Here is a 72,089-nt window from a genome sequence, read left to right on the forward strand (position 1 = left end):
GGAGTGCAGTACTGTTAAAATATGTTTGAGACACTCAGGTAGCATTTTAGACTTCCTCTTGTAGTTATTGTTTACTAAAAGCATCCAGTCCTTTAACCCAGTGACAGCAAAAAAATGAATCTGGAATTTTAAGCCAGATTTTATAGTTTCAATATTAACAATTAACTGGGTTAACCCATTCAGGATGGGAAAGCTTATGGTAAAACTAGGAAGATGTTTTTGAAAGAAGATATTTCCCTGAACACAACTGCTTTACATGGATTTACTCGATGCAATTTTTCTGCAGAAACTTAAGATTTCACCAGATCTTTATGTAGCATTTGCATTGTAGAGTCAAAGCCTCTTGAACCACTGAAATTCTGCAAACACTTCAGACTGCTGTCTGAGGGGTTTGTCTTTTTTTGCAAAAAACCTTTTCGGTAACCAAAACACCTTACAAAATGCAGAGGCTCTCCTCAACATGGAAAACAAAGATTCCTTTTCTGCACGCCTAAAGAATTTACTGGGAGTTCATAAATAGATCCCCAAATTGATCTGGAGATAAAGACACTTCATTCTATTAGCACTGAAGGGTTGTTTGGAACCCTTTTTGTATTAGTAAAATCACCAGCCTACAAAACAACACTTTGACCCCTTGTTCTTCTGACAGACTGTAGAGTTTGTTTAGACTTCATTCATTCTTGTGAATTTTGCAAGCTAAAAATCACAATTTTACTCAGGAAAAATTAGGTGCTATTCAGGTAGAAATTATACTTCCTGCCATCATGTTGGTTTCATAGATAAAACCTTAACAATCAAGTTATGAAACTACTCCAGCTTATGAAATTACTCCTTTTAAGTCCAATGTCCCCAAAGGGAGAAACACTTCTTAGTAAAAGCACTGGATATGTATGCTATTCCAGGTTCTGGTATGAAATCCTTCCATTAACTTGGATAATCCTGAATCTATAATATTGTTACAAACGAGGCCAGAGTCTTCTCCGAAAGACTAGCTCGTTTATTAAAAACCACAACTGAGGGCGGGGACTCCAGATAAGCCAGAGCCCCACACGGCAATCCAGAAAGTTACAAAAAGACTACAATGTGATACGTGGCGTTCACTCAGGTGACAGGCACCGTCGGAAGGCGGGGCTCGGAGCCCCAAACTGTCCTTTTATAGGGCAGGTGATGTCATTCTTAGCTCTCTTTGAAGATTGGTCCCTTCTTCGCTGGAGGCTCCGATAGGTTGGAGGACCGTCAAATCGCTGATCAGGCTGGTGCGCTCACTAGATGACATCACTTTTCTAGAACGTTCTAGCCAGACCTGTCAATTAACCGTCCATCGGCCCTCCCTCCCAACAGAGCCACCCCCATTACAACACCCACTCGACAATGATAGGCTACCCTCTGACCCTGCCCTCTCCCTGCAACTCCCCAATAACATTAAACACATAACTTATCAACATCTTACAAACCATTACTTAAACTTCAGTTTACGAATTACTATTTAACAAACCTTAAGCCCACCCCAAAACTTTAACTTATTCTTAACAATTCCCCCTCTAAAACTTTGATCGGGCTTAAGCCCGCATCAACTTAATTAGTCTTATTCAGTCTTTAAACAGTCTCTTCATTAATTTTGTCAATTTTCCGGAATCTCTGGTATCGTTCATAGGTCTCGGCAGCAGCTTCCGGGCTGGGGTTTTCTTGCATTAGTAGGATGTTTTCAGTCTTTTTACTATTTAGTCCAGTTTTTAGACTTACTTCAAGGGAGTTTAGCACTGTTTTGGTGACGACTCGGATTAGGCAAGGTATTATGCAGGGAAGAAAAACAACACTGATTAGAGCACCTCCTGCAATTACAAGTACTTTTTTCCACCACCCTCCTTTTACAAAAGTATCCCACCAATCCCACCAATTTGTTTTTAGCAAGGGGGTCCACCTTTGAACAGGAACATGGGTTAGTTTTCGGATATTAGTTGTTATATTTGTGATTACTTCGCTGTGATCATCAATTTCAACACAACACTCTGAGGAATTAAATTTTCCGCAGACACCTCCTTCAGCTGCTAATAGATAATCTAAGGCCAGTCGGTTTTGATATATCATGGTTCTCATTTGTCTGGCCTGTGCATTAAGGAGATCTATGGTGTAGGTAGATTGGTTAGAGATAATTTCTAGCAAGGCCTGTAAACGAATAATCCTGTTTAACATATATATAGGTGTTCGGTATCCCCATGACCCATCTTGAGCCCAAGTGGCCGGGCCATAAGTAGCTATGATTCTTTCAGGTGGCCACTCTTCCTTTCCCCAGGTTTGGGTACCTCCAATTTGTACTTCTCTTTTTCTTCTCATTAATTCATCATAAAGAGGCACCCCAAGATGTTGCCCTTCAGCTCGGGGGAGAAGGAAGAATGATGGCTGGATAATCCCCAAGGTGCAACTCCCTGCCCAGCCCTTTGGGAGAACTACATAAGCTGCCTGTCCACATAACCAATAAAGCCCTTTTGGGGCTCTCCAGTACTGGGGTTGTTTTTCAGATTTCAAACTAATTGGCGTCCAAAATTTTGATATTTGGGGAGCATCAAGGAAGGGATTTGGGGTCTGAGTAATACATTCATACAGCTTTTCTCTGTCAATATAAGCACATCCTAGTTTCTGTGATTTTGACCAATACAAATTTGAGGGTTTAGGGATCCACCCCTGGTGGGTGTTATTTAATACATAGTACCTTTTACAGTTTATTTCACCGAGGTATACAGTGTACTCTGGAGTTCTTTTCCAGATACATTCTTTTCCAATCACTTTTGATCTCAGGCTCCACACTTCTTCCTCCGGTCTGTTATCTGGTCCGGGCTTTTCTTCACTTAGCAGTCTAAGGATATTCTGGGGACTTAAGGGGATTCCTTCCCATGGCCAAACTTCAGCCATCCGGGTATCTCCACAAATCCAACAGTTGGATATATTAAACTCATGGCTTATCTTCTGGGCTAGGTCTAAAAACAAATTTTTCCCACCCACCATTGGGATTTCTGGACCCCTTTTAACTACCCCAGTTATTTCTCTTTCCTTGATTAAGTCTAGTTCATACACTGCATTATTTGTTCTTTGCTCTTTCGGTTTATTTTCTGAGCATATCCATTTTTCTTTCGTAGGGCATTTCCCCAGCAATTTTTCTTTAAAACTTCCTATATTTTCTGCTAGCCAATAGGTTTTTCCGTCCTCGATACAAGTGGTTAACAAGGCAAAGTTGATACAAGTAGGGTCTGGGTTAGTATGAATTCTGAGGACGGCCGTTGGAGTTTCCCCTGCGTACAATGGATAATAGCATCTGTCACATGAACCAGCAATTCCTTTCCTGATGTTTATTAGCAAGAGGAATGTCATTAATGGGGGTCCGGTACCGGTTGCCTTCCCAATCATGTCTCCCCTCTACAACCTAGTAGAGGATCCGCGACTCACTGGTGGGACTATGTTCCGGTCCAGCCTTGCCCCCCACCTTTTTCCTTTCTTGCTTTCTCTCCTTCTCTAGAGATGATCTTACCAGCTATTATCCAATTGCAGGAGTCTCCTTTTCCTTTTGTACCAACTTGCTTTTTTTCTTATTTTGGGGTCGAATCTCTAAAAGCGTGGGGGAATGCTCTATCTTCTTTCTCTAGACCTGTTAACAAAAGATACCAGAGATTCTTAGTAAATACCTATATTACTTTTATACTAAAACACTGTACAATTTAAAATCTTTTTAAAGTTAAGACTTACTTTAACATTTTAAACTTTTAATAAATACCTTTACAACTTTTAATAAATACTTTTAAATTATAACTCCCTTGAACACTACTAAAAGGAGTTCCAGCATACTTCATTTAATCTTTATGTTCTATTTGTGGATATTTTTGTTGAAGGTTTCTTCCTTAGTACTAGTTTAGTATCAGTCACTTTAGTAGTTGTCCACTCGGTGGGAACAGAAGATGACTCTAAAGGTGGGGAAACAGGACCTTTCACTCTAGTCACATGGGTCCACCCTCGTTCTTGAGTTCTAACTGCAGTCTCAGTGGTTAATAAAACTTGAAATGGACCTTCCCATTTGGGAACTAACGGCTGTTCTTTCCACGATTTTACTAATATCCAGTCTCCAGGTTGGTATCGATGGATTTTAAAATCAATAGGAGTAGACTGAGGGAGATAGCCTTTTTGTCTTAGCTCTTCTAGGGTTTTCGTTATTGTTTGTATGTATTTCTTTACACTTTGCTCTCCTTCTTCATATGTCCCAGCATTACTCAAAGTGGTTAGGAAAGGTAGGCCAAACATCATTTCATATGGGGAAATTCCCATATCTGCCCTTGGTTTTGTTCTTACCCTCATTAGAGCCAACGGAAGACACTTTAGCCAATTCATCTTTGTTTCTTCTATTAATTTTGTAAGGGCTATTTTTAACGTTTGATTCATTCGTTCTACCCTTCCTGAACTCTGTGGTCTCCAGGGGGTATGGAGTTTCCACTTGATGTTTAAGGCAATTGCTGTTTGCTGTAGAACTTTTGCAGTAAAATGTGGCCCTCTATCCGAATCAATGGTGTTAACTATTCCATACCTTGGTATTATCTGTTCTAGCAGGACTTTGCTGACTATTTCTGCCGTTGCTTTTGTGGTTGGATATGCCTCAACCCAATGCGTTAAATGGTCCACTACCACTAATAGATATTTAAATTTTTGTACTTGGGGTAGCTCTGTAAAATCTATTTGTACGTTTTGGAAGGGTCTTTTGGCCAGTTCTCGACCCCCTTGAGGTGGTTGTCGCATTACTTTTCTGTCTACTCTTTGACACATTATGCAATCACGTGTTATTATTTTAGCAATTTCATACACCCCAATGCACACATAGCTCCTCATAAAATGGTCACACAACGCTTGGGTTCCCCAATGAGTTGAGGCATGCAAATTCTTTAGTATTTTTCTTGTTAGTGCTTTGTTTAGTACTTGTCTTCCGTCTGGCATCCTCCATTCCCCTTTTTCATTTTTGATGGCATCTTGTTTCTGCAATTCTTCTTGTTCCTTTTTGGTAAATATCGGGACTTCTTCATCATTATCACTTTGGCTACTTCTTTCTTTTATTTCACTTAATTGCAATACTTTTCCCGTATCTTCTAAGGCCGCTTCTTTTGCAATTCGATCTGCTAGGTTGTTTCCTTTTACTTCTAATGTATCACCTCGTTGATGTCCCTTTATGTGCACAACCGCAACTTCTATTGGCCCTTTTAATGCTTCCAAAACTGCTTTTATAAGACTTTCGTGAATTAGCGTTTTTCCTTTTGAGTTGACAAATCCTCTTTCTGCCCAAATTTTTCCAAATGTATGCACCACCCCATAAGCATATTTTGAATCTGTATAGATGGTACCGCTTTTCTGGTTAAGTCTTTCTAGTCCTTTTAACATTGCATAAATTTCACAGCACTGTGCTGACCAATTAACAGGGAGCTTTCCTTTTTCTACGACTGTCATTGTGCGCCCATCTATGACAGCGTACCCCGATGCTCGCTTTCCATTTATGACTCTTGATGACCCGTCTATGAAAAATATCTCTCCTTCTGGTAACGGTTGTTCTAACAGGTCCTCTCTAACTTTAGTTTGTAAATCTATAGCCTCGATGCATCGGTGTTCTAGTTCTTTCTTTGGTTCTCCATATAAGAACTGTGCTGGATTTTGAGTACTTGTAGTTGCCAGTTCTAGATTTTCACTATTGTTCAGTATTAGTTCATATTTCAACAATCTACTATCAGAAATCCACTGGCAAGCTTTTTTGCTCAAAATACTTTTTAAATCATGGGGGGTATATACTTTGATTTTGTTTCCTAGGGTTAATTTATATCCTTCCTCTACGAGGACTACTGTGGCGGCGATCGCTTGGAGACAGGTTGGCCACCCTCGGACTACTGGATCCATTAACTTTGAGATGTAGGCTATTGGCTTTCGTATTCCACACCACTGTTGGACTATTACTCCATATGCTATTCCATCTTCAATATTTACAAAAAGTTCAAACAGTTTATTTAAGTCAGGCAGGCTCAATACCGGAGCAGTCGCTAGCCTTCCCTTCAATTCATTAAGTTTTTCTTCATCCCTGGTACTCCATTCTATAGGTTCACTTCCAATTAGTTTGTCATACAAGAATTTAACTAATTTGGTATGTTCATTTATCCATAGTTTGCAATATCCAATTAATCCTAGTAATTTTCTTACATCTGTTTTGGTTTTTGGCGCTGGTAAAGATAATATTCCTTGAATTCGATTTGCATCCAACTTTTTATATCCTTTTCCAATTATGTGACCCAAATACTTTACTTCTGGTTCCACAAATTGCAACTTTTTCTTTGATACCTTTAAACCTTTTTCTCCTAGAAAATTTAATAGTTTTATTGTTGTCTCTTGTACTTGTTCTTTGTTTTCTCCGGACACTAGTACATCATCCACGTATTGCAGAATTTGAACTCCTTCACTAGGCTCAAATTGTTTTAATAGTTCTTCCAGGGCTTGTCCAAACAAGTTAGGGGATTCTGTGAAACCCTGTGGTAGACGAGTCCACCTAAGTTGTTGTTTTCTCCCTATGCTTTCATTCTCCCATTCGAAGGCAAACCAATTTCTACTGTCTTTTGCCAATGGGCATGACCAGAAGGCATCTTTTAGATCGATTACACTGAACCATGCATGACTCGATGGTACTTTGCTCAATAAATTATACGGATTGGCCACTACTGGGTAGCGAGTGATGGTTTGCTTGTTGACTTCTCTTAAATCTTGCACTAATCGGTAGGTACCGTCTGGCTTCTTTACAGGTAAGATAGGCGTGTTATGTGGGGACATGCATGGCTCTAGGATTCCATCTTTTATTAGATTTTCTATTACAGGCTTTAGACCTTGTTTGCCTTCTGCCGAAATTGGGTATTGCTTGATCCTTATTGGGGGAATGCCTGGTTTCATTTTTACCTCTATTGGAGGTATTTCTAACAGGCTTCTTCCTCCCCCTTCTGCCCATACCTTATTGTTTATTCTTTCTTCATCTTCGGTGTTTAACACTAATACTTTCGCTACCATTTTCTTCCCTTCTGGAATCACTCCTATCCCCAATTGCACTTGTAGGTCCCGACCTAATAGATTGCGACCTGCCCACGGTATATGTAATAAGTTAACCTTTGCTTCCCTAAAGTTTGCTCTTACTGTAACCTCTTCTATGACTGGGACATTAAAAGGTTCTCCACTAACCCCTTTTACTTTACAAGTAAGTCCACCTGGTTGACAACCTTTTGGGAATGTAAGTACGCTTGACCGATCTGCTCCTGTATCAGTTAAAAATTCTAATGTTTCCCTCTGGGGTCCAACTTCTAAATTTATCAAGGGCTCTACTTCATCTTCATCTAACTTCGTCCCCAGAGGGTAGAGCCCCTGACACCCCTAATCATCAATCTCGGTGAGTTCAGTCTCCTTATAAACTTTCAGATCTTGATGCCACTTCAGACAATTTCTCTTGTAATGTCCTTTCTCTTTGCAATAGAAACATTCTCCATCAAAAGGCTCTCTAGGGGTTCTTTGCACTTTTCTTTCTTTTCCTGCCACCTCTCCTTTGTGTTCACCTTTTTCAACATTTCTGCTTTCCCGGGCTATGGCAACCATGATCCTAGCTTTCGACTTTATTTTCTCTTCTTCTCTTCTTAGGTATACCCTTTGTGCTTCCTTTAACAGTTCATTTAGCCCTTTTTCCTGCCAATCTTCCATCTTTTCTAACTTCCTTCTTATATCCGTCCACGACTTCGTGACAAACTGAAACTTTACTAGCACTTGCCCTTCTGGACTTTCTGGGTCTACACTCGAATACAGCTGGAAGTTTCTTTTTAGTCTAGCTAACCAGGCACTTGGGGTCTCATCTTTTTCTTGGTGTCCATCAAAAGCTAATTTTGCATTACTGGTTCGAGGTACTGCTTCTTTAATACCTTTTATTAGCAATGTTCTATAGTCTTTCATATTTCTCCGGCCAATCTCATCATTTGCATTCCAATTTGGCTGATTTAAAGGCATCTTTTCTTCTCCCGGGGGACCTTGCCGATTTTCCCTTTCCCATATTTTTATCCCAGCTATGCGAATTAATTGAACTTCTTCCGGTGTAAAAAGGATCCCCAATATCGAATTTAACTCTTCCCATGTGTACACACTTGGTCCCAAGAACTGGTCAACCTGGTTGGCTATTCCAACTGGATCTTCCACTAAACTTTTGATTTCCTTTTTAAAATTCCGTACCTCAGAAGCTGTTAAGGGGGCATTTACAAAGCCAATACCTCCTTGAGTACCTCCCATTGGCACTTCCCTTAATGGGAACAGATTTTTTGTACCTCCTTCCTGTATACTTCTTCCTGCCTGGTATCTAGTGTTATAGTTATGGCTTCGTACACTCTTTGTTGCTTCTTCTTGGTTTTCAGTTACTCGGCATTCGCACACTTGGCATTTTACATTGCCAGACCCTGCTTGGATATTTTCTTTTACAGGTATATCTTCAGGACTGACCTGAGGTATAAGAGGTAGTTGAGGCAGCGGGATTTGGGATAGAGGAGGAACCAAGGGATGAGACTGAGAAATTTGAGGCATAGAAGTAGGGGGAAGGAGCTGAGAAAGAGGTTGGGCCAGAGGAGGGAGAGGCTGAGAAAGAGATGGGGCCAGAGGAGGGAGAGGCTGAGAAAGAGGTGGGGCTGGGGGCTCTGGGGGTTGGGGCACAGGAGGGTAAAGTTGGATCACTGGAGGAACAGGAGAGGGAGGAGGTGGAAGACACTCTAAAGGGTCCCATTCCTTTTTGGATTCTATGTTTGTTTCTCTCTTCTTTTCTTTTGTCATTTTACATATTTTAACTTCTTCATTCCAGATTTTCTCATCGAGCCAACAAGCTGCATATTGTAGCTCTTCCTCACTTTTTGCTTCTTTTAAATACACATACTTATTTAGAGCTACACATATCCATCTTTCTCGGGACCCATACCAAGGCCAATATACGGGTCCTTCCTGTATAATTTCTTGTGGCCAAATTTCTGTACAATAATTTATCATTTTAATTTTATCCAATTTCCTCAGTTGTTTACTTTTTTCCCAATTTTCTAACATTCCTCCTAAGGGACTGTTAGGAGGAATATTTTTCATTGAGGTCCTTTCTTTCTTTTCCTTGCTAGTTCTTTTGCTAACGCATTGACCCATTGCTTATAGTCTTCTACTGAGATTTACTTACTAATGTAACAAGGATGAACTAGAAAAATAAAACTACAAGCTTTATAGAGAAAAAGTTACAACGAGGGTGGGAGAATTAGAGAAAAAGTTACAATGAGGGTGGGGAGAATTAGAGAAAAAGTTACAACGAGGGTGGGAGAATTAGACAGAGGGATTGGGATAAATACTAAAGAACTTAAATGTTTCTCTATGGTGGGAAAAAATCAAACTGTGGGAACTATAACTGAAACTATCTAACTTTTGCAACCCGTGGGAACTTTCCCAGCACAAAATGGCGGCTTTGTTTCTTCCGGGATATTCCGGATATTGTTAGAACACACTCTCAACACAAGATGCCATCTTACAAATAACCTCACAACAACTTAAGATGGTAACCCTTCGTCTTCCCAGTACAAGATGGCGTGCTTTAGCTTTTCAACCCCAGACGACACACCTTAAATACCAATGTCACAACCAATTTTCCACTTAGCACCACAGCTTCACTGCTTTACACAAGCAACTATGCTTTCACAGAACTTTTCCTGACTTAAAAGGTGGTTTGGGGACTTTTGGTGGCCACCTCACCCCAAAACCTCACCTCAATAAGCTCAGTTTAAAAATTAAAAGAAGACTTTAAACAACAAAGTAAATTGGCAAATAGATCTATGGAGAAAATTCTAACAAAAGCACGGACCTAACAAGAAAGGGGAACTAAGCTAACACAAGAGGTATATCTGTATAAATTTTTAAATTACAAAAACAATTACCAATGTTAACTTAACAGATAAATTTCTAGCCCTGACTCAAAAGGCGGTTTGGGGACTTTTGGTGGCTACCTCACCCCAAAACCTCACCTTAATAAACTCAATTTTAGAATTGAAAACAAACTTTAAATTGATACAACAAAGTGAACTGGCAAATAAAACCACGGAGAAAATTTTTACAAAAACAATTACCAATGTCAACTTAACAGATAAATTTTTAGCAAATAAAATGGTTGTCCCTACTTGGCGAGTTCTAACACTCCGATACACCCCCTCCTAGTGAGTGGGTGGGCCTCTCCTAGCCGGCGACTCCCCCCCCGTCCCCGTGCTACGAGGTAATTCCCCCGGCTGGTTCCCGGTTGGCCGCGCACACAACCCCAGCCTGGGTCCTATTCCCCCTTAGGTGGGACACCTACCTCCCCCCCTCGCCTAAAGAGGAGCAATCTGTCAGCCGGTGGCCCCACCCTTCGGCTTGTCTCCGGCTGACAGTCTTTGTCCACTGGGGTTCTCACCCACCACCTAAGGGTCCTAGTTCCCCCCCTTCTACTGGGAGACGTCTCTCCCTGCCCGGGGAACCACCCTCCAGGCCACCTCAGTTAGACCAACCCCGCTCGGGTCCCACCCTGCGCGCAAGCTTCCAAGCCCGGGGTTTGCCTGTTCCTTACTAAGGTGCCTCAAGGAGACTCCTCCTTGGAGAAAATGGGAGCCTTCCCGGGTCGGGGCCCCTTGCCCCTACTCGTAACTTACCACGAGCCCCGCTCCCTCTCGGAGGGCCCTCTTCTGGATTACCGGGTCCTCAGTTGTTTTCGGGAATAACCAGCGATCCGTCCACGGTCTCAGAAAGATCTGGTTCCGAGGCAGCTGAAATCAGCTGGACGCGTCTTCCAGGGTCCCGTCCCTTCCTGGGACCGCTTCAGGGCGTGGTATCCCGGGCGAGCCCCCAAAAAGTTGTTACAAACGAGGCCAGAGTCTTCTCCGAAAGACTAGCTCGTTTATTAAAAACCACAACTGAGGGCGGGGACTCCAGATAAGCCAGAGCCCCACACGGCAATCCAGAAAGTTACAAAAAGACTACAATGTGATACGTGGCGTTCACTCAGGTGACAGGCACCGTCGGAAGGCGGGGCTCGGAGCCCCAAACTGTCCTTTTATAGGGCAGGTGATGTCATTCTTAGCTCTCTTTGAAGATTGGTCCCTTCTTCGCTGGAGGCTCCGATAGGTTGGAGGACCGTCAAATCGCTGATCAGGCTGGTGCGCTCACTAGATGACATCACTTTTCTAGAACGTTCTAGCCAGACCTGTCAATTAACCGTCCATCGGCCCTCCCTCCCAACAGAGCCACCCCCATTACAACACCCACTCGACAATGATAGGCTACCCTCTGACCCTGCCCTCTCCCTGCAACTCCCCAATAACATTAAACACATAACTTATCAACATCTTACAAACCATTACTTAAACTTCAGTTTACGAATTACTATTTAACAAACCTTAAGCCCACCCCAAAACTTTAACTTATTCTTAACAATATTTTTTCTTCTTTTGCAATCCTAAAATCATTAGTGTCTGTTCTGTGTCTGGGTAATGCAAGAATTAGAACAGCATAATACTAGAGATATCATCCTTCTTAAAAAAATTCAAAGCTTTCTGGAAACTGTATGTTTACATTGGATTAAAGCAAACTCTTCTCCTCTCCTGTTGGAAGGCCTATGTTTTACAGAAATAAATAATACTTGTTGATCCAAAATGTTTCCGCAGGCAGGAGGAATTCCCTGGCAGAAAGGAAAACAGGAACCTGGGTTTCCTGCACTATGACAAGCTTCAGACCAGTTTGCCATTTTTCAGGGTTCTTAATCCAGCTTTACTATCAAGGTAATTAGGACATGTAGAATTTCAGTTGAGATAACTCTGTAGAGCTCCACTGAGCACTGAAATTTGGTCCCATGCCAGCGTACATTAACTTGAAGATATGGCCTTCAGGTGATAAGTTGTTAGAGGCAGCTTATTCCCATGGCACAGGGAGTCCTGGCCATTAGCAGAAAATTTAATGCTATTGACTGGTATTATATTTCCAAAATTATATTTGTGTTACGAGATTAGTTATTGTAAATCATTTGAAACAGCCATATAAATACGTTTGGAGGGGTATGCTCTGGAAATGTAATCAATATGGTGTCACCTGAAACAATGAGGATCAGAGGAGTAAAGGAAAAGATAAATAATTCTGTAGAACCATTGGAATCATGGGGTGGATGTCACATAGAAAAGTCAAATGTAAGAATGATTTTTTTTTCTTTTTTTCCTGGATGTCAAGAAGCTGGGCTGGTCATGTACCTGACCTAATTTTCAACCCTGTGTTTGGCTGCCAACTTGTTAGACCTGTAGACTACACTGTTCCTTTTCCACAGACTTCCTCAGATTTATCAGAGGACATGTATGAGGCCTGTGACTATTTTAGCTGCCAGCATCAGCCAGCATCTCACTGCAAGCTGCAAGTCCTCTAAAGGTTGGTTTGTCCTACTCAACCATTGACTGTGGAAAGAATCAGTTTGTGGTTAGTAAAATCTAGCAGGGGTTTAAATCAGCTGAACTGAGGTTGTGCTCACCTGCTGTGTAACTTTATGATGTGGATCCTTTTTGGGAGTGTGGAGGGGAACTACTCAGAGCCACTGCCACACTTCTGTCCCCTCATTTGGTATTTATAAAGTGATGTTATGGAACTATAGCAAAAAGGAAATACTGAATCTCCCTTTAGTCATAGAATCATAGAATAATTTAGGTTGGAAAAAACCTCTACCATTAACCTACCACTACCCAGCCCTTCTCTATCCCAAGTCCCCAGCTGCCACATCCACATGGCTTTCAAATCCCTCCAGAGCTTTTCAAATCCCTCCTGCCCTGGCTGCTGTGCCAGGGTTGGACAACCCTTTCCATGAAGAAATTTTCCCAGTATCCAACCCAAACCTCCCCTGGCCCAGCCTGAGGCCGTTCCCTCTCCTCCTGTCCCTGTTCCCTGGGATAAGATCCCAAATCCCCCCGGCTGTCCCCTCCTGTCAGGGAGTTGTGCAGAGCCACAAGGTCCCCCCTGAGCCTCCTTTTCTCCAGGCTCAGCCCCTTTCCAGCTCCCTCAGCCACTCCCCATCAGACTTGTGCTCCAGACCCTTCCCCAGATCCCCCATGTTACACATTTCCTGATATCCACAACTACTAATTTATCAGATCAAGTATTTCTTGATAATTTAATGCTTCCCACCTGCCCATTAATTAATACACCCCAGCAGTGTAATTTTCATGATCTCCACAGCTTTAAGCACTGGTTTGGTAGAGTCTGTTTTATCTGATTACCAAGGAATCAAGGAATCACATCTAGGAACATGGTCTGACTCCTATGGAGATGGAATGAATGACAACCCATAAAGAATCTGGACCTCAGAGTATATAGGAGAACCAGAGAGATGTGAGTTTGATGTGAATGGATTACCTCACATGCCCACTTGCTGTTTTTTTGATCTGTGCTTCCACTGGGATCTTCACCTTTATAAACCTCATTTTTCATTTTTTCCTTTCAGGAATATTTTTTTTTTTCAAATTTTTATTTTTATTTTTTTTTTTAAATTATATGTTTCTATATTTCTGTTTTATTTTAATTTTTGGGGTCACTTCATTTTCCCAAACACACAATCCCCAGTTTTCCAGTCTGTGTGAAGAAACACATCACGTGAACAAGATACAGACTTACAGACTGATGGATCTGCCTCATGTTTTTCTATATGCTTGAGGATTCAAGAAGTGCCACTTCTGTTTCATCTTGAGATTACCAAAATCTACAACCAGGCTGCAGCTAGAAACTGCCTGTGATCTCAAAAGTTAATTTTGGTTATTGTCCAGACAGACATGAATGTGTGTGTGTATGTGTGTGTGTATAAATTCATTTTTTTATCACCTGTATTCACAGTGCAAGACCTAGTTTTTTCACATATGAAATCTGCCTGATAGAAAAATATCAGAATCTCATATCACAGAGGAAACAGTGTACTTCTAAAGAAAACTGGGAGTTTATTTCTTTGAGAAAGATTGAAAGTATACGTATAAACTTTGAGTAAAGTGAGATCACAAAGGTTTAGTTATCCACACTGGGCTAAATAACAAAGACAAGGCACATACATAACATTATAAGGTACAAATGAAACATTAGAAGAAACAAATGGACCAGTTTAAATATCTTTAAAGAAAAACAACAAAAAAGATTCATGTTTTCTCAGTTCATACAGATGGCTCATGGGCTCTGGCCTGAGCCATAGAACATTGCAAGCTAGACCCAGATCTGCAAAGGTGCTGTGTACCAGCAGCATCCTTGGGTGCTAATAAGACCATGTGCTAGTGCAGAGAGAGGAATATGTGCATACTCACAGATTTTGAGCCATATGCTCAAGTTCTTTTTTGTTTTGTTCTGTTTTCCCCCAAAGAGCACAATTTTCCCCTCTCTTCTACTCAGCCATTTTTACTGACATAAGTGGCTTATTGTCTGTTCTGATCTCTCCTTCCAGTTCCAGAGCCTTTCTTCTTGAGATGTCACAGAAATTCAAAGGTTAAGTACTCTCCCTGAGCAGAGAGGCACTAGAGATACTTGAAAACTGTCAACAATTTCAATAGGAATCTTCTTTTCACAGTGAAGGACCCTGCATGTCAAAGCAAGCTGTTCAGCAGCTTGGATTCAGCCTATTTGATCCAGTGTTTACCTCTTAGGATCCCTTGCAGGGAGGGTGTTCGTTCTGCACTTAATGTTGACCTGCACTTAAAATGTTTCCAGGTACTGCAGGTGTGCAATTCACTCTATTGTTACCCTGAAGATCACACCAAAATGCTCAGGGAAAGGGTGATTCTGTCAGTTGAAGAAGCCCTGCTTCTCAACAGGCTAATTTTGATTTCCATACCAGCAAAAATTATTTCCACTCCTACTAAGTGGTAGTCAAATTATTATGGAAACCACTGCACTCTGTATCATAAAGATGATAAGACTTTTTCTTTTTTACTCTCATATTCTATCCGAAGGGTTTTAGACCTTGATCTGGCACAAGAGTATTCCTCAAATATGTGAATTACTGTGTTCCATTTTGGGAACTCAGAGCATAAATATTTTCTTGGATAATAATCCCCAAGAAGATGCATACCAAAGTCTGTTCCATTTTAAGATTTCTTTTTAATCAGGTATTATTTCTTCAACAATAAGTAATTACTAACACAAGTAGCCTAACTTTAAATTAATTCTTACATTTAAGTGTTGCATTTTGAGTTGCTACAAAGCAATCTTCCTTTAATTTTAATTATGCCATCCACCATGTCTTATCATTGTCATATTAACATTTTAACTACCTTATTTATTACGATCTTAAGATAAACAGTAAAACCATATTGGTTTTGGAAGCAATTTGGTTTGGAAGGCACCTTGGAAAGCCATCTACACCAAACTCCTGCCATGAAAATGGGCACCTTCATCTGGATCAGTTTGCTCAGAGCCCTATCCAAACCAACCTTGAATGTTTCAAGGGATGGATCATCCACCACCTCTCTGAGCAACCCCTGATGCTTCCCCACCCTCACCATTAAAAAAAATACTCACGTGTCTAGTCTGATAACATCAGCCAATTATATAGTATGAGTTATTAACTCAAGAATCGCTAATTTTTGCTACAGATAGGTGGTGGTGGCAAGGCAGGAACCTTCCTTTCCAATGCTTTACATGACTTGTGAATGGAGTTTAGCTCCTGTTGGACCATAGTACTTTCCCTGTTTCTGGGTCAAGTCAGCTGAGTTTGCATTTATGTCCATATTTGTCTTAGGTTGCAATACAGGATGTGCCCAAAAGTCTGTATTCTATCACCATCTGCTGAAACCAGGTGGAGCAGTGATCCTTATCTCTGTGAGAGATGTTCTCTGCTAATGGGCCATCTTTAAACCAGCTGGGGCAATCATCTTTCTCTTTCCCACAGCCCATCCTCCCTCCAGGAGATATCTCCTGTTAATGGCCATTGAGTCCCACTGCATGACTGATAAAATTCCATCATCCCACTGGGAGATGCTCCAGCCAGGGGAGGAGCCAAGCCTTTCCTACCCAGATAAAACTGAGATTTTGGACACCAAGGAACCTTCTTTCCACTGGATTCCAGAGGAAAACCAGACCTTTGCACATCATCCCTGGAGCTTCAGAGGAAACTGCACCTTCTCCAGGAGCACTGCTCCAGCTGAACCACATCTGCCCCTGCAGGAGGATGCAGCCACCATTGAATGGGACTGTGCCAACACCCTGACTGACTGATGGGTGTCAGCTTGGATTCTGACTCTGGCAGGGTTTGGTTTGTTCATTGTAATACTGCATTGCTATTTTAATTTTCCTAGTAAAGAACTGTTATTCCTAATTCCCATCTCTTTGCCTGAGAGCCCCTTAATTTCAAAATTATTATAATAATTTGGAGGGAGGGGGTTTACATTCTCCATTTTAAACAGAGGATCCTGCCTTTCTTAGCAGATACCTGTCCCCCAAACCAGGACAATATTAAGTGTCAAATATAATGTCTAACATATTTGCTTTTAAACATATTTTACTTTTGAAGTAAAGCCTAAAGCCTCTTTAATATTTGTGGGTACTTACATGGTTGTTACTCATATAGTACAGTATATGTTTCTCTTTATCACAGCACTGGGAGATAAAATACTAGAAGAGAACGATGATAGTCAAATTGCCCTTCAATTGCCTCTTTTCCTCCTCCTGCTCCTGAATATTTGTGTCTGATTTAATTTTCTGCAGACCAAGACATATGACCAAGATAGAATAAGGTCCTAGTGTTCAATGCACAGGGAAGAAGGAGAGGTAAGATAATTTAGAAGGAGATTTTAAGTCAGCTAGCAAGATGAACAAAAAGTACCCAAGATTTCCTCTATGGTATTTCTACACCTTGAGCAGGGAACAAATCTCAGTCTCTCTCACATGTTTTCCTCTGTCTTTGAGGGAGTCACTTCTGCTCACAGGGAAGCTGCACTTCAGTGTTCTTCTGCAATGAGATATCTGTAATCTCTCCCTCAGACATTAGAATAAGGCACCTGTCTCCCCTTTCAAAGCAGGTGAGGGAGAAGGGAGCAGAACAGCTTGTGCATTAGAAACTCTCAAAGTAAGAAGGGGAAATCCCAGACTCAGTCCCTCTTCTGCCCATATCTGCTCTTGGAGATTGATGTCCCTGGCATCTCCTAAATGTTCTGAGCAGAGGTGTGTTTCCACCCAACAAAATACAAATTCTTGGCCCAGAAGAAGCTATAAGGTTAAGGCATTCTCCTTTGAGGGAAAAGAAGATTTTTCTGGCTTTTATTTATTAAAAGAAAAAAAAATAAAATAAAAAAGAGAATTTTGCTTGTCATGGAGTAAAAAAATACATTTAAGATGTTAATGCTACAAGGAAATTGTAAGACTTTTTCAATCTATGAAACACTTTAGAATGGGAAGTACCTTTGCTGGTATTAAAGAACTGTCTACCAGAAGAGCTCTAGATTAATAATTAAGAGAGTTAAGTCTATCTAGCTCAGGAGCCTCAGTAAAGGAGTTGATGGTGATATTATTGCTTCAACATTGTTCTGAAGAGAACCACAAACTTAAAGCCAAGCCATAGAGTCAAAAATCATAAATTCACATACTCAGTCCAGTTCCAGTTCTGACTAAGAAATTGCTAGAAAAAAGCACAAATAAGACTCAATCCCTTATTCAAGCAGTCTCAGTATCATTTCAGGCTACTCTACTTACCAGCAATGTATTTTCTGAAGAGGAATGAAAGATGACTCAAGGCACACTCCTAGCCTCATATCAGAGCTACCTCAAACAGAATATTTAGAATATTAAGAATATTCAGTCCCAGTGAGTATAGTGGTTTTTTTTCTTATTGCAGTACATGGTACCCTTCCTTCTGCCTAGAAACAGAATTCCTTGCTTGTGTTATATGCTCTATACTGATAACAGATGGTGGTAATTTTTTTCTGTTGAATAGTCTCATTTTTTTGGAGAAAAAGTTTTGTAGTGTTATTTCTGCTAACCACAGAGTTGTGAAGTTTTGTTGGTTCTTTTCCTTTTTTTTTCTTTTCCCCAAGATGAAAGGAAGATGTAATTTTTCTGCCTAGGAAATTCTACAGTATTTTAATGCAGAACTCTATAAACCTTTACTGACAGCTATAATGATTATTTTTTAACTTAAGGCATCATTTATTAACTGAATATATCTGGCCAGCTTAAATGACATTCCTTAGGTTTTTACATGTGTTCTAGTCTCTTTTTTAATATGTATCCTAGGAGATAATGGTAGTCTATAAGATTTTCAGAAGTCAAATCATGTTATACATCACATGGGATACATTTATGGTGGATGGCATGACAGAAAATGAACCTTGTTAGAGCATCCAGTTATGTTATTACAGTTTGAAAGATGTAGAGAATTATCCCCCATAGATGATTAACCCACTTTTAAGGGGTGATAGGTGTTATTAATTGACCTCTTCACTGAACTCTAGAAGGTTTTTGGGAATGTGCATGTACCACAATTATGATTCCACATCGTTAATCATCCAAGTCTCCTTCATGACTCAGTGGAAATAGAAATCAAAAGGCAAAAGGCTAGAAGATGACTTATTTTTTTCACAGATATATTACAATAAATACATTTTTCCAGGGTGCATTTCAAAAATAAGTGACCTCTCTCTGTGGCTCCTGTTAGATTTAACCATTTCTGCCTTCCCACCTCTGTTTTTTCCCCTGGCCTGCAGCCTCACACATTGCTTGTGCTCCTCACCAGCATCCTGTCTCTCCATTTCAGGTCTCCCATTCCTTTAACCCTTTTAATCCTTCTTTGTATTAAGTTTTCCTTTCCTTCCACCCCTAGCACATGCAACACAAAGCTCTTTGGCAGTCCTTGGTGTGCAAGGGCAGAAGAGCAAAGGGATTACAAGCACAGACAGGTGGGCAGAGGTCTTCCTCAGCTCAAGAAGCTGGGATAGGTTTCCCATGTGCACCCTCACCTTGTTAATGCATATCTTTCCATGTGCACCTCCAGAAGCAAAGTGTAACTGCTCAAATGTATAATAGATAAGGGAAAGACAGCAGACTGAGACTAATTGAGCTATTCCTCCAACAGAAACGCCAGAGAAGGAGCTATTAATATTCTTCCTAGAGGCTTTGGATGTGCTCCAGTATGTGATGAGAGATCTGCACCTGTATCCTTTATGAATATTTAAGGATACCTTATTGTGGTGTCAGGACACAGGCTTTTGTACTGTTTGTTCTGCTAATGGGATTTATCTTCATCAAGTAATGTTCAGCATGAGTTCTCCTAAAAGATGCCTGTATGGTTAAACTATGGTAACCCAAATGATGAGTTAAAGACTTGACTGAACATCGAGCCTTGCTTATGAAATAATCATGACTTTGAGGTGATGGATAGACTTGATTCCCTGAATTTCCAGCTGAGATTTTCAGCAGGAGCTTCATTAGACAGACATGGGTTGAGACTGTTGTAATCCAAATACAAATGAATTTGAAAAACTGTTCTAACCTAAAACTTTCGTATCTGAATAATTTAGATTGCCTGATTGCTCCCTCAACTAACATCTTCATTCCTGTTTTGATGGCAGAGAGGAGAGGAAGAGTCATATTGTTGTACTGAGTTTAAATAATTTCAAGAAACTTTCCCATCTAATGAGGGAAAATCAAATTCAGATGTTTTGAAGATGAACAAGACTCTGTAATTGTGCTTGGGGAAAATGAGCTAGTCTGAAGACTGATTCTTTTCTCCAAACATAGCACAGAGGACTGATTGATGTCGACAGAATGTAAGAGAAGAGATGATTTCTGAGCCCTCTGAATTTTTACAATGCACTGAAAGCATACAGAGGAGCCTAATGTCATTTGCCTGGCTTTAGCTGATATTCTGAATGTAGGGGAACCCAAATCAAAGAACCTCTGAGGACTCTGAATCTCAAATATTTTTTAGAATATTGATAGTTCCTAAGGTAGTGTTCTGCAGATCCTGAATCCTATTAACCTTTGCCCCAAAGAGTTCAGAATTTAGAAGGGAACAGAGGGTGCACAGCCTTGGCAGCTCCTCTCCCCTTCACTCCCCACTGAGACAAGTAATGATGGAGATTTACAGATCCCTTAACAGAGGCCAGCATTTCACCATTTACAGCTTAAAGGATTCTACTCCCAGTCTCCCCTGCATCATCCTTACCTAAATAATTTGAAATTTCTTATTCTTTGACCTACTCACAACAGCCCAGAAAAATTCATTTAAAAACAGGGGCTGGGGTAGGTTTAGAGAGTAAATCTGATAAGGAGTGGCTGATGGAGCTGGAAAAGGGGCTCAGCCTGGAGAAAAGGAGGCTCAGGGGGGACCTTGTGGCTCTGCACAGCTCCCTGACAGGAGGGGACAGCCAGGGGAGGGGTCAGGGTCTCCTGCCAGGGAACAAGGGACAGGAGGAGAGGACACAGGAGAGGAGAGGCTGAAGCTGTGCCAGGGGAGGTTCAAGCTGGATATCAGGAAGAGTATGTTGAGAGAAATGGCTGCTAGGGCTTGGAATGGGCTGCCCAGGGAGGTGGGGGAGTTACCATCCCTGAAGGTGCTCAGGAAGCAGCTGGATGTAGCACTCAGTGCCGTGGTCTGGTTGATGTGGAGGTGGTTGGTCAAAAGCTGCACCTGGCGACCCCAGAGATCTTTCCCACCTTCTATGATTCCATGATTAGAGCTGGAAGACAGCTCTAACTTCTCAAAGGCTCTTCTCTGTAACTAAAGGGATTTAAAAGTCATTCTGGTAACTCCTTGGACAATGTTCTCCTCATCCTTGGCACATAGGGAGCAGCTCTAGCATGATGCAGTCCCTGCATTCAGCACTTTACTAATGCTGTGTAAGCCAAAAAACTCCAAAATTTCCTTAGCCCAGCTCCAGTGCCACTGCAGTGACTACTTCTCTGCCTGGGCTAAAACCATTTACTGTCCCTGAGCCTGCCTGGGTCAACCCTAGAACCCTGGAGCCCAGGAGTGCAGAACCTGAAAACTTGGCCAATCTTCACAAGACACTAGCTGGAGTAATTAATATATTTAACAAAAAATGAGCCAGTTTGTAGGCACACAGAGCTTTCAGAGCTTTCCAGAGCCCATTTCAGGTTCAGTGATTACTCTTGTTCATTTCCAGGTTATCTGAATGTATTCATTCCTAAAACCCAACGTCCTAAAATGGAATATTTCTGAACTGGTGTGGTTTCATCTCAATATGTTCTCACAGCCCAAAGCCTTGCTTATTTCAATACAGATAATACTGTATATATTGAAATTAGCTCTTTGGTTTGAATTTATGAGAATTTATTAATTTGTGAAAAATTAATTCTAATCAAAAGGTGTGGGGGGGGAAAGTATGTTATAACTAATAGCTGAAATTATGAATATCCTGGACAGATCAACAAAATTTGAGAAAAAGGTAATGAAATTTTGTTTGTTTTGCTTCTTACAAAGTATTTTGCTTATTACTAATTTGAGCTGTTGCATTAAAAAAAAATACTTCCAGGTAAAAAAAAAAATATATATATAGAAACAGTAGATAATTTTATAACAACACTGAAGTTCTTGTACATTTTTCATGCATAAACAGCTGTAAAATATAGGTGTAACCACATAATTTAGAAAGAAAAGCAGAATCTACTATTACAGGAGACTTACATGGTGCATTTAAATGATTAATACCAAAAAGGACTCCTCACAGCAATTTAGCAGAAGAATATCTAAGAGCTGTCATTGCATAAAATGTCAGTGAAGTCCACATACTTGAATGAGTGGATCCCTTTGTTAAAACCAGGGCTAGAAACAACCCAACACTGCCTTGCACCTGGGATATTCAGATGTGCTGTGATCTTGCAGGTCACTGGAGATGTCTCTCACTTCTCCTGGTGATGCACAAAAATGCCTTGCCCTGATGTTCCCTTGGGCAGCAGGGTGCTACCCAAAATCTAAAGTAAGAGGAATATGTTTTTTGCCAGAATAAGTGATAGATCAGAAGAATAAATGAATGAAGACAGTAAAGAAGAAAAACTTCAAACTCCTTTAGCTATGATACAGATTAACTTCCTGACTTAATTGTAGAATATAATTAGGAGTGGTAGTGCAGACATCAGGGCAGTTTTGCTTTCAGGCTTCTGAGTGCCATGTATTATTACATTGCTCTTTATTACTCTCTGAAACTCAGGCCATAAATCTTAAGTAAAACACTGCACTCCTCTGACTCTGGAACTTGTTCTGCCCCAGGACATTGAGTTGTGTTGCAAATGTCATCTCATATCATTAAACTCCACAGAGCATTCTGAAAAACACAAACCAGAACAGTTCAATAAATTGTGAGTCTGTGTCCTCACACCTTAGGTGGAGTAGAGGGTCCCTCAGATCCACCTCAAAGTGTGAGGATAGCAATTATCATATATTATAATATATTATTATATATAATTACTATATATATTATGATGATGCAGGTCTTATATCTGTGCAAGAAAAGAAGTAAAAGCAATACCAGTTTAAGATATCATAGGAAAAGAAAGAAAGGATGGGATTTCCTGTCATCACTGTTAGATTTCCAAGTTGTAGCTTTACCATTCTAAGAGGATCAATGTCATAAATATGCTCCCCAAAAAACAAATTTCAAGAGCTGCTCTAAAAAGCACCAGCAAACTTCCTGCTGAAAACATTTTCTTATAAATGCAACAATTTTTGCAAATCTGTGATGATTTCATTTACATTCCTATTGAGGTGTATTTTATTATGTTTTGCTTGGACTTTGGTGACAAAATTTAAAATAAATGTTTACATCTGACAGCAAGAGGTATTAGGGTGGAAGATATTACATTAACAAAATGTTCCTTTTCAATAATCTTGATTTTTGTTCTCCTCAGAATTTTCAGGTCTTCCCATGAGATAACAGTTTAGTTTATTGAAATTGTGCAGTGGGGTAAAAAAAGAACCAGATATCTCAATACAGGATACAATACATCTAAGTTGCTTGATATCTAAATATGGACCATTGCCACACTCTGAAAGGTATTGATCAGTGTTAGACACTAAACAAGGCTAAGATGGATTAAAGAAAACATATCCTTCTCATTTTGAAAGACTCTAATTTCTTTTCTAAGTGCTGTATGTCCTTGCACTGAACCTGTATTTATTCTCGTTATAAACCAATGCTGATGTCTCTACAACAGAATTCAAAATATTTTATATCAGCAACAGGTTTATCATAGAAACTAACAGCCATGGCCATTTCTAAATAAAATATAAAATGCCTTGCTTTAGAGGAAAGGGACACACTCAAATTCAGATTCACATACGTGTTCTCCATGTGAAATGCATGGGCTTTGAAGTGAAAGAATGTTTAAAAACTGAGTATTCAGATACCCTTTTCTCATCTAGCCTGTTCTCCCTGTTTAAGATCTTCCCCTGAACAGCAAGTTTTTAGCAATGATGCATGAGGGGAAAAGGAGAAAATAGAATAAAGCAAGATTTTCTGTGCTGTGACAGCTGACTTTGTGGAGTACTTGCTCTTCTTTTGGGAATTTTGTGCATTCAGCTGCATCCAGCCCTCTCCCTGGATCACCCTCTTCTGCACTCCCACATTCCAATCATTGTGTTTGTGGTGGACATAATCAATCTGTCTCAAGATTTTGCTAACTTACTGTGTGTTTGCACTTGTGGATCTGAGGATGTTTTCTGCTGGAGATTACTCCCCACCCATCAGTTGTCCTGTGGATACCCAGAAGGTGTGCAGCTACACACAGCATGACCCCAAAACTGTGCAGCAATCATTTTCCCTTACAATGGGGACTCTCACCTCACTCCCACCCAACCTGGGAAAGGAGGAAGGACAGTTTCTGGTGCCAAGAATTGCTTACACAGAACTGGCACCACCAAAATCACTGCCAGATTTCTCAATAATCTGTTGTAATATATTATCTCTGAGTGCAACAGGAGTCTGTTCACATTGCTAGTTAATCCTAAAAGATAAGAGCCATAAAAAAAGAGTACAAGAACCTCCTTATAGGGACCTTATCATTTCCTAATTTTGATGTCCTTGGCACTTGCTCTGCTCTCCCACTAATCAATCATTAAAATGGAGGTGTGTGGAGGTCCCAGTAACCATTTGACCTCTTCTTATCAACTTTTCCCCTTCATGAAACTGCTCACTTCCCTGTGATTTGTGTGGATCAATACAGCAGAAAGGTCACAAAAGCACTAAACTGAGATGCCAATCAGAAAGATGTCACAAGAAAAAGAAAGTTTGACAACATCAGGATCAATCAGGGGCTGCTCAGGAGAACTTGTCAGCAGTGATTAATGGCACATTGTGTAGTTGCTGTCATTTGGAAAATGCTTTAGAAGTTTTGAGATCACTGCGTGGAGAAATTGAGTTGAAGCTCTTTTGTCATATCGAAATTTAGGAGTTACAGGGTTCAGATTGGGCCAGGCAAACTTTTCTTTGCAAACAAAAGCCTGGTGGTCTCATGGCTGAGTAAAACCTCTCCTGTGTTTGGGTAATGATGGGATGCACTTCACATAGCTCTGAGGGAACTCTGCTCCTCACCCCCCTCATGCCACCATTAACTGAGTGACCAAAAAAGTGACAATTACAAAGGAATACACATAGCTGCTGTGAAATGAAGAGGTGGCACCTCACAACAAGTCCTATTGTTGGTCCCTTCCTTCACTGGCTGTTTCTAAAACCCAAAACCCACAGTAGATTTTTGGAGCTGCAATTTCCAACACCCTCAGAGGAGCTCTTCAAGCACAGGTGAGGGCTGTGGGAAGAGCTGGATGACTGTGAGTTGGACTGTCCATAAATCATGTAGTGTGTCACAGGACTGGCAGTTTTACCCTTGCTACCATCTCCCAAACTGGAAGGCAGTTCTGTTGTAAAAGCCAAGGAAAGATGTATTATCAAGCAAGAAGAATGTGTGAAAAGAGCTGTGTCACATTTTTCAAAGCTTTAGTCTTCTAAGGTTTTGGCTTTTCTTGTGTGTATGTGTTTTGGTTTTGGTTTTCTTGGTGTGTTTTGAGGGGGAGGGTTGTTGTTGGTTTTGTTTTGTTTTGGGTTTTTTGGTCTTTTTTTTTTTTTTTTTTTTTTTTTTTAATTTTTTTTTATTTTTTGTCTAGGGAAGGGAGTACCCAGATTTTGTGCATGGAGAGTCTATGCCATGGTTGTCAGCAGAGACAGGCTGAAACTATCCACTGGCACCATCCCAGTGAGCATGTCTTCCCACTACTTATTCAGCAGATGTGATTTGTGTCCCTTTGCTACTGTAAAAAAAATGCTGGAAAACTCAGATCCACTTTTCAAGCTACAGTAAATTATGGGTTTTAACTGAAAGTATTAACAGATAATTTTTCTACAACAATCTGGGAAAATTCTTTATTTCTGCAATGCTCCCTAATTTATGCATGGTGGTAATACAATGCTACATAAATAGTGTTTGTAAACAGACATTCCTACTCTTTGGTCTTCCAGTAATTTTCCTGGTGCTGAGAAGTGCAGGTAGGTTATATGGGGACCAAGGCAACCTTATCTAGTGGAAACTGTCCCTGACCATGGCAGAGGAATTGGAACAAGATGGTCTTTAAGGTCCTTTCCAACTAAACCCTTCTGTGATTTCATTAGTGTAGTGCCACTGAATTTCTACCTGATACAGAGTGGACAGAGAAACCATGAAGAGATGCTGTCCTGAAGTTTACAGAGTCATCTATATCCAGTTGGTATTCAAATGATCTATAGTCTATAAAAGATGCAGTAATTCTCATCCATGATTTTTTTACAGCATATTTCAAAAGTTTATTTCAAGGTGACTTACAGCAAATTATAACATAATTGTTCTTAAATGGAGAAAAAAGTGGCTGTTAACCCTACAGGATAATGGCATTAGAAATAATCTGTTCTTTCCCTTAGGCCACATCCTTCATCAGCTAAAGGTCTTCCCAAACTGTATGTGGGTGTCCAGCACTACCTGTCTAATTCTTTGATATGCTTGTCTAAAACTCAATTTTGTCACAGCTCAAATCAAACTAACCCAGTTACAGAAATTAGTTCTTACTTGGCTTGTGGTTGTCAGTTTATTTTAGTGCTACCTTGAATAACTTCCATGATGGCTCAAATTTCCATTAATTAAGCCATATAATTTGGCAAGTGCAGCTGTGTACAACGAAATCTCTTTGCTGCATTGGGCAGAAACTTTAGTCTACCTGTGGTGTATCCAACTCCAGCCATATGTGTGTAGAATGTAAGAATTCTGAAAATGCCTTGTGTTAAACACACATTGTTTCCCCTGCTTCAAGTATAAGAAAATTGAGACTCTGCTGAAGACGTGGGTGGCAGTATATCAGGTGCATGAGATAAATGTCAGATTAGCTGACAGTTGCATGCAGTTTAACACATTTAATACACTAATTTAGATTTAATGTGCATATCAGAGCACTCTATAATATTGGCACAGGAAATTGTTTGTCAGAAGAAGACATACAGGACTAACTAGCCACTGATTAAAGAGGTATCAAAGGGCTGTTTTGAAAAAGAAAGAATTACTGATGATTTGATAATTTGTCTGACATTAGCCTTTCCAATTCTGGCTAATATTTTATTTTTCTCACCAGGGTTGCACAGTTGTAAAGCAAAACAATGCTGAAAGACCAAAAGTGCCTCACAGGTTTGTGAATTACATCCCTGCTGGTAGGTGAGTCCAAGCTGTGCCACAGTAGTGCACTCTGCTCAGGAAAACTGTGTTGGGACCTTTGCCTCATCGTCCTGTCAGCAGTTACTTGTCAGCAATTAGCAGTTATTTGTCAGCAAATAATCTGAGACTGCTAGTTTCAGCAGAAGGCTGCAAGTAGAATCTGTGGGTAAGAAATGCAGATTCTATTGTTATTACTATTACTATTACTACTACTACTACTATTACTATTATTATTATTATTGTTGTTGTTGTTGCCGTTGTTGTTGTTGTTGTATTTGCTGATATTTGTCAATTTTCTGTGGCATCTTAGTGCCTTTCTCCATTCCCCACCTCCTCAAAGTCTCCTTGCTGTTGCTCAAGCTGTTCCTGCCTTTTTGACCATGCAGAGCTGGAACTAGATGATCTTTTATCTCCCTTTAAACCTAAATCATTCTGTGATTCTACAATTCTGTTCTCTAGTCAACACAATTTAATGATGCCCATCTTCACAATGTCTCATGATTCTTGCTGCTGGGCCTGATCTCCAGTATTTCAATGAAGAGAAAGATGGGACTTGACAGGAAAATGGATGTTTCAGAGGGTGTCAAAATAGGTATCCTACCATGGAACAAAAGTCCCTTTGCCTGCTGCAACTTGTGTTTCCAGATGTCCTCAAAAATTCTTCCTTGCTCATGTGTCCTCATCTTCTAAGAGACTCTCAGGTCCCCACAGGGGAACTGTCAACAGTTCCACCATGGAACACTGACCACCAGTTCCAATCAGCTTCCTGATTCCAGTCAGTCAACACTGGGGATGGTTATTACTCTTTTCTGTGAGTCCCAAAGTGGGCATGCTGCAGTTGTCCCAGTATGCTCTCATCATATTTTGGGATGAGTCACTGAACATTTATATTTTCTTGTTCCCAGAACAGGGAGAATTAACCTTGAGTTTGTCATAACATTTCAGATGCTGGCTGTTGTTTTGGGCGTGGACATCCTTTGTTTACAGATTACCCAGATATCTCCTACGAGACTTTGCTCTGCCTTTGGAAAAAAAAAAAAAAAAACCAAACAAAAAAACCAAACAGTTTTTTGAACAAAACTCCTCGTACAAAGTACCACTAAACAGATAATTTGAAGTATAGATGTAAAGCTATCTAGGGATCACACACTCAGCTGCACTATGACTTGTAAAAAACCAATGGACTTAAATGTTCTCTCCTTTATTAGGCTGTTCTGACTCTAAAATTTCCCCCTTCATCAGGCTCCTTAATTGCCACTTCTAACCTAGGGGTTTAGTCAAAATCAGCTCCCAAAGTCATTTTGATTTAATGAAAAGCTGATAGGAACATCATCAGCCTTCTAATTGAGTGAATCCTCTCCATTAAATAGCAGAGGGATTTGTGCTGAGTTCCAAAAGTGACAAGAAAACACAAAAAACATCATTAATATGTTGAGTCCTTTTTCACATCTTCTTCCCAGCTTTGCAGCTTCTTGGCTTTCTTCATCAGCATTGCTTTGTCAAACCCACTCTACTTTCTTCTGAGGGGAAATTCACTTTTCTTTACTCTGTAAGAGCACATGTGCACTCCCTGGGACAGGGGCTGCTCTGCTTTACCCCCTTTTCTACTTAGTGTAAGGTTTCATGGGTTTCTGGTCGTTGAGTTGGATCCACAGCAGGTGTAAACTCAATTTATGTCACTGCATCCATGATGGCTTGTGCCAACTGGAGATAAGGTTTCAGTCAGATTGGTGAGCGGATTTTTCCAAATAGGGAAAGAAATGTTGAAAGTGAAATGAGCAAAACACTGCTTGTCCTTTTATTTTTTGCGTTGGCTGTGCTTGGTTTTGTTTCATTTCACAAAGTCTTTCAGACCTAAATGTCATCAGCTGTAGCAAAAACGTCCTCCAGAAAACACGATGACAAATTGTTAAAACAGAGCTAAGAGCCATCCCTGAAATTATGGTTACTCTTGAATTTAACTCAATTTTAACCCAACTGACTGATGCACAAATCAGAGTAACACAGATACAGAAAGGAAAATGTGACAATGGGATTAGTTTGTACACTTTCCTTGGTGATGTGTAACTTTGGGAAGTTAGAGCACTTGTGCATGGAGACTGCACTGGACAATTCAGTGATCTATCATATAAATACAATACTGTATTCTCAAAATTGAATTTTCACCCCATGTAGAGCTTCAGGCTGTTCTGTCACCTAAACAGTGAACAACCACAAATGTGTTTGCTATTTGGGCTTTTCCTGTCCACTTCCTTCTGTTTTGTATGCTTAGACTGGAAAATGAGGAATTCTTTCTTGCAATGTATATATGATATCCTAATATTATTTCAGGGTCAGAAAAGCTTAATGGATACTAAATAAAATTTCCTAAATCCATTGTGACTCTTCTAATCTGCCTTTATTTCTTTTCCCTACATGCTGGTATAGTTATTTCTTTTACTGCTCACTGCTTTGCCTACAGATCTCAGAGCAGCTCTGCTGATTCCTTTCCTGACTGACTTAATCCTTGGTCTCACTTCTCTGCAGCTTTCTTCTATTTTAAGTCAGGGAATGGAGGCGAAGTGGGGGAGGGACAGGAAAATCATACAGTCTAACTTCTGTAATTTTATGTTTTTACTGCTTGGAATGTATGATTCATGCACTTCCACATTTTGTCTTTTTTTTTTTTTTTTTTTTTTTCCTAGAGAGACTGGCTTTAATGATCATAAATGACTGCAGCTAGGGAGAGAGCAGGGCCGTGCCAGCTCTCAGCATTCCCAGCCAAATCTCCCTGCAATTGTTTAGATTTCTTTTCAACTGTATAAAGTTCCTAGGTAGGGTGGAGGGAGGAAAACAGAGGCCCTAAGGCCCAGGTTCCTACAGCAGTCGGGGGAAAGATTTTTTTCTTAAGTAAAATTGCCTTTCCCAACAGTTTGCCTTACCACCATCTATCATTAAACTGGTTTTATAGACCAAGAGAAAAAAGCTGTATTCCAAACTTCTAAGAAAACTTCTGTCTGGACCAACTGAGTTTTGCTCTAAATAAACTAAACTAAGAGTGACTGCTTCTTCAGGGATCTCCAAATTTGGGTACTCACAAAAAAACAAAAAAAACCCAAAAAAAACTAGAGTGTTGAAAATTATCCTGAGATTTCACTGAATCTCACTTTAGGATTCAACTTTGTTCATTTATCAAAGAGGAAGCTCCAGCCTGGATCCTTTGTTACCCAGGTTATAAACTTAATGGGACCTAAATGTGTCCACAGTCTTTCTAAACAGCCTGAATTGACCTGATATATAAACACAAATGCTTGTTGGCACCTCTTTTCAGAAAGGGATACTCACAGTCACCTCTCTTTTTGTGTTTTTTGTTTGGAAATTCTCTTATGTGGGGACCAAAGACTCAATACAATACCTCTGGATTCAGTAAGGACAAAATGTCATCTATTTCTCTGAATCTGCAGTTTCCTGAAAATTCTTCTAAATATGTCTTAGAAACCCCCATGAATAATTCAAGTTACCTGCAGTTCTTCTTTGTGTCCTTCCTCAAAAGGACAGGAGTCTTGCAAGGGTTCTGACAAGCAACACAAAAAATAAAAAAAAAACCAAGACAGAGGAAGAAAAGACTGAGTGCCCTTTCTCTCTGGACTTCTTTTATCTTCCTGCACTCACTTTCCAAAGGGACATATGTTTTTATTTTCCTCAGGAAATGTAGTTTATAATCACTTTCTAAGTCCTACTTTCCTTAGGTTGTATTTTGCACTAAAATCATTAGGACTTGACTCTGCAGAGTTCTTGTTCGTGTGGAATATTTGTTACCAGAAAAAAGTCACCTGGTTTTAGACTTCTCTCTTTCCTCCCAGTCATGCCCATGAAAATTCTTTTTCCTTCTATGGCTGAACTGTGGACCCCCAGTCTGAAGGGGGCTGGACCTGCTGGGTACATGCTGTATGGTGCTTTGACCTAATTCCACTTGGGTCTTGCCAGGTGCACACTCCTACTTACCACTCCAGCTGACCCTTTAAATTCCTCCAGTGTGCCAGATGTTCCCGAAATTGTGTTCTCCCTGGGTGGATTTTAAGGCAGAGCTCTCCTTCCTCCCAGGCTCAGCCACAGCTGTGAGCTGATGGAGCTGCCTCTCCCGACTGCTGTGAACTTTAATCGGGTTCTAAAGTTTCATTATCACAGTTATCCATTCTGGAAGATATTTCACGTTCCCCAAGCCCCAGGCAAGTCCTAACAATCTTGTTTAATATTCTTTTAGTTTTTGTTTTTTTTTTCTTTTCTCATTTTTTCTTCCTTTCTCTTTGATGCTGTTCTGCAGGTGCTAGAGAAATACAAGGCTCCAAGGTCTGCCTCTCCCAAGATTGCTGCAGTTTTTAGCTCTCAGCCACCATTCCAGGAGTCACTCTCCTTTTCATGGCCGACAGCTGGTCTTTTTCAGGAATCACTGGCTCACAGTCAGGGAACTCTGATCATATGCCTTGTAAGATTCTTAGTGGCTGACATAATTTGCCAAATGCCAGCTTTCCTTCACAGATTTTTTTTTTTTTTCTGGTCTTTCCAGCTCCACAGATACTTGGCTGCCAGGTATAACTCCCCACCATTAAAATATAACTTTGGCCTCCCTCATCACACAAGTGGGTGCATGAGGATGTAGATGGAGAGTGAAAAAGAAAATGAGTTTAATTTTTGGCTCTTTGCAGGATTTGTGTGCAGGTGATTCCCCTGAGATCTCCAGTTTCTCATGTGTGCTATGCCAATGGCTGTGAACATTATTGAATGCATGCTAGCTAGGGAAAATGCAGGGATGAGAACTATCATTGCAATTATTGCCCATAATGATTAGTTTACTGTTACAAGAACACATTAGGAAACACGACTGCTGCTACATTTGTTTCAGAATGTGGAAGAACACCATAATACTATATGGATTCCAAGAACACTGCCAAAGGACACAAGTCAATGGTTATTTCCTAAATGTCATGATTTCATCCTGATGACCCTGAATTAGGCAAGAAGTCCCTGTCCTTTCACAGTTTGAATCAGTAATCTTTTAGGTAGAAAACAGAGGCCATTTAGCGTAGGCAGTGAAGAGTCATTACTTCAAAGATATCCTAAATTTAGTCCTTGCTGCTGTGATGACTCATCCAGACATATTGCACTGCAGGAAGTAATGAAAAAGCACCAGAATAATGCAAAGTAACTCACTACTCCTGTAATATCCCTCTGGTTACATGTTTTCTCTAGCTTCTTGGCCTAAAGACTCTGACCTTGGCTTCCTTACATTTTTATTAGGTTTTTTACTTGGACCAAAATATTCAGGATGGTCTTAGTACCTTCTCAATGAATAATCATGGTCCAAGCACACAATGAAGCACAGTAACTCAGTGTACAGAACACAGAGAGAATGCACAAAAGGTGGGAAAGGGTTCATGTTCTCTCTGTAGGGCTTAAAGTTTAAAAAAGGGGACATCATCTAGTCATGGTTGAATGCAAATCAGAACTGACCAGAGGAGTGGGCTTTCCATGGCTGCAGATGAGCAGCTGCTTCTTTGCACAGTTTGCTGCAGTGAACAAAATTCCTCTGATGATCCTAAGAATGTTTAAGCCATTGACCATTCCAGTCTATCACAGCATGGAATTAATTCTATTAAACTAAGATTTTAGTGTTTTCTTTGGTGGAATCAAAGTATTGAAAACCTTTATAATTTTCCAAATCATTGTCTTAGAGCTGAAGGAGGAGGAAACCATCAGGATGTAGTTTGCCTCATGTAACTGGACCAGTCCAGGACCTGTTGGTACCACTCGAGATTAGGTTGAGGAGAAACCTGGGACCTCCATTCTTACATGCTTTGACTGGGGAATGTTCTCTATCAAGTGTTTGTTATGTAACTTCATTTCCTGACTTGGTAACCAAAGTTGCTCATGTAAACAGTGACCATTCCAAAAGTCCATTTAGAATAATGGAATCAGAGTCACAGAATGGCTTGGGCTGGAAGGTACCTCTCATTCCAAATCCCTGCTGTGGGCAGAGACACCTTCCACTGTCCCAGGGTCCTCCAAGTCCTGTCCAGCCTGGCCTTGGACACTGCCAGGGACTGGGAAGCCACAACTTCTGTATGCCTCACTCTCCTTGGAGTGAAGGATTTCTTCCAAACACCCAAGTACTGAAAGACCATGATGAGGCCTCCCTAGAGCCATCTCTTCTCCAGTCTGAACTCCATTTCTGTGTTCTAAAACACAAAAATGTGCACCAATTTATTTTAGTAACCATCTGTCAAGGAAGAACAATGGTTCAGAAAGTGTTCTTCACAATAATTACAAATGTAATTGCAACAAGTACAGGAATAATTGTTCTTGAGAACAAAGGAGTGACTCCAATCTTTAACCATATACAAGAAAAGACTACTCACATTAAAGCTTCAGCATGTTCCAGCTCAACTATCTAAAAATAACAGCCCTTTCCTGGAAGAGAAATGTGAGCCCTGTGCTTATGAGACCAGTTCTCACCTAAGTATTATTGAAGACTCCTTAAAATTAGAATTTTGTAACAAAGGGGAAATTAGAGTAGCAAAGTCAATCATAACAATTCTGACATTAAATCTTGTTCTCTATTGTCACCAGCAGTCAAATTCTTTAAAATGTCCCTTGTTATATTTTGAGCTGAAGTAGCTGACCAGCTTTAAATGGATGTTCTTGGCTAAAAAAAGATTTATTTCCTGGACAAGACAGATAGGGATTAGTCAAATTTATTTGTTTCTGCCCAATGCACAAAAACATAGGATTATAGGTTATGAAGAACTTCATGAGACCTCTAGTCCAACTTCAAGGTAGGGTCAACATTTCATTCAACCCAGTTCCTTGGGGTTTATTCCAGTTTGACGTTAAAAAATTTCCAAGGACCAAGATTCACAAATTCTTTGGGGCAATTCCAATGTTTCCCTGTCCTTTGATGGGAAACATTTTATTTCTATAAAGTCAGAACCTTGCCTGCTTAGTTTGTGGTCATTGTCTGAAGTGCATGCACCATGCCTCTTCATGAAAGACCCTGATACCATCCTGATAAACTCCCCTGTAGTTTTGGAAATACAGGGTTCAGTGTGGGAAATGGTACACTTCTGCATAAAACATTTAATACTTTCAAAACAAAATATTTTCATACTTTAAAATAGGATATTGTCACTAAAGAGATGGGGAATAAAAAGGAAATTATACAGTTTGGGTCATGTGAAACATTTAATTTAGACCAAAAACTGTTTTGTTTTGCTGTTTTTGTCTTGGGCACTAAATTGAAAAAGTAGGTATTCACAAACCTCTAGATAAGCTCTCTGTTTGTGGTGATTTATGAACTGAAGTTATTTTCTGTTAGCTAAATAGAAAAATGCAACCTTCAATCTACAACTAAGAAGAGCTGTAATTTGGAAAACACAACATGTGATAGAAATGCATTATGGTGATATTCCATTCAGATGGATGACTTCACTGTTTCTCTAAGCTGTGTCCTTTTAATGTGGATTTAATAACATCAGGCACCAGAAGGAACCAGGTCCTTTTCAAATTGAAGAACACATGATATTTCCATAACTGAGCCTTTTAATTGCTGAACAAGGAGCAAAGGCCTTTTCTGCCTTGGATTGGAAAGTGTTTTCATTTTAGGTGTGTAGTGACAGAATGTATAGACTTTGTGTCTGGGTGTAGGGGTGGAAAGTAAATTCTAACACACTTTGAAGTTTATTATAGTGGCACCGTGGAGGTTCCTCCTGTAACATTGCAAAACTGTGCTTCCATTTCCTTATACTCCTTCCAGAATAAAGGGATAATCACATTTTTAATATAAATATATGTTTGGATTATAAAGTAGTTCATAAATGGCTTTTTTTTTCAAAAATGGGATTCTTTATCTTAGACAATCTGAGACCAATGACATCCTGGGCAGTTTCTCAGTACAATAATGTCACAGGGAACACAGTAGCCATTGGCTATGGAAAAGGGTGAAGCAAATGATACTGTCTGGATTTTCAGGAAGTTCTTAGAATGAGTGCAAATGTTTACCTCATTTAGCTTGTTTCACTCAGGGTTAACACTGTTGGGACCCACAGACAAGAAAGTGGAAGAAATTAAGTGTCTAAACTGATAGAAGTCAAAAGAGCAGCAGCTGCTGCACAACAACAAATGATTTTCAGTCTGGATGTACTCACTCACACAGAGGAGCAATGGAAGGAAAAGGCTTTCCTTTCCAAAATGGTGTGATGCCATGGGCAGACAGACATTGGATTGGGTAATCACATATATTGTGGATTCAGAATAGTGCTCTAGCAATATTTTGCCCAGTTTCTGCTGTGGTTGTTGGAGCCTAAGACTGATTTATGTAGTCCAAAATTAGATCTCGGGTGACATAAGGAAAGATCACTGTAGAAAATCTCTGGGGGCACGCTGCTTTTTATACTTATCATTTACTACCACCAAGTGTTAAAGTAAGGGGACTAATAACAAGAGACCTTTGACTTAACTAACTGTGACCCTTATTATTTGCTTTCTCTTTATCCCCTCTTGTCTCAAAAGTGCCGCACAACTGTTGTGTGCTTTGCAGTTTATAGAGTATGTGACTGCTCTGTTGGTCAGCAGGGAAGAAGAAGGCATGTTTGACACCTTGCATCAGTGGGGTGCAGTCCTGGCCTGCAAAATCAGTAGAAGAAAGTTGATTGACGTGCAATGTGCAAGCTCTGGAGCCCCAAGTGGGTGTTATTTTAGAAGGACAGAAAACAGAGTGTTTTCCAAATAGAGAAAGTGCCCAAAACATCACAATGCAGGGACAGCTGGCAGAACTATTATCCTGGCCAGGTTTCTGTCTCCACTGACACTGCTCCAGCAGGGAAGAATCTGCAGCAGACCAGAGCCTCCTGCACAGCTGCTCTACAGGACCAGTGCTTCTCCTGCCTACTGCTGTAGCAGCCTGAAGTGACTCAGAAACTCCAGAAAAAAGCATTTTAATTGCTGCTGTGAAGTGCAAGGGGACATTAGCCTTTTCACCCATATTGGGTGAAAGGGAAAAATTCAACTCAAATGCTTCTCACCCTTGCAATATTCCCAATGCAATATTCAGCTCAGCAAGACAGATTTTCTTCCATGTTCAGTCAGATCTCTTAACACCTCTCCAGAATTTTAGAAGTTAGTGCCCCATATAGTACTCAGAAGCTGGTTCACCACTGTGAAGAAATTTGAAATGCCCTTTAACTCTCCCATCACCCTTTAATATGGTATGTAGCCTGTGTGCTACAAAAGCTACTCTCTTTCCTCGTCCCCAACCCATCATCTCATCAGCTCCCAATCCAGGAAATAATTATGCATATCCTCCCTCCCTCTATGAAAAAGAACTTGGGTTCCAGACAAGTCCATAAATAAATAAATAAACAAACAAGCCAAACAGCCAAATACCAATCCTTTCACCAGATCTGAGCTGTTCACTTTGGGTAAATGAAGTTTTTATTGAGCAGCAGAGGGCTCGTGGCACTGATTCCACAGGTGGGGTCAGTCTTGGTCAGATGCAGATGATTTACCCATCAGATACTGAAAGAAGAATAAACAGGAAAAGAGAGGAAAGATATGTGAATATCGGGAGTACTGTTAGGATAATGTGGCAGACAAAATCTCAGCTCATGGAATTTTCTTTCTTTCCATGGCCAGCTCATGATGCAAAGCATTCACCTTATTGAATTTAGGCACTTCAGGGGTGGTTATTTAATCACATAGGCTTCCCCTGCATGCAATAAGGAGACAAGAGGATGCAGAGAATAACATATTCTATCCATAATAAAAAATAAGTACAGTAGATCTGCTCATGGAGATTTCCTGACTCCACTGGTTACAGAAGATCAGTGATTGCTCATGTCAACTCACTTTTGAGTGGATGAAATTAAAACCAACACATATTCCTACCCTCCTCTTGCCCATTTCTCAGAAAACTGAGATTAGCTCAGAGTAGAAATGAAAGAATAAACATTAAAAATTAGGATAGGCATATAAGTAAGGTCCTACTGGTGTGGGAAAAACCTACCATAACTCACCAAGGCTGGTCTGTGGAGCAGGATACAGAAAAGCACTGTTACTCACACTTGCTCCTCAGGCTAAGTGTACTGCTTAGTCTTTCTTGTTTAAACGTTGCAGCCACAAAACTAGCTAATAAATTTCTGGCTGACAAGCCTGACAGAGCAATAAGTAAAAACAGGAAGGCATCTATTACATATTACCCTGAATTTATCAGCTTTGCCTTCGAAAGGGGAAATAACACAAAGCAAATTGTGGGAAGTTTTTTTATCTGCTAGAAAAATATGCCCTGTGCCCCAGTCAAAAAACAAGCTGTTGTGAAGTAACCATATTATTTAAAGATACAAGTCAAACAGGAAGAGGAAAACCAAACAAGCATGGCTTGAAAATTTCCCACAAGTGAGCTCTTACAGTCAGAATGCAGTGATGGAATTGCTGACAGAGCCTGAGCTGCAGGGCAGCCATCAGGTTTTCCAGGGCCAAAGGGCTAGAAAAGGGAATGGAAAGGATTCTCCTCTCATTTGAGTATTTGTCTCTGGCTGTACATTTGTGACATTTGCTTTATTACTGTTTTTAGAGCCGAATCAATGTCAGCAACCAAGATTTTATCTTTCCCTTCAAGGTGAGGTCACTTTTGAACATCAAGATGTGTCTGCAATACCACAAGTTACTGAGGCAAGAAACCACGGGCAAGAAACCGTGGATAATTTAGCCACATTCTTTGGAAGAACTTCAGTTCATGCATAAATTTAGACAAACTGGAATGAAAAATGAAGACTGTGTGGGACTAATGGATATTTTAGGTTGGATAGATATTTTGGGTTTAGAATTGCTGTGAGCTGGTGAAATGGGTTATGTGGAAAACCTGTTGGCTGGAGCCATCAAGCCACATAACATGAACCTGCTCTCTGAGAAATACAGATTTTTTTGTTGTTGTTGTTTTGTTTTTGTTTTTGTTTTTGTTTTTTTTTCTTTTCATCTCCAAAACCCAATCCTCAGAATAGAAACATTTATAAGAAGCAAGCTGACAAGCACTAGCACTCTGGATTTTTGTTTGCTTTATCTTCCCCAAAGACACCACTTTGCAAATCTCCAAGATTTGCCAATGATCCCTGATGAATCATCTCTATTCAATAGAATGAGATGTAAAAAGCATTTTCTTCAGCAGCAGAGTTGCCAGATCACTTGCTACACATTTTCCTATATGCAGAAGCCTGTTCAAAGGATATATTCCAGCACATCTTATATAAAGTAAATTAAAACAGTAACAGTAAATTTGTTAGGATTTTAGGCCAAAAAGACTATTATAATCATCAATATCAACCTACACTTACTCAACTATATAATTTTCTGTAACATTTGAATCCACTCTATAACATTCTGTTCTATAATATTGTATTCTATATTATACTCTAAAATATTCTAATACACATAATATTCTAGAACATATAACATTATATAATAGTACCCAGAAATTCCTGGATTAGACTAAATTATTTCTTTTCACATGTTTTGGAAAAACCAAAAAGAAATTGGTAACTTGTCACTATGGCATATCTTACATAAAAGAATCAATTTTAGTGAGTGAAGTGAAGAGACTTTTTTTTTTTTTTCAAATGGCACTGGTTCAATAATTTAGACTAATCTCAATTCCAAACTGAATGTTGGATCCCACTGCAAATTCCATTTTTTATTCCCATTTAATATTATAATTTCAGTGTCCAGTTTACTGTGCCTGTCTTTGCTGTACTAGGCTATCACAACATTTATAGATTAATTTAAAATGTATTTTCAAATAACTAAGAGGAACACATTCCCTCAGAGTACACATCCCAGCAATGAATCTAAATAAAAAATGGCAACAGGTATTTGGCCCAGGAATCAAAGTCTCTGTATTAATATGAGTACTGGATTATATTTTGTAAAAGGCACTGGAAACCTGAGTTTATTTTAGAACTGACATTGCCAAGAAGTTATTTTATAAACGTATTCCTTTCTAGGGAGCCTTCCCATGCTCCTAAACAGAAGTAAAGCCATGCAACACAGAACAAAAGGTCATAAATTACTTTACTGACAATTTTCCTAGTCTATGTTTTCACATTTGTTGGGCTGCTCTGACAAGATGTATAGTCATGTAGAACCAAATTAATACACAGGGAGGCTTTGTCATTAAAGAAATGCAAGCTGATTTCTTTCATTATGACCGTCAGGAGAGCTGCTTTTGCTGTGCAAACAGCTACAGTGTTCTCTGAGCTAATATTGCTGTGGCACATGGCTAACCCACAGCAACCTGGATCCTTAAACTGGGGCAAAGCCTTTGTTGAAATCCTCAGGGAAGAAACTGCTTCAAATCCAGGTGCTTAATGGCAGAACCATGTGTAAACTGAAATGCATAACATACATTCATCCTGCTATTAAAGCAGCACATTAAAAGGAAAAGAATGAGGAAAGAAAGTCATAGGAAACCTCAAGAATTTTCATCTTACTAACAATTCAAATATTGTGCCTGATGTTACATGTAACCAGATTTTTACCCTTGAATGGATGCTGACATAAAAGCATTTCTTGGAGGAGAAACTCAAGTCAGATCCTGATGTTAAGGAGTCAGTATAAAACAAACAATTTGGTCCAGTACCTCTGCTCTGACCCTGGCTCAGGAAGAGATGTAAACACATGCTTCACTCTGCCTGGGTGCACTAAGTGCCCTCTCTGCTATTTTCCTGCCAGCTGCTGTACAGAAACACACAGGCAGAAAGTCAGAAAACACAGAATAATATGCCCAGAGCAGAGCTAGTTTCCCTGCAATCCCATGGGAAGAAAGTCAGTGAATTCACAGCTAGACACTGTAAAACTGCAAGGTGCATCAGAAAGACCCAAACCAAGGACTGCTGGAATTCTGATTAATCCCAGCCTTCTGAGACTTGCCAAATTTTTCAGCAGCAGTGGAAAAGCACACAAGAATTTATAGAGTTGTTAATGCAGTTTGAATCCCAGGCTCAGTGATTCAGATGGGATGAGCTGCTTTATCTAGTGGATATCTTCAATTCAGAAACTTGAGAGTAAAACTGCAGAGACAGATTTGATAACTAGAGTTTAGCTTAAATAAAGCCTCTGCAGACTCTGATTAGTGGTGAAGAAGTGTTCAGACCAAGCAAATCTCTAGTTTCTTTTTCACAGTTTAATTCCTTCCTCCTTCTGAGGGAGGAAAAACAAGACAAAAATATTTTTTTTCATGGTATTTTGGCACTTCTGTTTCCTGTTGTGGACAGAATCTAGAAACTAAGAAACTTCTGACTGAAACAATTGAAGTCGTACTGGAAAAATCAAACAGGAAGAGAGATGTAAATTTTTTAACAGTGAGGGCAATTAATCACAGGAACAGCTTTGCCAATGGATGTGGTGGATTTACCACTCATGCCAGTCCTTAAATTGAGTCTGTCTTTCCTTCTAAGTGTGATTATTCTAATTTAGGGTTTTGGTTTTAACACAGGAAACACTGGGTAAAATATTCTGGTTTAACAAGATTGTTGCAAAGATCCCCTGGTCTTAAGACTAAGAAAATGTTCACAAGACAGATTTTAGGACACATTCTTCCACAGACAACATGAATGTGGAGGACAGGGAGGTGGATGCATCCCAGACTTGAACTGTCTTCCTAAACAGGACACTTCACTGAGAGAAAGACCAAAAGATTCCAGGCTTTGTTTCAGGTCAGGTACAGGCAGGGACTGAAACAAGTTCAAATTCTAAAAGAGCTTCCTCATCTGTCCTTAATTTACTAGACCTAAGGGCAGTCCAGGTGTGCAGTGTGACACTTTGAGTTTGGGAGAGGCTCATGTCAGAAAAAGATGAATAAAGATAAACTTTATTTTCACCTCCACAATTTGATGCCAGGTCACTTACCTGGCCTTAAGTACAGTCCTAACTCCTTTTCTGGGCATTCATTGTGGCTGTTTTAGGCATTGCTAGTGGCCACAGCAACTTCCATTGAACAATCACAGAATGTTTGGGTTGGAGGGGACATCTCCATCCACCCCCTTGCCATGGGCAGGAACACTTTACACCAAACCAGGCTGCTTCAAGCTCCATACAACCTAGCCTTGAACACTTCCAGGCATGCAATACCTTTCTTCATTACCTTTTAGCATAATCCTGAGTTTCCAAGTCGTGGCTGGATGCTTCACAAACAACTGTTGTTGTTTTGAACCTTTAAGCCAAAAAAAATCACTAGACATCCCCTTCTGCAGGTACTTAAAAGCCAGTTACTTCAATGGTATTAGGTGTCTAGACACCTTTAACACTGACTTAGAAACCATAAAAATTCACCTATTGTCCTACAAAACACTGATTTTTTTTTTTTTTTTTAAACTTGTGATAATCTGCCTTTCTTTGCAGGGAGCAATCTGTTCAAGCTAAATATCTGCAAATGCACATAAGAGTTTTCAAGGACTGAATAACTGTTTCATTGTGAATCAAAGCTATGTTTGGACAAGAAATCCTTCCCACATCTTAAAGATAGTTCCAGTAAAGAAGTGTTCATCTGCACAAAAGCACCTGCACACAGAGTAATCGAGAAAGGAAAGACTTTCAGTTTCACTAGAAACTGATTTGTCTGTTTCTCCTCTCAGAGAGGGGAAAAAAAAAAGAAAAATAGAATTGAGCTACTTTATGGAAACATCTGGGTGAAAGAGAACAGGAGGTGTCAACAAAAGTCAAAATAACAACTCGTATCACATGGTTTTGATGTGAATGTTTTTGACACATTTATCATACTTGCCATTCTGGAGGAGCAGGGTTAGATGTATGCCAGGTAAAAAAAGAAACAGTGAGAGACCTCTCTTTTTAGAAGGAGACAGCCTCACTTAAGGAATCTAAATTGCATTTCTGAGCATTACAAATCAGCTGTAAATGCAATTTTACGGTTGTTCTAGGGAGAAAATGTGGGTGGAGCAGACAGTAAGAAGAGAGAAAATAGGCAAATTGAGAAATAAAGACACAGACTAGTTGTAACAAGCTCTGGAGTGCTCTAAAGTAAAAGTTTCCTCTGATCTCATTAATCTTGTATAAAAGGCACAGCAATTATTTTCCACCAAGACTTTGTGGCTGAATACTTCTTTTTTCCCTACCATCTTTGAAGCCCAACATTTTTGTGAACACTCAAACCTAAAAAAATATGAGCCAAATACTTGCACAAGCACAATTTTTTTCTAAAACTATTTCCATACACAGCTACATAACACTTATATCCACGTTACCTAAACAGCTGCCTTAAAGCAGAAATAACAGTATGTTAGTGATATATGGGGAAGGTGTTTTCAGACTTACTATTATGACCAGTGGAGAGTATTGTAACCAAGTGATGTTCATCTGTACAATCTATATTTAAAAAATCCATTATATTCTTCACTCTAAAGTGACCCTCCTTGAGCAGGGAGGCTGAATCATAAAATGTTCCTGCCAAACTTACCCATTCTGTGATTCTTCATCCTTCAATCTAACTTAAATAAAAGTCACAGGGCCCACCTTTACCATGAAATTAAAAAAAAAAAAAAAGTGTAAGAACTAAAGCCACCAAATTAGTAACTCTCTTTTGACTCAGCCTTGGACCAAGGCAATGAACTAACTCCAAAACAAATTTGCAAGTTTGAGATCTCCAAGCAGCGGTGGATGTGAGCCACTGTCATAACCCTGGGCCAGAAACTGGTCCTTGACTCTTGTTCTGAGGTAGAGACATATCAATTACTCACTCAGGTGTGAACGGCTCTCAGCATCTTCTTTAATTTCCTTTTTTCTGCCTAGAAAAGAATCAGAGAAATGTCTTTCCGTTAGAGAGAAGGAAAATGAGTTTCTCTGAGAAATGTCTGTGCAAACTAAAGGTTACCACAATGAAAAGGTTTTGGCAGGGGACTCCCTGAGAGGGAGGCACAGCAGTACAAGGCAGAGGACTGAGTGGAGTGCAGTGTCAGAGCTGGAGATGAGGAGAGAGGGATACATAAAAGAGCACAGCAGAAAAAAGAGTCAAACCTCTGACTCTGGAAACTATTTATCAGTGGGTTTTTCTTGGGAGTGTAACAAGGCCAGCATTTCATTCAGCATGTCTATATATTTTCCATCTGGGTGCTGTTATACAAAGAGTGAGATTTATTATAATTTCACTTCATTAGAATTCATTTACTTCATCACTACAATACCCAGTGAAGAGCTATATTTTCCTTCTGATCAAAGAAGAGGTTTGACTGTTGTTTCTTTCAAGTCCTTCTATGAAAAAATACTTCCCTTTTACTGTAAGTTACATTTCTTGCTTCATTCTACTAAAACTAAAAAAATTGGAAGCAGAATTTGTTTGTTTTCCTTTTTTTATTATTTTAAATTTTATTCAAAGGAACGCTGTTTAAAGAGTTCTAGTCACCAAAAAATTAACTTGGGATCTTTTTGCAAATTCCTCTCCCCCACCTCAGTTGTCTACCATGTAGGTGTTCACACCTTAGTCAATCATCCCAGAGATGTAGTTCATGCAGTTCCATGGAGCTTGCAGTGTCTTTCATGAGACAAGTAATTACTTCATTGACCATACTGCCAACTCTTCTCCAAACATCCTTGCAACCTAGGGTGCAGAAAAATCACCTCCAGGTGACTTGGGCATCTGAGCTAAACCAGAGTTCAACCTCTATTTTTCATAGGCTTCCCTCATGGTTGAAGGGAAAATTAGAAAGATATTTGGAGTTCTGTAATTTGATTTGAAGGTGTTTATGTCTTATACTGCATGTTTTGAAATCCTGCAGTGACTATTCTAAGGCCTTAAGATCTATAAATGGTTCCACTTTTGGAGTTAGTGGTAGCACTTTTTCTGGAAGGTGTTTCTGGGAGGAAACCTACAGTAGCTGCAGAATCATGGAGTCATGGAATCATTAAGTATGGAAAAGCCCTCTAACATACTGAGTCCAACCACTATCCCAGCATCATTAAACTGTGTCCCCAAGTGTCACATCTACCAGCTCCTTCAACATTTCCAGTGGACAGTGATTCCTCCAGTGCCCTGAACAGCCTGTTCCAGGACTTAAAAACCTTTTTCCATAAATAAAGTTACCCTAAGGTCAAATCTAAACCTTCTGTGGTGGAAGTGAAAGCTGTTTTCTCTTATCCTGTCTCCTTTTACTTTGGAAAAATCCTGACTCCCACCTGCCTGTACCATCCTGCCAGGGAGTTGTAGGGAGCAATTGTTTAGAGGGGGATTAAGAGCATATTTATTCCTCTAACAACTGCAAATCAAGAGCCTTGATTATAACATATTAGACATACACATCCTGGTTGTCAGCAGAGAGAAATAAGTGCTTTTGAAATGGATGTGGTGTAAGCATCTGGGGGCCTAAGGAATTGTGCACACCAGGGAAAGAAGTGACCACCAGTGTCTGAAATGCTCTTCTGAAGCCCATGCACAGGATTCTCATGTGTATTATTAGAGAATAACTCCCCACTCAAAGAAATTTTAAAAGCAGAAATAAGAAGAAACAAAACACCCAGACAACTCCATCTTGCTTCATAACAGATAAGGAAACAAGGAGTCTTGTTTCAACTTTCTGACTTTTAGAGTGATGGTGCCTCTGTGTATCTGGGATGTAATCCAGGGAAAACAGAAGGGAAAAATGCTGTAATACACTTAAAAAGGTGTCTTAGAAGTATTATTCATTAAGTAAACAGCAGCAGGAATTGCATTTTGCTAGAGAAGGAAAAGAAGTCCCACCAGTAGTTATTTAGCTCCCAAGGGCACCATTTGTTCTGTAAAGAGTGTCTGTGCCTGGTTTTACTTGTATGTATGTATAAATAACATATTTATTAAATTAAATTAAAAATCTATATAAACACATACTGTGCATATATTGATAATATATAATAAATACAGTGTTATTATATGATCACTATACAATATGGAATTGTTCAAAACCAGGTTTCATGGGGCCCTCAGCAACCTGGTCTAGAGGAAAGTGTTCCTGTCCATGGAAGATTTTGGAACAAGTTGATCCTTAGTGTCCTTTTCAACCCAAACCAATCTATGATTTTATGTTTAGTATATAATATTAATAGCACATCAATATATTTCAAAATATATTAAAATGTTTTAGCAATAGGTGCCTATTTTAAAGTCAATTCTGTTTTGTCCTTGAAGAAAAAAGTAGAAAATGGAAATGGACAAACAAGGCCAAGCACAATTAAAAATACTGAAAGAACATTCCTTCTCCTTATGGTATTTGGGATGCTTTTGACCTTGCTTGCAATCAACTGAGCAAAAAAGACACAGTCTCTTCTCATTTGTTTGCAAAAGAAGTCAAGGTTGTGTTTCCCAGTGAAAGAAATATGGAATAAAATACAAAATTAATTTATAAATTAACAAGAAGTCACAGAACAGGAGTCTAGACATATCTATTGCATCTCACAATGCAATGCAGGTCTATTTTCTGTGCCCCTTCCTTTGTCAATTGAATCTTCATATTGCTGTGGCCACCCTCCCTGAGCTCAGGGTGGCATCTGTGCTTTATCTCAAAAGCTTCCTCAGCTCTCAACAGAACAGAACAGAACAGAACAGAACAGAACAGAACAGACAACAGATATCAGAAATAAAACTTACAGGGTGTTACTCAATAAATTACATATACTAAGTCAATCCAAGGGGAAAAGATATGCCTAAAATGGAAGCTGGTCTGTGAGATCAGTACTTCTACATTTCAACAACCAAATCTTTTAAGTGTTTAAGTTGGATATCAGGTAAAATGTCTTCACTGAAAGGGCTGCCCAGCCCTGGCACAGCTGCCCAGGGCGGTGGTGGAATCCCCATCCCTGAAGGGATTTAAATCTCTGAGGATGTGGCACCTGGGAACATGGGACTGTGGTGCCCTTGACAGTGCTGGAGGAATGTTTGGACTGGATATAGAATCATGGAATTTTTAAGGTTCAAAAAAGACCAAGTCTAACCATGGTTCTATCCAATTTGGTCCAGTCTATGATTTTAAGATTCTAAGATTCTTGCTTAAAATAAGAAAGCTCACCTAGGTGAGATTTAGCCTTTCAGAGTGAAGTGTAGATGCCAAGCTAACCAGCTTCCAGCTGGCATCCTGAGGTATTTAAAACATTTTAGATAGGACTACGCACTGCTGTGCACATGACCTTCCTAGGTCTAAGTCACTGAAGAAAATTATTTAATGCTAAGGAATAAAGGTAAACATAAATTCCTTTCAATTGCTGAAAAATAAGAGCCATTTTCTTCCTTAAAAGTATTAGCTTTCTAGCTGTAGATGAGGGATAGTCTCAACTAGGATAAAAACAAGAGAGATATTATGCAGTTGGAGAGCAAAATATATATATATATATATATATATATATATATATATATATATATATATATATATATTCCACAATTCCTAGAAGCACCCATGAAACTCCTTCTTTCCACGGAGACATTCAGCCATGCAGAGGTTAACATATCTTCTGGCCCCCTGTCTGTACAGCTGAAAACTTTGGAATTTGTGCACACTTATGCATGCAACAAACAAAGACACCACTCACATTATAATCTCCTCAGGGACAGCCAACTGGGAAAGACAAATTTAGCAGTGTACTTCTGACTTTTTTACATAGCATAATGCCATTAAACTCGACATCATGTAGACAATGAATGTTACAACAAAATACTGGTGCTGTTTATTAGCTGCCTCACTTTTTTTTCTCTTTCTTTTTTTTTCTTTTTCTTTTTTTTTTTTTTTTTTTGAGGAAGCACATGTCACATTTGTTTCAGACAACCACACTGGGGTCCCACAGCTCTGATTAAATATGTATCATTTGTTCAGCTGCATCAGAGTCAGTTTTGGTCTACATACACATTTCGTTAATATTTTAAATAGGAAAAACAACAAAGAGAGGAGAAATTAACAGTTGCTGAACTTCTCCAATTACCGCTAATCACATTTACACCCTGGGGTTTGCAGAATTAGAAATCAATTGGTGGCTTCCTCTTTTTACAGCAGGCAGTAAATGTGACAATTTAGGGAAAGAACTAGAAGACAACTCAATTCAACCTGGATATCCTTGTAAGCGCCACCCAGTGAATTTATTGTTTTGCTGTTTGATGTGACACAAAGATGATATGGCATCATTTACTAAAATGATAAATTATTGTGTGTAATTTTTACCAAAAAAATAATACATCATTCCTTTTTATATCAAAATATTTTTTTTTCTCTTTCCTTTCAGACATTTGGAAATTGCATTCCTGAACAAAACTGCAATGAAGTCTTCCTGGATGATTTGATGGTAGTTCACCTTTTCCTTTCAAGATTGCAAAAAATTACTGCTGAGGAAGACCTGCTCCAAACATGATTCTCCTTTTTTTTTTTTTTTTTTTTTTTTTTCCCTTTTAGTTTTGGGGGGTTTTTTTGTGTGTGTTTTAGTTTGTTTTTATTTTTCTTGAAGAAGACTTTTCCCAGCTTCTAGTGTTTCTTTAGCTGCACCATATTGGTCAGAGGGTTACTGTCAGTGTCACTTAGTATGATCTTTAATCAAAGAGCTTCTCCTTAAGTGTTTAGATAAACTCAAATTGGCCATGTACATGTTTTTGAACATCAAAAATGATGAACCAGCAGGGTCAAGTGGTCCAAAGCTGCTTAGGGTGCCTTAATCTGGGAAAAGCCTTAGCTGGGGGCTGCCAAGGCACATTTTGCAATGAACACAAGACATTGCTACAGAGCTAAACTCATATCCACTGCTCACAACTGGAGGTGGAAAGAGAGCAGATCTCAGCAAAGATTAGTATCTGGGGAAAGAAAACAACCCTGTGGGTGGTTCCTTCTACAAGCAAGCTCAAGGTACAACAAATTAATATCTGGCAAAAGGCATTGATATGGAGCAAAAGCCTCATCTAGCTGAGCATTTTGATTTTTCAACATAAGGATGAAAATCTTGTTCTCTAAAAGAATATGCTCTGTGAAAAGCTTTTAGAGTCTGTATATATGTGTTTGTACTCTTTCCTGCAACTAGAAGCAGAATGAAATGAAAAATAGTGGTGAGATGAGGAGGAAGGATGACTCAACCAAACCTTTTAAAACTTGGAATTCACATGGACATACTGACTTGATATTAAATAAACAAACAAACAAACCCCCAAAATAAAAACAACCAGACAAGTTCTTTGTTCGTTTGAACCATTTAATCTACTGCTCAAACAAAAAGACTTTATTGTAGAGCTTGTCTTAAACTATTCCATTATAAACCCACTGATAAAATTCAAGCAATTTGATCTAAAATGTATGTCATAAAATGTTTAGCCAGTCAAATACTTCTTACTCTATTTGCAAGAAAGTCACTCAAGAAGCAATAATGATGTCTTCAGAAAAATAAATTATATGACAGATACTGCTTTGAAGTCTAAGCAAACCTTAACAAGATTGTTCTTATTTTGAAGGCCAGTATTTTGTGTGATTACTGAAAAAAAAATACAACTGACCTTTTGTGAATGCAGAGAATCTGAGTGTCAATTTCAGATAAGTAAAAATTTTATCATCAGACCTATTTTCTTGAATCAATCATCTCTTTTTCCCCTAGACATTATGCAAATTAGTGGTTTTTTGACCCTTTGGACCAGAATAAGATGGCTGAAAAATAATTTGTCAATTTTACTTTTTAATAGCAATTGAATAAACTGTTACTAAGTGCACTGAGAGATTCTTATTTTTAAGACTACACACTGGATCCATGATAACATCTTAATAACATGCAGTTACATGGATTGTTTTAACCATATGCAAGGGATAAAATACATGTCAGAGAAACTGCTGAATAATTTAAAGTTGATTATGTGATTGAAAGTTCAGAGGTTTACTCAAATCTAATACAGTTTATGTTTTACATTCTTAAAAAGTCATCTCTGTACGTCTCTTTCATGTACGTCTGTGAGTCAGGCACACTAAAATTCTAAATCACATCTAAAATTCATGTGTGAAGCAAGCTAAAGATACCAAAACTAAAGCAACCAAAAGAATAGTTGTTGCTTATTTCTGTAAAAAAATGATGAGAAAACATAAATGCTGTTCAAAGCATATTTGTAAGTCATCCCTCGTTAGCTGTATCCATGACTTTTGTTCTCAAATGAGGTGGTATATTCTACCTAATAGTTTGAGCCAAGCTCTGTGAATACTTTCCATATATTTATTGAAATGTTCGGGAACATTTTTGAGTCTTTCAGCAAACCTAATCTCATCACAAAGCTTACTGTTCTGGAGTGGTGGCAGTGTTTGTGCAGACCACATTTTCTGACATTTTTTTCATGTTAAATAGAGCTCTGGATCCATGATATAGCACACTTATGATGATCATCAAGAACCTTTGTCTTGCTGCTTCCAACAACAGCTAGACAGCTATGTTTTGCAAAACAAATAAATACAGAAGATGTGTGGAAGAAATTTCTGATTCCACCCCAGTAGCTATGTGACATATTACTTAGAGACCAGGATACCAAAATTTAGATTCAGTATTTGTCTAATATAGAGTTTGACATCTCGACATTTTCTGCCATCATGGAGGAAAAAGCACCAAAACTTACGCAGGCGTCTTGCTGGGGTGAAATAAACTGCTTTACAAATGTCTCATTTTTATATAGGATGGCTTTTCCCCTTGAATTTCCTTCTGTTATTGGTATTGAGCCTGGATGCAGTATCCTGCATCATGTCTGACAGCAGTGAGATTTTTGGCCTTTCCTACCTTGGAAGTGAAGCACTGGAACCAGCAGCCAGTTGTCAAGGCAAGTCCTTTGAACTCGTGGGTTTGATCCTGGAAACTGGCAGAAATGTGAATGAGCTCACAACCCCTGTGGGAGGAACTCTTTTACAGAGCTTGGGCTGGTGCCATTGAGGGCCATAGATGTGATGACTGTGTTTTGTTAATGACCCTATTATTCTCCTAGGAGCAATATTACTGAGTATTATGAGTCAATGCTTTCTAGTAGTAGCCTTACTAGTTATATTTGGAGTTACAGAAATGAAATGGTCAAAAATCCAGCTAAGAAAATAGTAAGCTGGGAGGAAAAGTTTTAACCTAAAGTAAAGTTTTATGATGTTCTGTTCACACTATGTGTGTCTGCAATACTCTGTTTTCAGTTTATGATGTCACCCCTGACCAGAGGTGACACTTTGGCAGGATTCTCATTGGGTTTTTTTCTGTAAGTTACAGAATGGCCAATAAATAAAAATAATTATTCTCTAGAGATATTAAACTGGCAGGTTTTGCAGGCAGTAACTTCACACACAGTCAGAACTAGGTCAGTGCATGGAGTAACAGAAACCCTTCTTTTCAAATAATTTGAGCCAAATTTCCAGGATTGTGGCACATACCTCTCTCCTCATCTTTCCAGTTTTTCTGGTACCACTCACCTCAGAGAGGGCATATGCACACGAATCATTGGAATAAAATTCAGAAACCTCCACACCAATGCCAACCTCAGAAATACCATCCTTGAGGGTAAAATAACCCTGAGAGTTGTCCCAGAAGTGTCTAATTGAGTGATTACAGACATGTTTTAGAATTTTCAATATAAATACCTCCAATTTCTGCATTTGTCCTGCTCTGCATTAGTTAGGAGGTATGTTTAAAAGTGCAATCCACATCCTAATAATCTCACAGTCCAAACAGACAGATTGCTTGCAGGACCTTTCAGTACCTTGCCCTCTTCACCCAATCAGCCTCCTCCTGAAAACAGGTTTCTTGCCTGGCTAATTAGCTCTAAACTGCCTTCTACCATCACATCTTCAAGCTTACCCCTTAAATATTTTAAGCATGTTAGTGAGGTAATGAATACAGATTTCAGATTCTCTGAATTTTCCAGGTGGAAGAACTGAGGCAGAGAAATGTTAAGGTTATGCCATATCTAGCTTTAATAGTCTCAGAATTGGATCCCTGAGTAATTTCAGACCACCTTTACAGTCACAAAGAAGCAGCAGAAAGCAATTATTCATCCCACCTTATGGTGCCATGCATTGTACCATCACTTTCATTAATTACAAAAATCTATTTTCATCAGAGTGTAAATGCACACCTATACTGTATGTAAATAAAAATGCCATCAAAGCACATGTTTGACTGAAGTGATAGCTTATATTCCTTGACAATATTTCAAAGTAGACAACTCGTCATCTAAAATATTTCTGTCAAATTTTACCCATCACCATTATTTAGGTACAAAAAATACTCCTGAAATACACCTTGAAATGTGTGCATTTGCTTGGATTAAACCAAGCCAAATTGCAAAGTAAGTGAGATAGCTTTAAGAAGTTTTTGGGGTTTTTTGTTATTAGCCATAAAAATGGAACAATTGCCTTGTTGAAGACATGGGAAAAACCAAGTGTTTCTGTGAAGACATTGCAATATAAATAACCACACAATAAATATCAATGGGAAAAACCAAGTGTACCAGTGAAGACATTGCAATACAAATAACCACACAATAAATATCACACAGAATCACTGGGCTGGAAGAGAAATCCAAGATCAAGTCCAATCCATCCCCAGCACCTCAGCTAAACCATGGCACCAAGAGCCACATCCAGTCTTTATTTAAACACATCCAGGGATGGTGACTCCACCACCTCCCTGGGCAGACCATTCCAGTACTTTATCACTCTTTCCATAAAAATCTTTTTCCTAACGTCCAGCATAAATTTCCCTTGGCACAGATTGAGACTGAGATATCAAGGGACTCACCTGTAAAGAAAATAAAATACACTCAGGACCACACTCTGGCAAGAATAGAGGATGTTATGAAGGGTTTACACATGTATTGTTAAGCTCTTTTACCCTCCAGTCTAGCAGACCATCAGCTCTCTTTTTAGTATTGCCCAATAATATATAAATTCCCAAATTTTTCAGAGGAACTGATAATGACCAACACCAAATCACAGATAATTCTAGCAGCATATAGACTTCTTATAATTTATTCTAAGCATATTAATGAGAAAGCAAAGTTAAAATGCAAGCAGTATTTTCGAAGAGGTTGCATTATCTAAGTAAATTATTCCTATGTCTTTTCACTATGAATTTAAATTTTTAAATTTCACCTCCAACACAGTATTATTGCTAGTGGTATACTTCTTGGAGATGAGGAACTGATCACAAAGATAAAATAAAAAAAATCTGGAACCAAAATTATACCTCTTTCAACGCAAAATATATTTTTAATCAAACTACTTTCAAACAAATTTATTATCAGAACCAGATGTTTGAGGGACAACATACCATATGATGCTGACTGCTGGTCTAATCATACATGAAGCAAAAGGAAATAAGGCAACAAAAATATGTGAACTGGAGAAGTGGTTACTGAAAGTGAGTATAATGTGATTACCCAAAAGATTAATAAATAAACAAACAAACATACAAATAAATAACACTGAGAAAGTAGCTGATTCAATTTAAAATATTAGGAGTTTCAGGTGAATAAAGAAGTGATAAAACACCACTATAAGTAGATATAAATATCCTCAAATTATCCAAATTTCTGGAATAAGAGACTTGTACAGAAGTAAATAAATAATAGGGGGGGAAGTAAGAAAATCATAGAAACAATTAGGTTGGAAAATACCTTTGAGATCATTGAGGTCCACCTATGACCAAACACCACTTTGTCAGCTGGACCTGAGCAGTGACTGCCACATCCAGGCTTTCCTTCAACACCTCCAGGGATGCTGATTCCACCTCCCTGGGCAGCCCATGCCAATATCTAATCACCCCTTCTGTGAAGAAATTCTTCCTAATGTCCAACCTAAATGTCCCCTGGTGCAGCTTGAGACTGTGTCCTGCTGTGTTTTTGCTGGTTGACAGAAGCCACTGATTGTAATCCTTGATGACAGTATTACCTGAAAATGAGACATCAGATTTAAATAAATTACTTTGTATATTAATGATCTCAGTTTTCTACCTGCATTAATCGGCAAAAATGCTTTCTAAAACAATACCTTTATAGTAAAGTAAAAAATATTAAACTTTCACACCACATTAGTAGGATTTTTCCAGGAGAGGCTGTCTTTGTCAAGAAAATATAGACAAAAAAAAGTCACAGCATTTTTATATGTGGATAAGAACTAAATCATGTGTTAGAGACACATATTAAAACACTACTTCTCTGAAGGATCTTAGAAATCCAATAAAATATCTATATGTCTTGATCCAGAATGCATTTATTTACTTCCATTTACTCCAGAAAGTTTTGGAATTGATCCTGGATGCAATAACTTGACACCTTAAGTAATTAATGAACAAAAGAATGAGATGCAATTCATGAAACCACTTGTTACAAATTATTCATCCAAGCCTACTTAAAGTCCTGTAAGACTCTCTTAAATCAATGCTAGAAGTATTTAGCTTAAGACCTGAATTTCAATGGCTTCAAAGTTTCCCTAATGTTCAGCTTCAGTAGAAAGCAGGAGCAAAAATTAAAATGAACTGTTGATGAAAACTCCCATTTTTTTTCCCCCTCAGTGCATTTCTCTGTTGTATAACAAAAGAACTAAAGTGGAGTTGGGAAGTACTTTGTTGAACATGTAACAGAGAGGCAAACCCTGTGTGAGATCTTCAAGGATGGAAATGACCAGAAGGGGTCTGGAACCTTCAGCAGAGTTTAGATACAGGTGAAGAAGCTTTGATTTGGGCTACAGAGGAGAAAATTACTGCAACCTAATGCACAGGAGACAGGGAAAATGAGAGACCAGTAGAATGGGAGGAAATGGCCTTGAATTGTGCCAGGGAAAATTTAGATTGGATGTTAGGAGAAAATTCTTCAGTGAATTTCCAAGCATTAAAACAGGCTGCCCAGCAGAGTGGTGAACATCCCTGAAAGTCTTGAAAAAACTTGTAGGTGTGGCATTTGGGGATGTGGTAGGTTAGTGATTGGACTCAAAGACCTAAGACAACTTTTTAAACCTTAATGATCCTATGATTCTATGTCACTGCAAAAGGAAACTAAACAAACAAGCAATCAAAACAAACACAACCACAAAAAAAACCCCAACAAAAACAACAATCAAAATTTCTATTTTAAAATAATAAAAACTTTAGAAGTTTTCCCTCAAGTCAATTCAAATAAAAAATAGCCTACATCTGAACTGCAAAGAGTAGAAGTGTATGAGCTAGGTCCTTGGTGTCTTCAGCAACATATCTTTTATACTTGAACATTTTGTAAAGTGAAAGAAGGGGTACAGTACTCACTGGCTGCTGCCTTCCTAGAAATGGCTCTGAGGCAACTGTAAAAGTTTCCTTGAAAATTTATATTGGAACTTCCATTTCCCTCAGCTCCTTTCTGATCCCTGTTCAAGTATTGTGCCAGAAAACCCACTGCACTGTCCCCTTCAGAAGCAGGTGCAGCAGCCGGACAATAATCCAATAAAAATCCTATTAGCTGTGTCTCCATGACACTCCTGGTATCCATGGGACCCACAATATCTTTAATGCAGACAATAAATCCAGACCATTTCCTCCTCCAATTGCTCCCAATATGGCTCCACTTCTAGCACTGTTCAGCTAACCTTTTTTTGCCACATTTTCTCATGAATGCTGAATCACTCTCCAGTCTTTACAACGAAGCCAGTGGAGTCCCCACTAAATGAAACACATCACTCGGGTTTAGTTATCCAAGCACAATTGCATCCAGGTGCATTCCTGTGGATTATGACCAGCAGTGACTCAGTGCTGACAGTAAAAATATCAGTTCCATGTCTGCAAAGTTTGGGGAAGGCTGTTGAGGCAATTGCTTCCTGACCAAACATCCCAACTTAACACTTAATTGGCCAAAGCAGGGAAAAGTAGGTTAAAAGGGTGTCATTGTATGGGTATGAGGCATAGAGCCAATTAATGCAAAATTAAGGCTGCAAGGAAAACAATTCAGGCAAAATTGTAAATAAAAGGAAAGCAAGGACAAGTGCATGAAGGAGAGGAATTGCCAACAACTTGTTTTTTTGGACTCCTTCAGAGGAACGGATGCTCACACAAGTTTTCTGATTTACTGCTTTGTTAATCACAGTAGCTCAATCCAACACACCAGTTAACTCCTCGTGAGTGGGTCTGGACACCAGGAGAGGCTGAGGGAGCTGGAAAGGGGCTGAGCCTGGAGAAAAGGAGGCTCAGGGGGGACCTTGTGGCTCTGCACAGCTCCCTGACAGGAGGGGACAGCCGGGGGGATTTGGGATCTTATCCCAGGGAACAGGGACAGGAGGAGAGGGAACGGCCTCAGGCTGGGCCAGGGGAGGTTTAGATTGGATATTAAGCAGAAATTTTTCACAGAAAGGTCTGTCAGGCATTGGAACAGGAAGCCTGGGTAAGTGATGGAGTCCCCACCCCTGGAGGGATTTAAAAGCCAAGTGGATGTGTAACTTGTGTTAGTGGTGACCTTGGCTGTGCTGGGTTAATGGTTGGACTTGATGACCTTAGAAGGGCTTTTCTAACCTCAATTATTCTGTGATTCTGTGAGGCTGTGAGACAGTGTGGCATTGCTAAATGAGAGGGAAATTTATCATTTGAACATAACCCTGCTGATAGTCCAGCTGTCCTGTGCATATCATTGAGGCAGTTCTCGAGGTAAAACTCATCCCCTTTGAGAACAGAAGAGCCCGGCAGGCAATTCCCATGCACACCAAAAAATTCCATACACCACTGGCTGCCTGCATTGCTAAGTACACAGGTTACCTGCATGTAATCTCTGTGGCCAGGTAGAGGAGGGGAGGTAGAGCCTGGAGGACTTAGAATTTGTTTCAGAGACTGCTCTTTCACAGCAGGAAATTATCACCCTTCACCCTTGCAGATCCTGAAGACTCTGTGCCTGCCAATATATCTGCTGGGAAGGAAAGTCAAGCTGCAGCTTAGTTATTTGCAGACTGCTCCCATAAAAAGTTTAAACCAAAAAGTTTAGGAAGAATGGATTTGATCTCTGTGTTTGTGTGCAAGCTTATTCTGTAGAAGAGATAGGTTTTAATGTGTAGTTAAAACAATAGACAAGTTGATTGCAAATGACTTAGCTGGAGGGCAGGAATATATTTAGACAGGTTATTTAAAATACTGTGCACTTTATTGTGATTTAGATGTCCTCTTTAATTACTTTTTCTAGCTGGCTGCTTAGAATTGCACATTGTTTATAAACCTATTTCCTTACAGGTTTTGCCATATGATCCTGCTTTGAGGGGAACTAAATAACTTTTGTGCCTCTTCCAGTGGAGGCTGAGCAGCAGCAGCTCAGTGTGAGAACAGCCACCTGTGAATGAAGAGATAGTGGAGAATCTCCTCCTGGGCCACAGGTATATTCCTCTAGGAGCCCTCTGGGTTTCATGATACTCATTATATATGGTCAATAAAGTTGTCTCTGACTGCAGGCACATCAGCAGTGAGTATGTGACCAGTGAGGCTGCCTTGTGCTGCTCCCCCCATCACCTAAGCCAGAAAGAAGAACCTGCAGGTTCTGCAGCAGCAATGTCAAAATGCTCCTTGGAAATGAGTGCAGGGAGTGTGGGCTCCTCCTATTCTCTATTTGAACACAAATGTCTACACAAAGAAGATATCAATTGCATCTCAGTGCAGGAAACCAAATTTTCCCCCTTCAGAAAAGAAATGTTATCTGCATCCTCCAAGTCCCTGTATAAAACAGAGCAATTGACTGGTTCAGTAAGTTGAATTAAAACAAAGGAAAAAAAGAAAGAAAACAAAATGTGAAGACTTATAATTTAAAAATTGCAAATCGTTTGCACAAGAGATCAGAGTAATTCACATGGAAGGTTTTCATGCTAATTTTTTTACTGAGTTCAGTGTATTCAGTATTCATTGCAGTATTGAATGCAGTAATTTAAAGTACCTAAAGCAAGAGTACCTGGCTGGAGTCACAAAAGATGCTGGCTAAATACCTAAGGAAATAATCTCAAATCCAAAGACCTCCATAAACTGGGATGGTTGGAGGGACAGAGGAGGAGAGATGCCAGCAGTGAAATTGGTGTAAGTTGGGTGAACAATGCTCACATTGCTGAAGATGTGCTGTGTCAGAAGACCAGGCCAGACATTCTTGGTCATGAAGCAAATTATTTTCATCATGCCAGCAATCATCTCAGCAAGTTCTTTTTGAGTGTGTGGAGTTCCCATCCTTCTCCTGTTAGAAGGCACTGCTAAACTCCTTTTCTTATCTCTTGTTCCCATTGTTTCCAGTTAAAATTTATTTGTAGTCAGCTCTCATTCCCTGAATGACTGCTGTCCTTGAGGTCCTCATTCTTTGCTCCCAAGAGACTGCAGTAATTTTCCTGCCATCTTTGTCACTGGGATGAGCAACCCCATGAGATTTTATCTCAGTAGCTCCTTTTCCTGAGAGCTCCTCTGGTCCCTCTGCTTGTCCTGAAGATCTCCCCTGCTTCATTTTCTGCTTGAACGACCTCATTTGGCCACAGATAACCAGAAGCACACACCCTTCCAGTCCAGACTACATACACATTTTGCATTTAGTGCAATTTATAATTTCTCTGGGATTTTCCTCAACTTTTTATGAAGTGGTTTCCACCATCCCCTACCTATAGCATGAGCTCCATACATCACAGAGGCCAGAAGAAAATGAAGGCATTTATACAGGAAGATGGGCTAATGGAATGTCAAAAGTAGCTCCGCTGTTTAAAGTTTTTTCAGATAATGAAATTATCTTTAACTAGATAAAAATCTTTACATATTAAAATGTACCCATGAAGGCAAGAAGAGGATTAGAGGGATGGGGCTTCTCTACTGTGAGAAAAGATTGAGAACAGAGAGAAAGAGGAGAGGGAGAGGAGAGGAGAGGGAGAGGAGAGGAGAGGGAGAGGAGAGGAGAGGAGAGGAGAGGAGAGGAGAGGAGAGGAGAGGAGAGGAGAGGAGAGGAGAGGAGAGGAGAGGAGAGGAGAGGAGAGGAGAGGAGAGGAGAGGAGAGGAGAGGAGAGGAGAGGAGAGGAGAGGAGAGGAGAGGAGAGGAGAGGAGAGGAGAGGAGAGGAGAGGAGAGGAGAGGAGAGGAGAGGAGAGGAGAGGAGAGGAGAGGAGAGGAGAGGAGAGGAGAGGAGAGGAGAGGAGAGGAGAGGAGAGGAGAGGAGAGGAGAGGAGAGGAGACAAATACACACACACATACAGTTACTGTGTGAAGTTTTTTAAGATACTTGACGATGAAAATTACTGATTTGCTGTGAAATAGTATTATTTACCAAATGTGCAGAATGTGCATGCATGCAAAACTTAATTCATTTCATATCTTCTCATCCTGTAAATCTGACATTTCTAATTCAGTTTTTACTTAGATGCATATTTAAAAAACAAAATAATTCTTTGCTTATAAAGCTTTGTAAAAGTTGTAAAATAATAATAATAATAATAATAATAATAATAATAATAATAATAATAAAGTTTCTGACATTTTTATTCTTGATGTCATTCATTCTGAATGTTTTCTATGTTCATAATTCTTTTCATAGCTGTCTTTTCTGAGCCCCATCTTTTCCCTTCTGGATATAGCAGAAATTAATATTCTCAGAAAAATAGTCTTTCAAACACCCTGGCAAATAATCTTCAATACCTTACTATTATTCTTATTCTTATTCTTATTCTTATTCTTATTCTTATTCTTATTCTTATTCTTATTCTTATTCTTATTCTTATTCTTATTTATCTTAGGCTTAGCATAATCTTGGAATTCACCATTTCCCATGTCAAAGGTGCATTTTGTCACTAAACCCATCTCTCTGATGCAGTCCACACCTACCCAACATTTTCTCATATTCCAACAGCAATACCAGATTGTTGTTGGATTCCAAAACAATACTTTCTGCTCTGCTTGCACTAAAATGCTGCTCCTGTCTGTACTTGAATGACAAAGAGAAGAAAAACAATTAAATTAGTGATTTAATTTATCACAAAAGATACAGGTGGTAAAATATTTTTAACATCTGAGTAGAAAGAGTATGACAGAACCCAATCACACCAGGCCAGATGTTTAAATGATCTTGACTTGTGAGGGAAGGTCAGGCTGCCTAAAATCTATAGATAGAACATTTGGGTACTCAATAAAATTACTAATAAAATTATTTGAGTGGTGCTGAAAAAGGGTGGACATATTTATTTGAAGTGTCATAGAATAATCTAGGTTGGCAAAGCCCTCCAGGATTGTTGAGTCCAACCATTCCCCCAGCACTGCCAAGGCCAGCACTGACCCACGTCCCCAGGTGTCACATCCACAAGGTTTTTAAACCCCTCCAGGGATGAGGATTCCACCATTGGTCTGAGCAGCTGTGCCAGGGCTGGAAAACCCATTCAGTAAAGAAATTTTCCCAAATATCCAACCCAAACCTCCCCTGGCCCAGCCTGAGGCCATTCCCTCTCCTCCTGTCCCTGTTCCCTGGGATAAGATCCCAAATCCCCCCGGCTGTCCCCTCCTGTCAGGGAGTTGTGCAGAGCCACAAGGTCCCCCCTGAGCCTCCTTTTCTCCAGGCTCAGCCCCTTTCCAGCTCCCTCAGCCTCTCCTGGGGCTCCAGCCCCTTCCCCAGCTCCGTTCCTGCCCTGGACACGCTCCAGCCCCTCGGTGTCTCTCTTGTCCTGAGGGTTCCAGAGCTGTCCCCAGCACTGGAGGTGTCCCAGCAGTGCCAGCACAGGGGACAGGCACTGCCCTGGGCTGTGTCACACCCTGGCTGGGACAGCCCAGGGGCCACTGGCCTTCTTAGCCAAGCTGTTTGTCCAAAGTATCTGTGTACCTTCTAAAGTGGTGTACCTTCTAAACCAGATTCAGTATTTAAGAGCTCGCTTTAGATTGGTAAAAACCACCCATTTGGTGCATTTTGTCTCTTCTCAGTGTGTATATTAAAACACACAGAAATAATAAAAATAACTTCTGAGAGTAATGTTCTCCCTTTTATTTGCTTTGTGTGCTCCCACCAACCCTCTTCCTCAGGCAAACTCATTCTTGTCACTTTAACCACTCAGTTGTGATCTTCCCCATGCAACCATCTAAAAAAATACATATATATAAGAATATAATACCAAAGGTAAGGATAAGTGTTCATATCATAGGCTTATTTAGCCTGCTATCTGTAATAGCATTAATTAGGAAAATAACTTAGATCTGAGTAATGAGGTAATAGAATAGTACCCTGCTCTTGTTGTAACCTCCCTGTTCCACCATCTTATGAACTTTCCAAGCAGCAGCTTGTTTCTCAATGACTAAATTTAATAATTAATGTCTGACCTCCACAATATGTTCTGGCATCGAGTTAATAGTTTAACCATGCATTTCATTACAAAGTAATTCATCATCAGATTTGCATTAAAAGTTCTGTCTAAAAATTTCATCCAATGTCCTCTGATAATTATTTCTTAACTGTGAAAACACTAATTATTATTTCCTACATACTTTCCCCATAAAACATTCATGAGTTTCTGGACATCATCAACAACCCTGGTCATCTAATACTGAAGCTGTTACAACCACAGCCTTGCACCTCCTCATGGAGCTCAGTCTTCAACCTTGTAATTTTGTATTATTTTCCCACATTCTTTCTGAGAATAAATTTAAATGCAGACAATCTATGAACCTATAAAATAACCTATAAAATTCTTTTACTATAAAAAAAGAAACCTATAGTTTATTTGTTGGTTTGATTTTCCCTGGTAATTTGTAGCATTTTATTCACATTTTTCACCACTTTGGAACATGAAATATTATTAATTATGCTTAACACACACTTGAAGATGTTTTTTCCCTGAGTATTACCTCTAATTCATGCTTTTAGTATGCACTATTTTCCCCTCCACTTGCATATACTTAGAATTTATCATAGAATTGAGAGGTTCAGTTTGGCAAAGGACACTTTGAGTGTGGGGAGGACCCCTAGCCAAAATAGTTTCCAGTGACTAGAAATATTCCTTCATGTCCTATGCTGCATAATTAGGCAAAATGTAAACCCAAAGCATTGAGGTATGGAATTTTTCATGTGTCAATGCATTCAATCTGTTGTTCTTGTCAGCTTTTTTTTTTTCTCCCAAGGTTGTTGTAATATTGTGGTGGGCTGGAAATGTCCAACAGGACCAGAATTCTCCTCCTCATCCCATTGTAGAAACAGCACCATACAACCATCTCTCTCTCTTTTAGGACAAGGACCAAAATCTGTGCTGATTCATTTGATTAAGTCTTTATGATTGCTGTTCATTAGGCAAAAATTTCAAGGTCACTTTCAGACCTGCTGTGAGCTTCAGCTTGAGTCTGAGTATATCTATTCAGATTTTTCTGTGTAAAATGCAGAAACTATGCAATCCCTTGGAGATCTGCTTATTAATTTCATTGTAACAGTGGGGACCATCAGAGTCCTGAGGTATTCTGTCTCCTCCTGCCTCTTTCACACTCCTTAGAAGTCCAGCTGGAAGTTCTAAACCATTTGCTGGCCCCCACAGGCACTCTACACAACCAGAGCTGTTTTTGACTTTTGAGAGCAGAAAGGTAATGATTTCTGAGCTGCATCCTTAAACAGAGCTTTAAATGAGACACCACTCATAAAAGATAAGATCACAATAGGAAAGTCATCTGAAGAAAATTGACTGAATACTAAAAGGAATACAGTTGGACTTTCTGGTTTGTTTTATTGTTTGGGGTTTTTTAAATACACAAGCTGCAGAATTAAGCAACATGGATATTTTCCTGAATTGCTGAATTGCTGCAGCAACTCTTTTTTTCCAGAGTGTGAACTGGACAGAGAGATTCAAGCCTTCATTACTGATGGATTGGGTTATTTTCCTTGCACTCTGAATGAACCCAGATTTACATTGCATTTACATTGATCACATCACAGGAAACACAGGCAAATAAAAGCTGGGGTGAGACTCCTACACCATGACTGAAGACACTGTGGTGTCAATATCTACCTGTAAAATCTCTCTGGGTTCCCACTATGGGTGAATGAAATCTGACAGTATTATCAATAGCACTCAAAGTAAATTTTTCTGACCTCATCAGAAATTAGGCATGATTTCTGATGAGGCAAATCACACCCTCAAGTTCACATTGCTCCCAGATCAGACACACATGCAATAAAGACATTTTAAGACAGGTGAGAGAAACTACAACCCTGGTGTCCAAGAACAGGCTCACCTCTTGGAAACTCATGGAATTCTGAAGACCTTGATGGAAGAGCAGAAAGTCTTCATGGCATGAGGAAGTGGCAGGCAGGAAGATAATGAGGTGGATCTCCTTCTGTCACCATGTGACATGGCATTTAATCAGCCCAGTAACAAGCAAATCAATTGCCATCTCCACTATTAAAAAATAAACCAAATTGAAGCATCCATTCTCACCATGGGTTTAATGTGTGGCTAAATACAGACAGATGTTCTGTAAGGAGCTGAGAACTCCCTTTGAGGAAGCCCTGATTTCCTAAACTTTGGTCATGGGAAGGTTTATTAAAACTGCCAGCCAGCAGTGCTAGTAGTTTAACATGCATGAGTATTTATAAGATTCATGTAACAAATATAAACTATCAGATGTTTTATACAACAAGTGGAAACAGCAGATGTATATTTCCTCTGTTTATCCAATTTTCTCAGTGTTCCCCGAAATGTGTTAATAATAAAGTCCTATTCTTTTCCCTCTTCCAATTACTAAGAAATAATGAGATTTTAATACTTTAATTAATAACTTCTGGTAAGTTCATTTAACATAACATTAAATAGCATGAAGAGCTAATTAAGCTGCTCAGTGAAATTCCACTCTAGCAGATGCCTACCTGCTCATACAAAAGTCACCCAGATTCTTAAGAAATCACTAAACATCTTGAACATCTTCTCTTAAACAGCAGGTTTTTTTCTGGTGTGGGTTTGTTTTTCGTTATCATAAGCAATTCTGCAGTCATAAATAAAGCCCAATGAGCTCAAGAGAAAGCAACTGCTGCGAAAATTAACTTTTATGGAATGAAAATACGTTTCAAGACTTTATTTTAAAATGTCTCATCTTTGACTTCTGTTTTCTTTCAACAGGAAGTGAAATTTATCAGCATCCTATAATACTCTATTTAAAGCAACTTCAATTTTTGAGCAGGTTTGAGAGCCAGAATCTCATTGTTTTAGTTTTATTAAGGTTTTTCTTTATCTCTTTTTGTTTTGAGGTGAATTTTTTTTTCCTTTTCTCTAAATTCAAAACCATCATACTCAGAAGAGAATCCTGTGGAATTTTTCCTATTATCACACCAAAGCAATCCTTCCTGCCTCATGGCTTAAACTAATCTTTTAAGCACTTGGAGTTGAGGAGGAAAAAGTCCTCAGGGCTACTGCTGCCAGAATTACTGAGTAAAACCATGTTTTCTTTCTTTGAAATTATATCACCTTGGTCACTAGTGAAGACAATACAAGGAAAGGAGAAAATATTATGTTCTCTTGAGCTCTTTATATTTCTAGAGAACAAGAATAAGAAACTGATTTAGTCTATAATTAATTGAATTGTATCTTAATGTTCAAGTTAGTAAAAGAAACTATAATTTTTAAGGGGTAGAAAATGAAAAAAAAATATGGCAACTGGTAAGAGTTTCCCACCTCAGCCACATGATGAGTTTTCTGTAAGGACTTTTCCATTTTCATCTTGAGTCAACCAATAAGTAAATTTTGACCACATATAAACCATGTTCAAAATATACAGACTGGAAAATACTAAATCAAATCTAGGCACTGAAAATGGAATAACTCATCTAATTTCATGCATCTGCATTTACCATGGTGTCACTTTCCCCCTGGAATAGGAGAAACTAGTATAGGTTTATACAGAAGATTTATCTGTGACCTTTCAGTTCATAAAAGGGACCTATAAGAAAGAAGACAAACATTTTTGCAGGGTCTGTTATAATAGCACCTAACAAACCTCAATGATAGTGAATAGTGCAAGATTCAAGCTCAAGAATAATCTGTAAATTAAGACAATTTAAGGGAAAAAAATCATACTGTTTTTATTCATTGCTTCAGTAGAGATTTGTTTTATCTGGCCTGATCAAGTCATCCTTTGAGCTGACTTCCAGAGTTTCCTCCAAAACTGTATTATCCTGTGATTCCTGTCTGCCATTAACTGTATGCACCTGATAATTTTGCTTTTCATAAGACATATTTCTACATATTGTAGAAAGGATTACAGTTGATGACATATAATTTTTCATTGGATTTATTAATTAGCTTAAGAAGCTCAAAAAGACCTCTTTGTACCTGCATTGAAGTATGAAAGACAGCTTCCTTAAGCACAAATTAATACTTTTTAAGTCCAAAAATGATACTTGATTTCTTTCCCCTATCATCTCCATGACTAAATGTGTCTCTCTATATATGAAATACTATACACACCAATTTATAGGGAAATAATAATTTGTTATTTCTCATTTTCAGTTCAAGATCATTTTGCCCTTACTCGTGACTGGAAACAAGATGCAGCAGCAATTACTTAGACAGGTTAAACAACCTAGTTAAATGTGAAAAATATTCACTGCCTTTACAAGAACTCCTCCAGTATCCAGGGAACTTGTTTTTTTTCAGAACATCCCCCAAGATTTAGGTAAAACCAGTGTCACAGTCAGTTTAAGAACATATCACTCTCCCTCATACAATTTTCAGTATTATTAGCATAAGGAAAAATACTTGTATGTAGAAATTATCTTGTGGAGTACAGGGGGGACACCCACAGTTAGGTCACCAGCTAAAAACAATTTCACTTGTTCTTTACACAAGTGTGTTTTGGGTCATCCATCCACAGTATTTGAAACAAGAATCCACAATGCCTCTGCTCTTCGAGACAGGTGAATAAAGAGGTAGAACTTGACTTTTTCTTTGATGTGATGTGCAAAAGCAAATGGGGAGCCCCTCCACAAGCTCTCGCCATGCTTGTATTAGGACAAGGAATGATCTCTTGCCAGTTCCACACAACAGATCTTCTCATCTGTAGTCTTTTGTGATGCATAACAAGGATCAGAGTGTTATCCTGTCTCTGGTGGTAAGATATACATGAGTGTGGCCCAAACACACAAGTTTTGTACCTGCAAATTCCAACTTGGTGAAAAAATTGCATCAATTTTTTTTTCACGCCCTTGCTTTCCTCCCCCATTTTTAAAAACATAACAAGGAGAAAAGGGAAATTAAACTACTATTTCTACTTTGAAAAATTGGATGATACATAGCTTTGTTACATAGGAGGTTGAAAAAGCAGATAGTTTAAGGTCTATTTCTGGTCTTAAAATCTGTTGTTTTCTGGTTCTGTCAGAACTGTAAATGAAAACTTGGATTCATTCTCACATTTTCCTGACTATTCAATTAATGCAGAATCTATTAGTTTTTCTCCATAGCGTACTAAATCTCTAGCATTTGGCTATTATTCTTCATTACTACTACAATATTGTTTAATAACACTGACTGAATTACTATGCAATCAAAAGATATTATTAAAGCAGCCAGGCCTGAGACCTTTATTTTCCTTTAGTCCTGATATCTCTCATATACCCAATTGCATTTTAGGACATCAAAAACCTGAAGTCTGCAAAGTCTCTTGTCACAACCCTTAGAAAAATAACTTCATGGTAGAGCTCAGAAAAGGGGAGGAGGAAGCAGGGCCAGAGAGTGGCAGGAACACCAACCTTGGGAAAAGATATATCACTCTGATTGAAAACAGACTTGAAAATTCTTCATGGACAGCTTCCCCACCACCACCACCTTTTTTTTTTTTTTTTTTTTTTTTCTTTTTCCTTGGTGTCTGTGTGATCAAATGAGTTGAGTACAGAAGATAAAAGTAAAACAGAAAAATCCCACTGCCCTTCCCATGGGGTGAATTCCCAGATGTATTGCACACTTGACAGCCAAACTCCATGCTCAATGGTGCTTGTCATCGCCCACCCCCAGAATTAGCTGGAAACCCTCTGCTTTGCCTTGAGACTGATTGATCCCTCCACACTTGCAGAGGCTGTGCCCCACTTCCTGGCACTGCCAGACAGGTTGCAAATCTTCACCACAGTAATTAGTGACCAGATTCCTGGCTATTAAGCACACTTGGGAGGAGGAGTCAGATATGAGAGAGGGAGTGTGAGGGACAGGGAGAACAGGGGGGAGCCAAAAGGGGGCTTGGAGCAGAAAATATCTAAGGGGAGACCTCACTGTGGTCTGCAGCTTCCTCTCTTCTCTCTGGCGAGCATGGCAGGACCAAAGGGAATGGCCAGATGCTGTGGCAGAGGTTTAGGTTGGATATTAGGTAAATGTCCCTCTCCCAGAGGGTGGTTGGGCACTGGAATAGGCTCCCCAGGGCAGTGGTCACAGCACCAGCTTGGCAGAGCTCAAGAAGTGTTTGGACAACATTCTCAGGCATAGGGTGTGACCCTCGTGTGTCCCTTCAGCTCAGGGTATTCTGTGATGGTGGCACTGCAATCTGTTACTGAGCAAGTGCTAAATTCAGCCTCACAATATTATTGTGACACATTTGCTCACTAGAGAGAAGCACATTTTTATTTTAATTCCTTTAAGGGTTAAGGAAATGCAACAGGTCTTTGTGGGAGTGACCTTCAGCTGCTTCAATGGGACTGTCTGCAGCAATAGTCTGTTTAGATTCTGCCCATCACCTAAATGCACAGAGGAAAAGTCTCTTTTGTGCCTTCCAATCTCTGCAGCAAGAGGTGAGCGAGCCCCCCTGCTCTTTCTGCGTGCCCAGACATAGGAAATCATGCTCCATCTCACAGTGTTTTTTATTTCTGTTGTGATTATTACAGGTTCAGAAAACACTGGCAGTGGCTGGCCTTTCTGCTCTAGTCACCCTGCACACACACAGCTCCCCGTGCTCTGCAGAATAAAGAGCACTTTGTTCAACAGACCCTCCACTCTTACCCTGCTGCCTGCCACCAACTCAATCTCTTCTTTTCCTCTGTCATTTACCTGGATGTTCCTCTCCCAAGGTGTGTTCATGCTCCAAAAAGACTGAAAAAATATTTTATGCAGGTTAACTCTTGGACTTGATGAGCTCAGAGGGGTTTTTTTAAACTTAAATGATGCTGTGATTCTACATCTCACCTTCCCTTTTTCTTATCTAAATGTAAGGACTAGATTTGAAGCCAGAAGTCCAGCAAGAAGAGGGTAAAAAGCCTTATCTCAAGGAAGGTGAATTGATAATTAGAAAATTTTAGCTCATGGATGAGACTGTTGTTTCATTTTGTTCTCTGCCAAGAACAAAGGAGTCTATTTTAAGAAGGAGTGCTGAAAGGTTACAGAATGTCTCAGGAGTTATCAGTGTCTATTTACAATGGTGATCTGCAAGGCTGAGCTCACAGCCCAGAGACAGCTCCACAAACCCAGCTGTTCTCCCACACCACCGATGGCTGAACCCCAGCCCTCTCCCCCTCACCACCCCAAACACAGAAGCTGCTTCCAGGGGGATTTTTAGCCTCTTCTTTCAAGGTAGCATCACATCTGCAGCGCAAGACAAAAAGCAGAGTTGCTCACACCCGCTTGGGTTTACAGAATGGCCTCAGAGATTCCTGAGAGATCGTTGCTGCCATATTTCACAGCACTTGGTGTCACTGAGACCGAGAAGCTCAGATATTCACCTTTGACCCAGCCCTGATAAGAGGCACAGGCAGCATTCCTCTGATAGTTAAGGTGGAAGAGTTATGGTGGTGCTCTGAGAGCAAAAGAAAGGGTGGCCCCACCGTGATTTAGGATTTGTAAGCTCCTTATGATGAGTAGAATTCACAATGAAAGATGTTTTGTCATCAGGAGCTAAATCTTCCTGACAATGCCAGATTTGTGCAGCGGCAGAATGGGCTTCCTCAAGAATAAACCTAGCAGGATGTGTCCCCTTGGGATCCTGGGAAGAAAAATCAATGCTTAGCACAAGAGCTCTTAATTTACACACCACGCAAGGGGCAGCAGCTGGAACAAGAAAGATGATCTAAATATTGAGTTGCCTTTGTTTAACTGAAAAATATGGCGTGCCCCTGATCTAGTTGAATTAGGGCAATGTTTCTGGTTGGGATTCTTCATCCATGCCAGTGGGGTGACACACAGAGGGCTAATTTTAAATAATGGAAGGGATGCCTATAAAGAAAGTAAGCCCAGGGTAATTAAAATTATATATGACACACAGAGACAGATTGGTGTGTGCTGTTGAGATCCAAACAGAGTACTGTACCTCCCTTTACCAAATGCAGAAAATATTCCTTACCCCTACAAAAGTCACAAACCTTCCAAAGCCCTAGAAGAAGCTCCATCTACCTTCTTAGTATCCTTTAGAGCTAGGCAAGGAGCCAGTGGGATATTCAATTACTGTGCTTCAATTTCACACTCTGCACAATTATTTTGTGTTTGAGATTTGAATCATGGCTTTGGGGATGGGGAAAGACCAGTGGGTGTTACACACCTTGACTCAAACAAAGATTTTGACACAGTTTGCCAGAATACACTGTAAAAAATTTGCCAATTTATAAATTGAGTAAGCTAAAAAAAATTTCTGTAATGTGATGAGTGGGGGAAATTAGCTGGATTGTAGAACCAGAGTCCATGCTCTTTATTAAGAGCCTGAAAAGGGGATGAGGCACCTTCTTATCAGGTTTGTAGATCACACCAGTTTGGACTGGACATACTGGAAGATTATAAGAAACTTATTTGGCCTGGACAAATTGTCTAGCAGAAACTGAATCTCCCAGAGACCAGTATCTGGGAAAGACTAACCCATGAAACAGGGTTGAACAGCTTTTGACACAGGCACTTAGTGATAGAAAAAGGGTATTAAACTAAAAGAGGAGAGATTGAGATTAGATGCTGGGGAGAAATTCTTCCCTGTGAGGGTGGGCAGGCCCTGGCACAGGGTGCCCAGAGCAGCTGTGGCTGCCCCTGGATCCCTGGCAGTGCCCAAGGCCAGGCTGGATGGGAATTGGAGCAGCCTGGGACAGTGGAAGGTGTCCCTGCTCATGGCAGGGGGTGGGATGGGATGGGCTTTTGAATTCCTTCCAACTCAAACCATTCTACAATTCAAGGAATGGGACACTTGGGGGTACATGTCCCTCAGCTGTCCCTTTTAGCTGAATTGTCCTGTGACCCAACTCACAAGTGTCATTTAAGCCTCCTGTGAATAGTGAGAAGAACCTGTCCAGGACAACTTGTTCTTAGCTTTCATTTTACCAATTCAGCTACCTAAATGGCTTCTGCTCTTTCAGAACATACAATATGAGAATAATTATCCCCAGGTACCACACAGCTACAAGTAATAACAATTACAGTGGATAAAAGGCTTTGAGACCCAAGCAGGGTTTTCTCTGTGAGCTCAATCTGCAGTGCACTACAAACCACTGTTTTACCAGGGAACCAATTTTATCTGTACAGTGATTGTTGTAACTGATGGGTGGCAATACATATTGCACTGGAATTTAACATTGCTGGAGGAATTACATCTGTGACAATTTCCTGTCACGACCATGAGCCTTGCTGCCTTCAAAGTGCATCATGCCACACTGTGTGATATGGATGGTTGCAGCTGGTGAGTGATAGCTGAGTTTGCTGTGGCTTGTGCAGCCAGCCTGTCTCAAAAAAAACAAAACAAAACAAAACAAAACAAAACAAAACAAAAAAAAACAAAAACCAAAAAAAAAACAAAACAAAAAAAAAAAACCCACCACCAAAAAAACCAACCAACCAAAAAAAAAAACAATAAAAAAAAAAACAAACCCCCAAAAAAAACCCAAAACAAACCAAAACCATATATTATATACATAATACAAAATACAACATTTCTGAGTACAGCACCTTCCCGAGCTCAATGGGCAAAGCCTCAACCCAACTTTGTTTTTTTCTGTCACACCCACAGTCCCAAAAGGCAGTGTGTGATGCCACATGGCTCTGGAGACAGGTGATTTCTGTTTTCTACTCAATATGAGCACCACTGGTGTCTTTTCTGTTGCCAGAGGTTTAAACCCTTCATCCAGATTAATATTGGATCACAAATGCAATTTCTTGCAGAAGAGCTGGGGCTCCCTGTCCACAGTCAGGCTGCAGCAGGACCAAAAGCTCAAGAGAATCCTGTTTTCTGTCCAGGACACTTCTCCTCTGCCAGGCTCCTGCAGGGCCATCATGAGCATGGGTGTGAAGGTGAGGCACAGTGAAAGGAAGAGCATTTAAAGATACAAATAATCCCCATGTAGCTCTAATATTGCAAAAATATTTTTCTTGTCTGTCTTTGGAATCACAAAAAAAAAAAAAAAGCAAAAAAAAAAAAGCCTGAAATGCACAGGACTTCAAAAATATCTTAGTTGGGACACCGAACAATTAACTTTTGATGAAGCAGAATTTTGTATTTGACTTTTGTATAGAAAACATAAGAATGTAACATACACCTTTATGTGTGTGTGTACACTTCATGAATACACTATTACCATAATATTCTGATATTTTGGGGTTTTTTTTCATTTATTATGGAATGGTATTTTCCAGGAGATACCATTTGAAATCAAGAAAGAGCTTAAGAAATTAATTGAAAGCAGAAAAAAAACCAACAAGTGGTAAGGAAATGGTGGTGAAAAAGGTAAAAGCATGAAGGATGAATATCTCTATTTTTCTTGGAATAGACACCTTTTCTGCACAACTTAGATACACAGATTTATTTTAATCTCTATAGGTTTGTGGCTTTGTTTGTGATAGCAGCAGCTTCTCACATTGCCTTGTCAGTGGGGTAAAGTTGTCCTTTGGTTCATCCAGAAGTAGAACTTCTGAAGTTCACAAGTGCAGACAAACAGGCTCATGAAAAGATTTCTGCATCTCTTCAAAACAGACCAGTCATTCCTTGGCATGAACACATAATTATTATTTAATCATCATAAAAGTGTGGTTTTTTTATTAAAAAAAAATTATCTTTGACAAAGATGCCCTTGCCTAAATAACCACGTAATTCAAGTACTTGCATTGCTTATACCCACTAAATAAAAAAGAGGCTGAGCTAAGAGCTGATAATTATTTGCTATAATTTGCCTATTAGATTGCTGGGAAGTTTTTATAAAAGTTAACGTAATGTCATTATAAAGAGGCACCTGAGCCACAAACCTCAAGTAGCATAGCAAATCTGAGTCCCATCATCTGTAAAGTCTGATGTTTTGAGATTTTGCATTTATAATTTAAGTCCAGCATTGTCTATTCTTCTGAATTTCTTCTGAGTTCACAATGGATGAGATTTTTATAATCCAATAAGAAATTCTAGAAGAGACTAGGTGACATTTTAAGTATGTAGTATTCCTTAAATGACAGTTCACTTTAAAGTGCCAGTTACTATTGGAAAAAATTTTATATGGAATATGAAATATAAAATTTCCTTTAAATCATACAATAAGAGAAAGGCAAAGGTCTTCCTAGACCTGTCCACATATCCCAGTTTTCAGGCTGCCCCTGACCCTCCACTAAAAATAGGAATATTGCCTTGCCATTTGATTAGTAGTACCAGGTTCACCATTGCAAAGGAAAAGAGGTTTTACAGGAAAAAAATAAAAAAATTTAAAAAAATTTAAAAAAACAAAACAAAACAAACAAACAAACAAACAAAAAAACTGTTAAAAAACCACACACACAAAAATAACCACAGAAAAATCCTACTGATTTCCTTACCAGACTGCCAGGAGGAGAGCTAACCTCATCAGCTGCAGACACTCATCAGAAATATTTGACCACCCTGCAGATACAGAACAGCCATCTGGTGTCAGTGGAACTGCTACAAGATAAAGTACATTTCTGTACCAATCCAGGAGTTGTGTTTATCCTCTCAACACATGACCTGTACTCAGAAGTGTTCATGTGGAAAAGCCATCATTAAAATTCCCTCAAAATATCCCTTTAATAATACTCTACCTCAGTACCCATCAGTTAACATCAGGAATTTAATAAGAAAATAAAAAATAAATTTGAAAATACATATTTTTTTTATGTATAGATGCACATACACATATGTCTGTGTGCACCTATACATACCTGTGGGTGAATGTATACATGTATATATGTGTGTGCATGTGCATAGCTGACAAAGCAACAAAAGCCCTAAAGATTAAAAAAACATAGAAAAATTTTATTAACCTTTGTCACAGGTCGTGGAAGGAGGTTTTGCTAATATTATTATTTTTCTGGGCGTTCTATTCATGACTGTTAAAAAAATAAAAAAGGGGAAAAGTGGTATAACAGTCAATCACAAACAGAGTTAATCAGCTTTCAACAAAATATGTCATGAACTGAAAAATTAAATTAAGTTAAAATAGCCCAAAATGACCTGTGTCAGTCCCCT

The sequence above is a fragment of the Oenanthe melanoleuca genome, chromosome Z, assembly GCF_029582105.1.
Source record: "Oenanthe melanoleuca isolate GR-GAL-2019-014 chromosome Z, OMel1.0, whole genome shotgun sequence".
NCBI classification, from domain to species: domain Eukaryota; kingdom Metazoa; phylum Chordata; class Aves; order Passeriformes; family Muscicapidae; genus Oenanthe; species Oenanthe melanoleuca.